We start from the raw sequence: 62,481 nt of genomic DNA on the forward strand, positions 1-62,481 counted from the left end.
GATTCCTGACATATGCCTTTCAGGGTGTTGTAAGCTTCAGGCTACTGAGAGATGTTAATCTTGTTTCTTGATTAACTGGCACGAAGATTATGGTAAAGTCATCAGTTTGTCGCTTTGATGGAAGTACCGTTTCCGTGCTTGACCACGAACACGTCCTTTTTGTCCTTTTTCTGGTGACGAGATTCCATTTCCCAGTGGAGCCTTTACTGTCCATGTCAACAATCTCCGCAACGGAGGGCGTCGATGAAGACTGCGAACATGCAGTATCTTTGCAGTCCAGGGCTGGCTCCTGTTCTGAACTGCCTGCTGAACGTTGTCCAGCTGGTATGGTGCTGCTTATCTCTGATGTGGACATACCTTAAGCTCGGCGGCGTGCCGCGGCCTGCGGATGCCCTAAATGCAGATATCCACCAAGGATATCTGGTCCAAAGGACCAGTAAAAAACGTTTCCAACCCAAATTTTTGAAGAGGTAGAGATTTGGCGTCTCTAGCTTGGCTAACTTCGTCGTCCTCCTACTGCGAAGCGTCTATATAAGAATCAGCGCCACTTTGCCTGAACTTCTCGACCTCGAATTTCAGCCACCTTTCAAAAGATGGCGTAAGTGTGCGCCGTCTGCGACAACACAAGTCCTTTCTAATATTTAAGATAATTAGTATTTTTTTAATTACAATAATAAAAATTGATTTTAATTAGAAAGAGAAAAGCACTAATTCAAGAATCGTTGCTTAAATAGCTCTCGTCTTCTCTGAAACCGGTTTCTTGCTTAGAGTCGAGCTTGAAATAATCCCACGATTTTAATTGTTTTTAAACAAATTTGAATTTGATTACAAAAAAAAATCACGCTTACATTGAACCAGCTCAGTTCCCCTAGCATATAATAAAAAAAAAAATTATATCAGATGCCAGAACGCTGTCTGAGAAAACCAAGGACGCGTGAAAGGAATTCGTTGAAATTTTATCACAATCAAATAATGTTTACAAAAAAAAAAACTGCTGGGGTTGCGCTTCTAATATTTTTTATGCTGAGTTCCTATGTTTGCCAAGAACATTCCCTCAAATGTCGGGGCTGCCTTATGACGTAAAATTGAGTTACGACAGTTCAAAATAGCTTAAAAAGGTTCTATTTGAATAAATATATAAAAAAAAGTGAGTGCGCTAATTAGGAAAAAACGCATTCACGGAGCTAGACGAGACCTTCCTCTATTCAATAAAGAAAAAAAAATAAGAACGCGTCTTGAATTCATTACAAGTCTAGAAACTTGGAATGCTAAGAGGTATGTTTCTGAAAATATCAAAACTTGCACTTTTTGCTTTCTTACTGTAGATTAAGTTTTGAAGTATGCATATCGTATTCTACACTAAAAGGGGGATGATGAGTTGGCAATTTATTTGAAAAAAGAACGGAATACGTACGTGGCATGCGCACAGACGCGACATTTGCACCGCAAACAGGAGCGTTAGCACAGCTGCAAGCCACCGGTATTATGGTGGGGGCCGTGGGACCGCCGCCTTAACGCGCACGTCTGATAGGGGTATGAGAAGTAAAGAACTACGTTTGGGTCGCAGAAAGACTTTTACCGAGCGCCCCCAATGGCGAAGCTTCATCGGCGATGCACAACGTCTTTCATAGGGAGCCATTCTGTGGGCAGGTCAGGATTACAGTAGGTCATGCAATATGCTACTTCCAAAACTCCCAGCAGAGAACGCAGCGAGCTTGAATTACGGGACCAGTTTGGCCACGAGACGAGTGGCATGGCTTTGGTTTTGATTGTATCGTTGACACAGTAGTGCATCTCAGGTCAGCCCTGCATTAAAATAAAGTCAACGCTCGCTTGCATTGTATCCCTTCATATTCGTGAGAGCCGCCGCGCTGAAACACTGGCCCCTCACGGCCGTATAAAGGCCTGCCCAAGCTTAGCGAAGAGCAGGGGCGCGGCGCGTGCCTTACCTGTCTGGTGGTCTGGCTACCACACCAGACTGAGTCCAAGGTGCAGTTTGACCCTCCCGGCTAAAGCGCTGGATACCCTGACTTATCCAAGTACTGCCATCGTTTGATCGTGCCGCGGGCGACGCGTCGACACTTTCGGCTCATGGCGCATGCCACATTCAGACGCCCACGCTCCTATTGGTCTGCTGTGGCTGCCGGTGACGCGCTGCCGTTCGCGAGCACGTTCCTATTGGTCTACTGTAAATGCTGCCGCCACGCCGCCGCGCCAAACTTGGCTGGTGGCGACGCTCAGCCAATTTTGGCTCAACTGCGTTCAGCATGCTCCACCTTGGCGGTATTAGTTCAAAAAAATTCATCCAGCGCTTTACTCCCGGCTCAAGGAGGCTGACGCCCCACGGCGGCCATGGAAGATGACGATATAAGCCGGAGTTTGACTCGCATATATGTGAATATATACGACTGTACATAAGAAATAGTCAAAATTTTGTTATAAATTAAATATAAAAAAAAGAAGAAATTCAACTCGATTGAAGCATGTCAAATGTGGCTTTTTCGGCCGTACATAGTTTGGTTGTACAAAATGGGAAAAATTTAGGCTTGAACCGATTTGTTAAAACTTTTTAAGGTGTATAGATAAAGAGTGTTTGTTTTGCATATCGAGACCCTTTTTTCCATTTTTATTTGAGATTGAGAGCTATATTTCTCACAAAATAGGCTTCATGCGAGGAAATGCACAATCTATTTCCGCGACAACTGTTCAATGTTTACGCTTGAAACTTGTAACAGTTATTGATGGGCATAGTTTTGTGTGCTGAATTTCATAAAGATAAGTGCTTAAAGTTTGTTTCAAAGGGGTACGGAAACGAACATTTAGCCCTTCTTTCTTTGTTTAGCTAGAAACTACGCTGTGTCAGCCCCTTAGAAACACCAGTTTTCCGCTCGTAAACGCACGAAAAATGATTTTAAAACGAATTAAACAATTTTTCAACACAACCTGGTAGTTAAGAAGCCGACGTAGTTATGACGTTCAATGCCTCCCGCCCCAGTGCCACTCACGTAAGTACAGAGAAAATTTATAGACGTCTTTATTGTTTATTGTTTATTGAAATAACCCCACAGCGCCCTCACGGGCGCTGTGGGGTTATTTCCTTTCGTTCTCAGTCACGTGGATTTCAAATCGGGTATGCGGGAACAAAAATAATAAAACATTTAGGCCTGGAATGTGCGAGATATGGTACCTTTGATATTTCCAGCGGGGGTGGTGATATCAAAACGATGGATTAAAGCATACCAGAGATTATGTTACGGTAAGGACAAGCCATGTATAGGCCATAGGGCGTACAGTCCTCGGATATTACTACTAGGCGAGATTGTCACGTGGTGATTTCACCCAGCGGCAATGCTCGCAACTAAAGTGTCCTTTTCACGACCGGATTCAAGTGCTTCTTTTTTTCTTTTCCGTCAAAAGAGAAAGCATCTGCATCTTCCTGCGTGTGGTGGTAATGGTGGTTGGGAGGGGGGGGGGGGGGGGGTGGGTGGAGGAAGGGCTGGCACTCTACTACTTTTAACTATTCTCGCTATTCACCCTGCTAACCCTGCTGCTAAAAGGGGTCTGTTTCTCGTGGCCCAACACTGTATTGTCGTGACCCGAATTGCACGTCAACATCGGGGAAGACTTCCGGCGTGTCTTTCCACCAGCTACCTAGCGACGAATCTCCATGCACCACGTGAAAAAGAAGATAACAAGAAAGAACCTTGCTGTTTACAAGTTCCCCTATACGGTGTGTGCTTAAGGTTCTCTGTTCGCTTATTGAAGCATGTAGCCGACTATTGCTTTGATGGCAATCAAATGAATAAACGAGAGAATGCTCATATTCTGCGATTTTTGTGCCGTGGTATTACCTCGAAGAGTCAACATTCAGGTCTTCGACCAGCGCTGGAATTATGCATTTTCTAGTGATTCTCAGAACTCATACTCAGGTTTACCCGCCAGTCACCCAGGATCTAGTGACCCCATACGCGTGTGATGGGAAAGGATAAGGAAGGAACTCAGAATTCCGGAGCGGTGGTTGTAAGAAGAAAGATGTTATTTACAGAGTAAGGAATTAAAAATAAAAGTCAGATAGAGTAGGAAAACACAAGTTACGAGAGTCATTAAAATATGTGCAAAGTTCAGTCCGCCGACTTCGCTTACGGCCCACACGATGTTATTGCCGAGAAGACGCCTCGTTGTCGTAACGTTTTGGTTCAGGAGCCTGGCAGGCTGGGTCGGCCCAGGCGTAGGGTTGCTGGCTGCAGCTTGGCTAACGGCGGCGGTCCACGGTGTGCAGGTTCAAAGTCGCCACCGGCCTGTTGGCGCCCGTCGGAATCTTCCTAGAATGCCGGGACCGCTGGTGTTGAGCCGGGTGACGATGCCCAACCGCCTTTTTCGAGCGCCTCGAGCGTGTCTCACGTTCACTCCCCTCGTGCTGTCCTCCTCTTCCTTTTTTCTTATTCTCATTCCCTGATACGGTCTTGCAGTCTTCTTCATCTTTGATTATTCATGTGTTGACTGCGTTCATCTGCGTTGTCTTCCTCGTCGTTTGTTCAGCCCATATCATCACAACGCGCATGCCGCATTTCCATCGCAACCTAAGGAAGAGAGCATAGCAGCCTCCGCGATAGTTTCCAAACGGTTTACGCGTCCGCTTCTTCTTTGATGGCTTTTCCATTGGGCTTTGACCAGAACCTATAGACGCTTTCAGCGCGCGCCAAATTCAGCCGCCATAGCCGACCTTCTCTTGTCTTACCGAGATGTCGAGCGACTGAAGCGGGCGTTGACGAGTCTCCACAAACAAGGGCCTATGCTGGGGAGAAGGACACGGTAGAATCTGAAATGGCAATTACCTGTCCTGCTGTGGTAATGATGAAGTGGATCGAACGGAATAGGAGGAAACAAAAACTGAAGGTCGGTTATGGCGGCGCCCATGCACAGCTGCCTGAAAGCGTCTATACACTTTTGCAAAAATTACTCTCTGGCCGCCGCCATTTTGCGAAACGAGCGACCCCTATTAGCTAGAAATTTCTGCCACCTGCCTGAGCTGTGGAAACCGTAAAAACTCGGTCAGCGTGACTTTCCAGCTGCATTGTGCATTCGGAGTTCGCCGTTTTTTTTGGAAGTTTTTACTTTATTTTCCTGTTTAGGATGCTTACTCTTTGTGTGCTATCTCGCACTGTGAGAATCAAGGAATACCAGGGCTCGTAGCCTGATCGACCTTCGCAGTAAACGAACGAAGAGAGCGAACGTCAAGCGTTCGTTCTTGGAGGATCCTTTCCGTTGAGGTAATCTCCCAAAAGCCTTCCCGGCTTGTGTTCCTGGTCTTCGCGAAAAATAGCTGATAGGGTCGGGTCCGGGGTGTGGGGACGGAATAGACACATTCGTTCATTTGCTTTGAAGCTGTGCAAAAAAGCAGCTCCCTTCGACATGTGCCCCAAAGAACGCCGAATTCCGTCCGATCGTCGTGAAGTGACTACCGTCGACACTGTATATTGGACATGCTGTGTTATTTGGGACCTTTCTCAAATCCTGTTCGGATAACGCGGCACCGGGGGTACGTACAATATATGTTGTTGATTGATGAGACTCGTTGTATATCATGTTGTGGGCGGGGAATATCCATGCATTTTGGCTATCCTGTGTGGTGAAATATTTCCGACGGTTAAGACCTTTGTCGATTGACACGGCTGAGTGTATGGTGCCGTAAAAAGATCAACATAAAATTAAACAAACATTCAGGTTGCATTTGTTCTGTAGGTAATTGACGACTTTTAAGTAAATAGCAATTTCATATTTTGAACGCCTCGGTTGTTTTGTTGTGCACGTGTCTCGTCATTTGGCTCAGGACGATATTCGCGTTTTGTTCTGGCCACATTTGCTGGAGACGTGAGCTCGGAGCGCAGGCAACTAGCCCGCTTGCACGAGAGCTGGTGCAGCCGTGCGCGTTTCAAAGAAAGCTCGTGCAAAAAAAAAGAAAAAAAAAACAAGCGAAGGACCAGGGACGTCAAAGTCAAGATATAGAAAAATAGCCCTCTGTATCGGAACGCCTTCACACACGATTTTTCGCATTGATGTACAGGCCTGGAAGGGGATCACACCGCCATCTCTTGGTTCAGAATCACACTAACCAAGGGTGGGGTTGCACCTTAAGGAGGCGGTCCCACGGCGGCCATCTAGATGGCGCCACTCATCCGTGTGGCCAGAAAACACTGAACAGGCTCGTGGCAGTGATGTTCCTCCTGTGCTCTTAATTTACTCCTTTCTGCTGCTCGGCCGTGCACGTTCAGCGCTCCGCGCGTGCTTCCGCTGACACAAATGAACGACACAAATGCCAGCAAACGTGCCAGTGGTGCTAGCAGTGCCCAGTTCGCACGGAATCGGAGCCCAGCTAGCTCATCGACCCTATCGAGAGTGCCTTGCTGGGCAAAATTTGTTCTTTGAAACTGGCTTTGTTCCTCGCTGCAGGGTTGGCAAAGCGATTTCGTTAGAGGCTCAAAAGCCAGTAGCTATCGTTTTAACTATTCAAAAATGTAAAAACATAGTCAATCAATCAGTGAATAATGTTATCAAACGTTAAATAACATATATAAGACATGCCTTGTCAGCATATCGTGAATGAAAGAGCCTTCGCATGACATAAACGTTTAAATTCATTTTCGCTGTATGTCAGAGCAGAAGGCCTCCGCATGGTTTCCTCTTCCTCTATGAAACGTCATCACAGTCGGATCGCGCTCGGTCGGCCATTGGACCCGAGCCCGACCTTCGACGTGCTGATTGGCCACGAGCCGCAGCCGAACACTGACGCAGCACTCGTGCCCAATCTCTCGCCTCGATCGATCTGACTATGATGACGCGTGTGGAGGCCTTCTGTCCAGGTGGTGTTGGCGCAGCCGACATAACAGGTCAATGAGGCCAATCAAGCAGAGCCTGAAAACACTATGTCACGGAGCTCAACGTCTTATAGTGCGTTTTTTGTCCCCGGTCAAAGCAATCAAGCGCAAACCATGCACCATGGCCTTGCGCTTTTAGTATGCGGGTTTGTGCTCGTGTATCTTAGTCTTTCACTGATTTTTGATCTATGATCAAACAAGCAATAAAATACTTTTTTTTTTTTTCCAAGACGGGTGTTCAGAAGGGTGCTCTATATAACTCACTGTTTTGATGGTAGTTTGATTAAACTTGTCTTACCAATTACCTGACCTTAAAAATAACCACCCCAATATTGTCGAAATAGTGCGACGAGGCCGAAGATTTTGCATGTTCAAGAAAAGAGTAAAAGTGCATTTTTTAGCCCAGTGACCTAAACTTAAAATTTGTAAGGCGAGTGGGTAGCAGATTTCAAAGTGCTTTTTATAGTGCTTTTGATTTTTTTCATTATTAACTAAGATATTGATAATTTGATGATGAAAATATACTAACGTCTTACACGTATATTCATATATATATTTTTTTCTGTTTGAATACAAAAAAAATGGGGAATTTTACAGTAACGCTGACATTGTATGTTAATGAATGTGATTTCAATTATGTCGATGTGAATGATTTCTATTTGAAACTCGAGCGGCCTTTGGAAGCAGATGGCACAAACATAGCAATGAACGTGCCCTCGTACGCTTTAATGGAAAGATGTATCAAGATGTATACTCCGTTACTGGCGCGGGCGCGTGGCTTCATTTATGGTTTCGTTTGCACGAGAACACGTGCAAAGTTCAAAGTCTACGGGACATTCGTGGTTCGAATGAGGCGTGGGATCCAATTCAAAGAGTAGATTTGCATGTGACATATGAAGCACAGATGTCCCACACCCTAAGTTATAAATCGGTTGGGCGTTAATTTTAATCACATAATTAATCAATGGACCTATTGCTATATCACCCAAGCATCAAGGAGAATGCAGGGATTGGTGTTCCACGGGCTACACGCGCACGCCTTCAACGTACAAAAGATTCGAAATAAATAACCAAAATAAAGCGTTGACGAACGCGCGTGCAAGATGCCCTTTGTTTTAGGTATTCGCTTTAGAAAAGTTACTACGGCTGACGTCAGCACTTGAGGCGCGTGGAATGCCAATCCCTGCATTCTCCTTGATGCTTGGATAATATAGCAGGTTTCGTACATTCACGTGCATCAGAATTATAAAAAAGTCAAAATGAAATTTTTTGTTTGCCTTTGTTAAATTTGTAATAAACGGCAAAATGTACAATTTCAGATTTTAAATCAACTTTGATGTGTATTTGAGAACAGTCGAAAGACAGCCAGCCGTGTTGGCCAGCCACACTCACAAATTATTATACTTCTGCCACAGAAGCAAACAGGTTTGTTAGCTTTTTCCAGCAATAGAAACTTTTTTGATTGTTCACAATAGACCTATTGCTAAATTACCCAAGCATCAAGGAGAAAGCAGGGAATGGTGTTCCCGCGCCTTTTCCGTATAAAAGATTTGAAGTAAATACCCAAAATAAAGCGTTGACGAACGCGCGTGCAAGATGCCATTTGTTTTAGGCTTTTTCTTTAGGACAGTTACTGCTGCAGACGCCGGCCGGCACGTGCGGCGCGTGGAACACCATTCCCAGCATTCTCCTTGACGGTTGGGTAATTTAGTAATAGGTCTATAGGCTCAGCTGCGCTAAACGGACAATCGCATGGCGTTGAAGTGGCTGGGCGCCACCTATCGCGTATTACGGAAACAAATCCGAGTTGCGTATATTTAATAATTTTCTTACGTCCTGCTCAGTGTCACGTGCGCCGCTGTGACACTGCGCACAAGTTAGGCTTCGCTTCCTGGTTGTTTGCTTGTCACCTTGGCTTCGAATTTATTTTTACTATATTAGGGTACAGAAGTAGCTCTTTAAAAATTCTGTGAGGTAATGATATTGAGTTTAAAAAAAAACAAGTATATAGCAGTAAAACATGTAAATAAGATAATTTTATTTGAACGCCCTTCAAGTTGCTGTTCTTCGCTGGGCGTCTTCGTCGTCAAGATTACCCTCCGTCCGAGAGAAACTGCAAACAAGTTTTTCGGAATGGTGGCGAACAATGTGGTACAAAGCAACAAGTTTCAAGCTTCATTTTATAGGCGCAAGCTCTTCATTTCCACACGTGCTTACCGTTAGGTGGCGCGTCAATGCTCTCCACAATTTTGTATTCACCGAAAAAAATTGAAGTGTTCGCTGAAGTATAGAACGATAGACCGATGTTTGTCTTTTTTTTTTATTAGTTTGCCGCTGGACTGATAAACTGATATATCATCGTGCCAAGATGACTGCCAATACGGACGTCTGTTCGTTGTGCGCTGATCAATTTTATTGGAACCAACAGTATCTCAACTGCTGTGCATGCCTGCGTCGATATCATTGTAAATGTATTACCGCGCTCGTGGGGACGACAACAACCGATTCATTGCCGAAGGCATGAGTACCTACAAATGCAACTCGTGTTCGAAGCGACGTGGCACTGATGAAGCGAAGATGAATGCCACCGCGACGGATACGTCCCAAAAAGACGCTGTGAAGGACGGCGAGGAAAAGGGTTCCAACAACGAATCAACGGTACAGAGCAGCTCCCCCCAAAAATTCGTTTTGTCTTTGATAGTCGAAGTCGACTTGCTTGTAGGCACAGTCAAGATATTGCGCGAGGAAAACCACATGATAAGAAGTGAGCTTCAACAAGCCAGATCGCTTTGGACGCAGCTCGTCCGTGCTGCTCCCAAGATTACCGATCATGCTGCGCCTCGTACCCACAAGAGATACGCCGGAGCCAAAAGTAATCAGAATGCTACCAAAGACAATCGCAACCTCGACGATGACACTGGTCCTGCAAAGAAAAAGACTGCCTGGGCGGAATATCGCTCCACCATCTCAGGCATGTGCCTCCGGCTCTGTCGCTGAGCACGCCACTAGTATTGTCGAGTATCCATCATCTGGTGACAGGCTCAGCGATTGACGACGGATTTCAGCTAGTGACGAGAAAGAAGCGACCTCCTCTCGCGAAAGTTGGTGCGTGCACAAATGCCTCACTCTCTTCGATTCTGCGGCCACCTGTATAGCGGACATTTTTCGTGACAAGGCTGAGTCTGGACACGACGTGCGAGGTTGTGAACAACTTTCTGTCTGCAGTGCTCCAAACTGGAACATTTCAGTGTACCCAACTTCGCAGTAAGCACGATCCATACCGTTTCTTTGATGTGAGCACTAATAGTGATTGCCTGATAAAAATTAACGACTCTAGCGTCTGGCCAGGAAGTAGTTTCTTTAGGTCCTTTTGGGGGTCCTTGCGTGACCCGGATTCAGAACAGCCTACAGCTAACGAGAACTCCTGATGGACAAAATCCATGTATATTACCAAAACGCTCACGGGTTACGAACCAAACCTGATGCTTTTTTTGAAGGTGTCACGACTTCCGATTTTCACGTAGTCTTTATCACGGAAACTTGGCGTACACGAGCAATCTCTAGCAATTAATATTTTACTGACGCACATTACGCCTACAGATGTGATGGGCATTCAACTGGTTCGCGGGCTACCCTGGGAGGAGTAGTACACACGGCGGTGCATTAGTCGTTATAATGTTTTCATAGGTTTGATCTGCAAGAAGGAAACGAGTCTGTTTGGGTGAAAATCATTTCCGGGCCAGCCTAACCTAATAATCGGAAATTATTACTTCCCATTTTGTTGACACACAATCGTTCATAGGCATTGTGAATTAAATTTCCGGTGCTGTAGATTTCTCAACCGATGATGTGGTGATCGTTGGCGACTTCCTGGCGTTAATTGGAACTCAAACACGATTAGGGCTACATCAAGTGAGGCACGCGCTAGAGCGGAAGAAGCGATAGAGTTTGTGAACTTCAATGGGCTTTGTCAGCTTAATACTACTACAAACGGGGCTGGAAATACGATTGACTTTTGCATAACTAACATATCAGCAATCACTTCCGAGGCTGCTGACTGTCCTCTTGTCTCTATCAATAAATGAAATCTACCATTGACCCTTTTTATCGTACTTCCTGCTCGGACGCCGGCGAGTAATTAGTCTCTCGTTTACAACTACGTTAGTAGGGATTACGTTGGTCTTTACAGTCTCATTCGCAACGTAGACTGGAGCGTTATTTCACTCTTTCCCAATATCGATAGCATAGTTAAAAGTTTAACAGACATCGTAGCTGCAGCCATAAATAATTTCATTCCACGAAGAAGTAGTCGCACTAGCAACCATCATTTTTGTTTCTTCAGAGAGCTACGTGGTGCGTTGCGTAAAAAAGCGAGGTATAATAAAAAGTACAAGAACACTGGCACAAAAAAAAAATGTCAGTGTCGGTTTAAAGAGGATCGTTCAGAGGCCAAAAAGTTGATACGGCATGATCGGAAGAACTGGCGAAATTCAGTTGAACTTAATCTAATTGCAATCCTAATGCTCTGTGGAATTACGCGAGGTATATGAAGACATCTAGTTGATCGAAAACTATTGCATTGCAAGCCGACTCTGGATCTGAGCAGTCCGATGTCTGTAATCTTTTTGCTACGTTCTTCTCCTCCGTCTGTAACATGATTACTCCGTTCACTGTTATGACCGACGCTCCTCTTGAATCTACCGGCAGCTTCGCAGTTCCGAATCTTGCGCTTGAAGATGTGTTTTACGCAGTAAATGAGCTGGTTCCAAAAAAGTCATCTGGTGAGGACGAAATTCCTACTTTCATTGAAAAGGAATTCAGGGATATTTTTCCCCTGTGTTTCCACATGTTTTCAACATGTCCTTAGAGGCCAATGTATTTCTTCAAGGATGGAAGAATGAAGCAGTTGTACCTACACATAACTCTGGTCGCACTGACTGCGTTAATAATAATAGACCAATTTCTCTTTGTTCTTTTTCTAAGGTACTTAAAAAGGCAATGTATAAGCATATTTATTTTCATTTTAAATCGTCGCTTTGCCTTAACCAACATTATTTTTGTCAAGGGCATTCAGGGAAAACAAACTTGTATCACATTTGGAACACACTCTAGCTAAGGCCACGTCCCGTGGACAAGTTTATGCTATTTGTTTCGATTGCTTTAAAGCTTTTGATATCATCAACTATAAGTTGTTACTTGCCCAATTTTCAGCTTTGGGCATGTTTGTTTTGCAGTTGGTTGTCTAGTTATCTTGGCGGAAGACCTAAAAGAGTGCTGCATGAAGGGTGTTTTCCTGCCTCATATGTTTCAAATACTGGAGTGCCCCAAGGGTCCAATCTAGGGCCGTTATTATTCAACAGTTTTCTCAATGATTTGGTAGACATTGTACAGCATTCAAGGGTGCTGCAGTTTGCAGATGATGTTAAGATTTTTCGCGAAATTCCTTCACCTATTGACTGCCTTTTAACGCAAGACCATGTTCAGGCAGTTCTAAACTAGTGCTTGAAAAATAATTTTGTACTTAACCCCAGTAAGACCAAGGTGGTTTCCTTTACCCGTAAGACAAGCTCCATTGAGCACTTGAGTACTCGTATACTATGTTAGATTCAGCTATCGCGAGGTCAGATACTATTCGTTACCTGGGAGTGCTGTTTCATTCCGGCCTTTCGTTAACTGAGCATGTTTCGAGAGTTGATTGATTCTTATCAGGTGCTAGGCGTCATTTTCCGAATGACGCGGAATTTTCGTACTTAAGCTAGCATGATTCATCTAATTCGCGCCCTTGTTTTGTCTGAACTGCTGAGTCGTGTGGAACATCATTGGATCGACTCAATCATGCATTTTAGAAATAGCGCAGCGTCGTCTCGTGCGTATTGTTTACGATAGATAGGTTGGGAAGCGCATTTACTTTGATTATGAATATTTACTTAATCTGTTTGGCCTGGTACCGTTTCACAAAAGAAGTTTAACGCGAGATATGACTTCTTTTGTATAAAACAGCGAACGCTACAGTTGATGCACCTTTGCTTTAAGTGCGATTTCTTAGTGTTCCTCAAAAGCGCATCAGATTTTCATTTCTTTTCTACCCACAGAAAGTTGGTGACCAATCCCCGATGACAAGCCTTCAGCTCCTTTATAATCGCGATAGAAGTGATTTAGAAATGTTTTTACCCCTTTTAAATTTTACAAGAGCATTGTCGGCCCCTTTACAAACATCTGTACTCTGTTGTTCTCCGTAGTTTTATTTATTTTGTTTTATATTTTCTAAATCGCGTCTTACCTGTTTGTTTGTCTGTATCTGTTCTTTTACTGTTTGTAATATGTGCGCATTAATAAGGCCTCGAGCTGCTTGTGGGCAGATTAAACAGAATAAATAAATAAATAAACCACCGTCTTCTAAAAGGGTGCTTCGAGCGCAGTGCCATGACGTTATGAGTCAGTCCAATAAACTCTAAATTAGAATTAACTAAAGGCCTAAATGACCCGACGCTTATTGGTCATAGAGTCTGCCTCATCATTGTCTTTAGCCAATCGTGTTTTATATCTTGGTGTGACGCTACGGTGTTAGGGTCCGTGGCAGTGTTCCAGGAAACGTTGGCTAGCAGTCAGCTCACCTGGACGCCTTGTTCCGTCCTGCTTGCTTCTGGCATGGTATCTTGATCGCGTCTTTAACTGGCGTGTTTAACCACCTATGATAAAAAATGGTCCCAGCGTGGCTACAAAATATCACAGAAGCTGGTGGGTCATGCTGTCAAATGTCGCGATAGTGGCGGTTGGTTGTAAAAGTACTGGCAAAAAAGACGAGCGAACATCGTGCCACCGCCATGATCGCGGAAAGCAACAGCCAGAATAGAGTAGCATTTGTTTCTTTACGGCATGCCGCAACTGTGACGTAATCAATAAAAAACTGAGAACCCTCCCCCCCCCCCCCCCCCCCCAACAAAAATGAGGACGCAGCAAAGACATTAATTGCAGACGCTTTTCTGGCACGATGCTTTTGTTTCAAGCGTCCCTCTCTATTTTGTGACAGCCGTTATCAACTACTCAGCACCGGAGTCGACATTGCTTGATGGGTCCCAGTTGGGGTCGCAGATCTTCTCGAGGTCACAGCAACTGGACCTGACCACAGCGGACGTCTTCAAAAAGTCCGTAAGAGGGCAGACGTCGTCCGGACATCCGTCGATCTTGACCACTTTCTCGTTGAGTAAGGCGACGACCTTGTAAGGGGGACTTCCTTCGCATCTGAACAAGACGATGCCTAGCGGAAGAAGAAGAAAGCCTTGACGTCACTTTGGCGAGTCTAGCAGACAACAACCACGACGAGAAGAACAAGCCATCGAGAACGCATGCCACGATGTACAATGGTAACCTAATGCTGCGGTCGTACTGCCACTACATCATACGAAACGCAGCCTGCAGACACTCTGAGGCCTGGTTCTTCCTTGTATAAGTGTCGTGTCACATTGACCATGTCAAAAGCTGTCTGTAGACACATTTGAAGCATAGATGCTTGAAGTATAGATGCCTCAAACATTATTGAGGCTTGTTCATAAATAATTATGTCATTGGGGTCTTTCAGCAAACCCTTACCGTGTTCCGCGTACCGCACTGCCGGAGCCTTTTGAGCGTGCTTTTATGTGCGCGCCACGCAGTCAGGGTACATCACTCGGGCTCGCGCTTAAAAGCATGCCTCAAAGGCTCCGGTACTGCGGTACGCGGAACTCGGTAACGGTTTGCTAAAAGTCCTTGTTATGTTTGCAGCGAACACCACGTATTTTGTGTGATGTATGCGCGGCGTGACTGCGGTTTTAGATTGGAATAAAGAAGAACTGAAACATTCAAAGTGGAAGGAAGAAAACTAAATCGACACTGCATGTACCTTCCAATTATACTGTTTTCTGTTCTCTTGCTCTGGCGGGACTAAACGTCACGGTAAGCTTCAACCAGCTCGATTTCATTTTGATTGTTTTTTTTCGTTAACTGTAAGTCTCTAGCATTATGAATGATAATTTTGCTTCTATTCCGTAAGCCCGCTAGCCCAAATCACAGCTAGGCTCCTTCAGCGAATCATCGCGGTGAGATTTGCTTCACTATCTTGTCAATGGTAACAAGCTTTGCATTTCCAATCAAGTTTAACTAGCTCCACAGGGCTGCTGAATCTGTGAAAGGTATGCAATTCATTTCGCGTTCTTTTATATATTAAAAGCCGACGAGCAGCCAGAAGGGAGGAAGCTCTCCTCCAATTCATTCCCTCCACTTGATAGAGAGACCTCCCTCCTTTCTGCGAGAAGTTGCTCTTCCCCGCCTAGAAGACAAGGTCGTAGTGCTGACGCTTCTGCGTCACCAGTGAACGCCAACGCTGCACACAGATTGGAAACGAGTGCTGAGTCAGCGCTCGGCTTCGAGTCAAGTTTGGGCCGAACGTTGAGGCAATCGTCGGGTCCAATCTGCGACCAGCGCTGGCCTTTGCTGATGACATCTTTATCAGCACTACGGCTTTGTTATCTAGGAGGTATTGGTTGCTCGGTTGCTCCAGGCTGCTCCAAGTTGCTCCCGCTTATGTGAGGACAGGAGGAGAGAAGAGTGCAAGAGGGAATTGAGAGAAGGAAACCTCAGAAGACTCGCACATCCACTCTGCATACCGGAGGTCCCATTGTACCGGATGGTATGTGCAAAAACGGTTCTTAAAACTCTCTAATAACGGTATTCAGGTAAAGTGGTAAACTATTATTATTAAAACGCCTTCATTGTTACCTAGGTTGGCGGTGAACGGTGCGTAGAAGGAAGACCTCCACTCGCGCGTCTCCCTGACGTCGCAGTAGTCGTCGGCCGTGAGCGGTTTCTTGTCCTTGTGGATTCCCAGGCGGGTCATTAGCTTCTTGATGGCTCCCGCATGAGAGAAGTAGAGCGACGCCTTGAGTTCGCGGCGCCGCCTTCGAGAGTCGTCACAGGTCGTCGTGCCGACACGTTCCCTGTTCGTTTTCGGTACGATGCACTTTAACGGCCCACACACCTGCGACTGCCTACGACAGGGTGCGTTAAAACCCCTAGTAATCGCTTACGACAAAATAACGCCCTCGCGCCACCTGTCGGAATGCTTGTGATATTCGTACGTTTTGAGCGCTTTTTCGCGCATCGCTTGTTTATTTTTTGGCAGTGGCTCATAGTGTGCTCTAGTCCACTCAGGCACCGATGGCCCGAGGCTGTTCTTGTTTTAGTTCCCGCTGTATACGTTTCAAGGAAAACAGAATCCAGTAACTATCAGTGTCAGTAAAGCGTTCTTTTTGATTAAGGAATTACCTGAAATCATCTATCTCAACGACTTCTTAAAAATAGTAACTAAAACCTTTTTGATTACTTCGAAGTGTCGGATATCTGATAAACTACGCGAGACTTGTTTTTATTTTTTACATGAACGTACTGTAAAAGTACGTTCATACTATAGTACACGTAAAAAAGCTAGATGGCCACAAAAACGAGCAGCCTAATTAAAAAAAATCAAGTTACCCATTTGATTACTGTAACGTATAAAAACCACAAAATAACGAGGAAGCTACTCGCAGAGGAATATTCGATTACTGCGTCCTGTGCAAGCAATGGCGGATTTAAGTTTTAGAGGGGGGAGGCCGAAGGGGGCGACCACTCCCCCCCAAAAAAAATAATTAATTGTGTTATGATAATAGGGCGTACACACATTCTTTAGAAAAACATATTAAGGAAATTAACTTATCTTCGTCTGTGACGTTATGTCCGTACGTGATGTTAGATATGCCCATTACGTTTTATCTTTTTGCATATCCATCCCATCCCACCCCCCCCCCCCCCCTCCCCCAGCCTAACCTATCGATCCGCCCCTGTGCACAAGCTTGCTTAGGACCAAGCAGAATTCAACGCATACAAGAAAACCATGCAGTGGCTAACTTCTTTCCTTACTCGATCCTGCTGACAAATTCTCCGATGACGCCACATGCCTGCGCTGAGTTCCTTTCGTGGCCGTAGCCGTCCTTGTAGTAGTCGTCCAGGTCACCGGCGTACTCCAAGAGCTGGAGGTCTTCCCTCCGGAACAGGTTACAGAAGGGCGAGCTGCCCTTGAGGGCCACCTCGAAGGCGCACAGCTTCGCCATCAACTCGATGTCCTCTGCGGCGTGAATCAGCAGGTTTCTCGTTTAGACCCTCCGCGGCCAGCCTCGTAGCGCTACACGCTTCCTTTTTACTCCTGATAAAATGGCCCTGCGTTCACTTTCCAGGAACGTTGCCGCCATTTAATGTCTGGTAGATACAACAATGGCATAGAGTATCCATTTTCAAAACTGCGCGCCCTCTGGCAACTGCTGCGCCATATATTCAAGTCTGCCATTTTCGGGGGCGCGCACTCCGAGCATGTACTGACCACGACGGCTGCTTCAACGTTCAGGGACGACACAGACCCTATCAACCGCTTCGTGTTCAAGGAATGACAGCCGCCAAAGTTGGTTAATGGGGTTTCGAAAACGGTCTATTGCATTCACCAGTACCCATGACGTGCGTCCATCTATCCACCAACCAACACCACTGGAGCACTCAGTTGTAGAACTCCCGTGAAAAAGGAGCTTCTCGGCCCCCCTCCTTCAGTCCGAACTCCCGAGAGGTATACAGTACTTAGCCTCCCGTCGTTTGAAGCGCCCCTTGCTTTATAGCATGGTTTCGAGACTTTTCGTGCGCTGGCTGCGCTCTTCAGGCCATTACATTCGCCGGCAGAGACTGTTGCAGCGGGGCGCTCGGTGGCGCTCGCCATTAAATAAAACAGTGCGAAGAAATCGCCTCGAATTATCATCATCACCATCATCGTCGGTCTTGGAACTTAGGAGCAGGGTTATGGTGGGCTAGAAAGGGAGGTGTGACAATTGCTCGCTTCGTCTGCGGGAGAAAATGGCAAGGCTGTTCAGCACGCAGCGTTAGCATCGATATGTCCGCTGCAGCGCCACAACGGCACCCCGCCGCACTGCGACCACTATAGAAGAAAACAATGTCTTCACCGTTGAGCACAATTGTGAAGTGCCGCATAATGAATCTTTCCTCAACATCCAGCTCGCTTACGGCTGACCTTGTTTCTAAGCATTCGTCGGCGCCAAGTATAGTCCACTCCCAAGTTCGGAATCTTCCGAGTTCTTTTGGAGCACCAAACAACGTCGCCTTTCTGCCTGCAGATCTTGAGGATACATACCCATGTCTTGCAGCCCGGGACGCAACAGTGTTTTTGTCGCTGCTTGTTAGCTATAACGAAATTGTGCACGGCACATTGAGCTCGACGTTGTAGTGAAGCTATGGTGAGTTTGTGAAGCCTAGAGTCACTATATAAGAAGAGCTTATATAGTGGCACTACTGAAACCCTTCTATGTACACTTCTTTTTTTACCTTCTATTTCGTGTATGATATGTGATATGATATATTTATTACAGCTCAGGAGAGCCACGGCACCGCAGAAAGGCAAATCACCTTTCTGCGGTTTCCTGAAAGTGCAGGGTTTAGGGTGGCGCTGCTATCTACTTGTTGATGGTTATCGATGACTCTCCGCCCCGTTGAAACCCGCCATGGCTCCGCATGGTGATTCATTGAGTCACTTTCGCAAGCGCGATCATCACACCTCCCCCTCCGAGCCCACCATAGCAGCGCAAAATGTGCTCCCCGCCTTTCTCCGCAACACACAGATCTTTGTCAAGAAAGAAGTCAATCGAAATTTGAAGGTTCCTCTTTTCAAAGCACGAAAGGTGTAGAATAAATGCTCATCCAGGTATGCGAAGTTCAGAGAGCTGTTTTCACGCTTGACGACAAAAAAATAATATTTATGCCCGTCCCGCCGGCCCGCACAGAGTATCCTCAGATGACAAATATAGATTCCCACTTAATCTTGCATTCTGAGGTATCATCCAGCGAAGCGGCGCAAAGAGCGGACAAGGAAATGCAAATTACAAACAAAAGGAGATGAAATTACCTGATTTTTTTTCTTTATTCCATACTGTTAGCCAGTGGGGGCTGTTACAGGAGTGCAACAGTACACAAAATAGAACACTAGGTAATGCATATGAAGGCTCATTCTAAACACTACAACTTACGAAAGACAAGAGTACACTATTTTGGTAAATCACGGTGAATACACAACAAAACCAACATTTCGAGGTATAATATCTTCCCACTGCTAAAATTTACAAGAGCGTACGCTGGTGTGCGCGCAAAAACAACATCCAACAAAGGCAAATAAAAAAGGCAAGAACACATCGGAAGATAATAAATGGAGTCATGGAAGTCCTAATGCGTTCGAGTATCAAAAACATTTAATCAAAATCATGCACTGCCAGAAGGCAAGGTTCTTTAATACTGGTTATACACTTTAGATATGCATGTTTAGAAAGAAGCTAGGGTATCAGTTAATGCTATTTCTTCGGGGAGGTTGTACCACTTTGATATAGTTCTTGAAAGAAAAAAAGAATACTTATACGTATCATTATTTGGCTTCTCTAAACCAAATGGACATGAATGACTACTTCTTAGAGGCCTAGATACACGGGGTGTTATATATTTACTTGTATTAGGGTTGAACATTCGAGTTCTCAACAGAAATAGGCATGTTAAACGAGCTAATTTCCGGCGATTAGAAAGGAGTGGAAGGCTTAGCTTTTTAAGCATTTCGTTTACTGATTTGGTTCTTCGATACTTCGACAATACAAACCTAGCAGGCATTCTTTGCACCCTTTCTAGATTGCCTATTCGGTAACTTCTAAAAGGATCCCATATAACAAAAGCGTATTCTAAATCTAGCCGTATAAACGTTTTGTATGCAGTTAATTTTGTTTCTGGTGGAGCAAACCTAAGGTTGTGTTTAAGGAACCCGATCATGCGAACAATGAAAATGCAAGCTTCATGCCGTGGGCTCACACTTGACAGCGTGCTTTGGGTCAATTTTGTTTCTAGTTTGGTTTATAAGCGCCGCTTGCGGAGAACTAGAGAACTGTCTCGGCTCGCTTTTTCTGCTGGGCAGACGACCGTTTGGAAAGGCCGGAGCACAGCGCACGAAACATCTCGGAGGCCATGTTCACAGGGTCCGCTGAAGCGCTATCTAGACGCCTGGCTTCACGACGTATATGTATTGCATAGAATGGGACTGCAGTTACCACAGCAGTCGATTGTCGCCCACAGAAACAGCGTCTATGACAGTTCCGTCCGTAACTGAGGTAATCTAGACATGTTGGCACGAACGAAAGTTCGTGACGTCACGCCAAGGGGGTGATACTGGTCGCGGACCTTGAGGCTCAGTTCTATGTTCAAGTGAATTGTTCTTCTAATAACGAGTTCCTGCGCATGCGTGGTAGCGAGAGATCACGTGGGCAAACAAACCTGTTATAAACGTCTGAAAGCAAGCAGCCATGAGTTACAAACTAGTCTGGCCACCATGAGTGGGGACCGCTTTGTTGGGGCACCAATCTGGCAACCATGGGAACGCCTTAGCGAGGTCTGATTGTGAGACTGTCCACGGCAGCAAGATGGCGGCGTTCAGAGGCCATATTTATAAACGCGAACTTTACCACTATTTAAAAGGTTAAAAAGCGGAAACAAAACAAGGACGAGAAAGACACAAAGACGAAAGGACGATTTTGTGTATAAAAGTGACTGTATTTTTTCTAATAAAATCAGTTGTGAGTTAGCACCCGTCCTGTTGTCTTTGTGTGTTTCTAGTCCTTGTTTCGTTTGTGCTTTTTAACCCTTTAAATGAGTATGAACCAACTCGCTCAAACACAAGTTCTAATTTACAACTGTATGTATATATCCTTACAAAATTATTAAGGGAAAAAAAATTAAGTTTTAAAATGAAAAAAAAGGTGCCACTCACTGATCTCCAGATTAACGCCACTCCTTTCGGACAAGGACGTCACCATATTCCTCACGTAAGAGCCATTAAAAAATCTTTCTTCTTCTTCAACAGTTTGTTTGCTCACACCTTTTTTCTGGAAGTAAACAATAAATTCAGAACTAGTTCGAGCTTTCGATCAAGAAAACTCCAAGACCAAAAATCTGCGTGCTGACACCCATGCATTCACCGGCTTCCTACCTTCAGTAGGTCCTCGCAAAAACTGTGAAAATCGAGCAACTCGTCGTTAATGCCAGCGAAGTCGACTTTTTTAAACTCTGGAAAAGAAAGGAACAGAAGAAATGGGCACGTCAGTTGGCACTTGAGCAGAGCAATAACAATCACTCCAAAAATATTGAAGTTACAGTTACAGCTACCCAACCTGAAATGCATAATTTGGTTAAAAATAGTTATCTTTGCAAGTTTATCTATAATAGAAGTCACAGTAACTCGCAACTTAACGAAGTTGCGTTCATGTTACTTTTACAATATACCATGGCTTCGAGCTGTTCTGCGATTACGTAACGATTCCCTTTTCCAACGCGGAAAAAAATATTGGCAGAGTTCTTCTTTTGGTACTGTACCGCTGTTCACGCGAAGCATGAACATGTTGAAACATGTGGATGCTGGGGGTAAAGCAGTGCGAATTTGCGTAATTGTAAAGATAATTCTTAGCAGCAGCTTAGGGAATATTTAGTTACTGAAACCATAACTTATAAATAGATGTTTCCACGTCAGAGCATACAATGATGGTCCCGTTCATATTTTTTCATGTAAGAATATATATATATATATATATATATATATATATATATATATATATATATATATATATATATATATATATATGAATGCCAACGTTGTGGCTAATTTTCTTTCTTTGTTATGAACTTTAGAATATCGAGGAGTAGAGATTGCCAAGGTTTCATGGTACTTTGCACAGCTGTCAATTTCACACCGAAGCATGCACGTAGTAATAATTTGTTTCTTTTTATGTGATGACAGATTTATAACGTGTACACATACTATTAAAAGTACAAGAAATATTTTTAGGCGAAAAATGCCCCAAAGCACGAAAAGTAATCACGTTTTAGAGATGCATTCACAAATCATTTACCAACAGACAGCCGCACATAAAATGGCGCGAACTACATGAATAAGCATCAGCACATGCATTTTTGAGCAGCCCCGACGTACAGCCTTTTTCGGTTCTAGAAAACGTCTATTTGGAGCTGACGCCGTGCGGCAAAGACGTTATAACAAGATAAGCTTTCAAATTTTAAGGGTAGTGTTGTTATCGTTTTGTCATAAGCTACTCAATGTCCTGCCATCACATGATAGTAGAAGTCGATGCAAACGGTTGAGAAGGGTCTAAAATAAATAAAATATGAACTTTTCTTAAAAATATTAAGGTGAAATTTTGCTACAATTAAAAAATAAGCTGCGTTTCCGCGTTAATAACAAAATCACAATAATGGCTTAGCATATTCTTTTTTATATATTCGTAAAATGTATTTAAAGACCCTCATTTTGATATATTTGCGCCACTTTATATTGAGTAGCTTGTTGGTAAATAAGTTTTGAATAAGTCTCAAAAACGTGTTTACTTGACGTGTTGTAGCTTTTTTTTTTTGCATGATAAGTTTTTATTGTAATTTTCATATTCTGTGCACATGTTATAACCTTTCGTAAAACAAGTTGAAAAACTTTTTCCTGCGTGAGTGTGCTTCCATGTGACATTGACGGCCGTGCAATGAACCATAGTGAAACCTTGGCATTTTCTAGGCATCATGCTTCGAAATTTTCTCTCCGGAAGAAAATTATGTACAACGTTCACATGTAGCTGAATGCTCCACTCGAAAAGATGGACCTCTCATATATTTCTTTTTTAAAATAAATAAAACAACAATATGAGCCGCACCATCATTGATGCTCTGGCGTAAAACGTCCCACTTTAAAGATTCAGAACCAACTCGCCCCAGCGTCAGCATTGACTGTCCATTACTGTAATCTAGACTGCTGTCTTGATGTACAGGTCTGCCTCTGACGTGCATCCTCGTGAATTGTACGTATGAAGTGAGGAACACGCACTGCACGTCACCTTCTTTGTTAAGGAGCTGGTACATGAAAGCAGACGCGGTGTCCCTTGTGCGGGCCTTGCTCGTAACCAAGATTTTGTAGTCATTTTCGCTGAATGTTTTCGGCAACAGCAAAGGGAACATCTTCTGGTATCTTGTGGCTGCAATCAATCAATCAATCAATCAATCAATCAATCAATCAATCAATCAATCAATCAATCAATCAATCAACTACTAAATAAGTAAATAAATCAACCAATCAACCAATCGATTAATCAATCAGTCAATTAACATAAAAAAGTACTTAAAATAAAGTACAAAGTAAATGAGGCAATGTACTTCAAGTAAAGCAAGTATACCGGGTGCAATGTACTTGAAGCAAAGTATACTATAAGTACAATGCGCTTTCAAAGTAAAGTATACCAGTACTTTTTAACACAAGCTTTCATGATGCAGTGTCTGATGCATTATGCTGTGTTGATAATACAGTGTTTTTTTTAATTTTAATGCGAAAGCATTAATCCCATAGAGCGCCGCCGGCGCTGGTTGTGACCGCGAAAAACGAGCAACTAAGGAGATGGTGCGCGTGCTCGGCAGCCCCTCTCTCCGCCCTCTTGGGTCACGTGTTAGGCGTGGTTGGAGCCCCGAAGGGGAAGGGGGGGGGGGGGGGGGGAGCGGAAAGGAAGGAAGGATGAACTGTTCCCTTCATATTGTTGCCCAAAATGCTTTCCTCAGAAAATGCATGAAAAAAAAAAAAAAAACTTTAAGTAACCCACGTAGCACAAGAGGTGAGGCCCACGGGGTCAATGGGGGCTCGTGTAGCCCCTACGAAGCGTACGTTGGCCCATCATTGGCGAAGCGTGGGCATGCCCACGCAGTGGCGTGGTGGGTGCTACCTCAGATATGCGAGCGCAAATTTGGGCACAGCGTGGGCATGCCCAACTTGGGCTGCTCATGCAGTACCCCCGTGGGTCCCACCTCGCCTACGCGAGCAAGGGCATGCCCAGTTTGGGCTGCTTGTGCAATACCGCCGTGAATCCCGATTCGGCTATGCGGGGGCAGAGTTAGCGCAGATGTGGGCTTTAGGGGGGAAAAGAATGAGCATGTCCAACTTTGGCTGCCCATATAAAAACCCCGCGGGACACACCCCCCGACTCTACGGGGGCCAAAGGCAATGACGTAATAAATGCCGGTTAAGCGTGGGGGTTATTGAGCTGGGCTACTCATGTAAAACCCCCGTGGGTCCCACCTTGCCTCTGCGAAGGTCAAGTTTACGAAGATGGGGGCTCCATGACGGCAAAGCGTAGGCATGTGAAACTTTGGCTGCCCATATAAAACCCCCACGGAACCCCCCTGAACTCTACGGGGCAAGATGTAATGATGTCCACTAAATGGCAGTTAAGCATGGGCGTTCCCGAGTTGGGCTGCTCATGTAAAACCCCCGTGGGTCCAACCCTGGCTCTGCGGGGGCTAAGTTTACGAAGATGGGGGCTCCATGACTACAAAGAGTAGGCATGTCAAACTTCGGCTGCCCATACAAAAACCCCGTCGTACCCCCTCGACTATACAGGGGCCAGAAACAATGATGTGGACTAAATGGCGGTTAAGCGTGAGCGTGCCCGAGTTGAGCTGCCCATTTAAAAATCCCCGTGGGTCCCACCTTGACTCTGCGGGGGCCAAGTTTACTAAGATGGGGGCTCCATGACGGCAAAGCCTACCCAGGCAGCACAAAACGTCGTGGAAACGTCGAGAAAAAGTCCCGGACGTCCGTGACGTCCCGCATGACTTCGATCACGTTTTTTCGATGTTGAGGTGACGTCCTTTTATAACGTCCTATTAGAGTCCAATCAGTGACGTTGTGACGATGTTGTATTTCAACTCAAACGTCGTCAACGTTCCCACGACGTCGATGCACGACGTTCTCACCACGTCCAACGCTCACGTTTCTTTGACGTTGAACTGAAGTTCATAAATGACGTCCCATTATCGTCCTGTCCGTGACGTGTTGGCGACGTCGCGTTTCAACTTTAACGTCCTCATCGTCGCCACGACGTCAAGACAAGACGTTTTAGCAGCGTCGAACACTCACGTGTCTTCAAAGTTAAAATAAAGTCCAATGTGACGTTACATTATTGCCCCGTCAGTGACGTTTCTGTGACGTCGCGTTCACACCTAAATGTCGTAAACGTCATACAAGACGTGCTGGCAACGTTGACCACTCACGTTTTGTTTGTCGTTTTTAGATTTTCCAGCTCAATTTCCAGCCGCAGAATCACTGTGGTCAAGGTGACAGTGCTCAAGAGCCGCAAACAAAACTTCATTTTTGAGAGGTTGATAAGTTTAATTATTTATACATTAATTTGCGTATTTCAAGAAGCTATTAGTTGCACATCGATGACGCTAAAGAGGGTATTTAAAAAACTCAATGTACACGGAAGGAAAAAAATAATATGAAAGCATGTTGGGAATATCATTCCTTTTAGATGTGCTTGTTATATTGTTTAAAATATTGTTACGGGTTTAATTTGCGAAGCCCATGGCGTCTAGAACGGATCGAATTGTACCATTCTTGCATTTTGCACGCGCGTTGTCGTCTTGCATGGGTCCTGGGCCCTGGCACGCGCCTCAGGGGCGCCGCTACACTATCCCCTCTCCAGGTGATTTCAGGCCTGCATCCTTTCCTAGGAGCATCCATACTGCTCCGCGACCACCCGAGATTGTTTTAAGGTTCGTCAATTTCTCTTCGTATTTTGTAACCCATGCTCACCTGCGCACAACCAAAAAATTCGCATCAACATCACAGTTCATCCATAACACCAACTTCCAGCGCCTTAGCGCTTTCGGAAGATCGGAGTGCAAAGTCTTGTCACGTGACTGTCAGTAGAGATCTGGCTTTCGTTGCCACTGGTGACGTACCCAAACAAAAATCGCATGCCAGCACACACTATATCAGAGCACAACTTCACTGCACACTTGCGCACTTTTGAAGTTGACTAAAAAAAATAAATAAATAAATAAAATGCCCGGCAATGACGAAATCCGGTAGATACTGGCAACAGTTTCTGGAAATTGACATTCATGATGCCAACCCCTGAATGGCCCAGATGACGGTACAAAAAGCGTTCAAGCCCAGTCCGCACTTACGTGCCGAAAAAAAAAAGACAGAAAAAAAGAAAGAAAAAAAAAACCAGCCGGGATGGCGCGAGAGGGAGGGGGAAAGGTAGGCAGTGGAGATGGCATCTCCATACACTCCGTGCGACGCGACTGGCGCGCCGCCGCGCGGCCGGTACCGAAGGTAGGCAGTGAGCACCCCAGAGAAAACGAAACCGAAACCACGCCGGCGTACGTTGGTACGCGTTGAAGTCGGAGTGGTGCCGTTGCGCTGGGTTCACAGCTTAATGACGCAGCCTGTGCTGCGTCATTAAGTGCTTCAATAGTTATGCGTCGTATCTCGTGGAGACAAAGTTTCACAGTTTTTCACCTCGCCGATGTTTTGTGGGACAGCGACAATGATGGAGCCGTGCCATACGACGCGAGAAATTTGGTGTCCCGATCATGTCTGCCACTGTGTCGACACGGCTGACATATTCTACACTGCCGCTTTGCGCTCTGCGTTTGTTTTCGTACCAGTAACGCCTACATGTGTCAGCGCCGATGGGACGAACTGAAATGCCATCCCACACTCGCGGGTATGCAGTGCCAATTTCGTTGGAGGAATGCCCTCCAAAGAAGTTTCGTCCCCATCGTACGAGTCGATGATAATTCCGGACAAATATGGCACGCAATCTGTACTTCATGAAGAAAGATTCGAACGGTAAAAAAAGTGACAAATATAAATCTAAAGAACACAACCATGAAACTCGGAATCACTGGAGAATCGGCGTTTGCGTATGGAAGTTTATGTGGTGTGCTTTCTTTCTTGATCAGCCTCCTTTTGGACGTGGAAACACTGACACCCCGAGTTCTGTAGACAACAATTTTTTTCTCGGCTTTAGAGCCACCTATCGCAAAGTGGTTCGAACTGGAAGTACCGTCCACTGGTCCCTTCCTACCTGTAAAGTGTGCACCTCCCACGATGAGTGGTATTTTCTGACAGCCTTTGACGGTCAAAGCCAGTTCCCATTGAGTTACGCCGCCCAAATAAATTTCCACCTGGTTTCGCTATGCCAACTATTTTTGTTATAATAAATGTTATGCCAAGTGACGGTCATGTCAAAGTACCTGTGGGCCGAAAATCAGCACCTCGCACAACAGGTTATTACACAACAGCTGACCGCAAAAGTCCTTGGCGGCCAAACCGTGTGTTGGCCGACAACTTTGTTTTCTCGGCTTTGGAACCACCTTTCGTAAAGTTGTTTCAATTGGAAGTACAGTCCACCAGTCCCTTCCTACCTCTAAAGTCTCCGCCTCCCCCGACCAGTGGTATTATCTTGACAGCCTTTTCATGGTCAAAACCGGTTCCCATTGAGTTACGCCGCCCAAACCAAATGTTCACCTGGTTTCCCTATGCTACCTTTTTTTTTTTTTTTTTTGTATAGTAAGTGCTGTGTCATGTTACTGTCAAGTCCAAGCACCTGTGTGCCCAAATCTGCACTTTGCACAGGCCGCTATAACACAACATTTTGGGTCCAATATTGGATATACCGTACAGCTTTATTTCTTTATTCGTTAGAAACAACTTTCACACACTTCGTGCAGAAACTTAGTGCACATCTCACTCGCCTCCAAATATTATCGTTCCAGCAGTCCTAGGCTTACAGTGACGAGCGAAATAAATTTCCCACTCAAAGCAATTATGGTGGGGCCGTCTTGCTTTTCAGAAAATTGCTCTAACTCCTTTTTTGGCCGCAACTAGAGAAATGACCCCTATTAACGACTCAAACTCAATATATAAGAAGTGGAGAACAGCTAAATGCCCTTCTTAGGTCTGCCCCAGCACTCATGCAACGTCACCCTCAACTTATCGGCTCAAAAAGCAAAATTTCCGTCCGTGCGCGCTTCCGCCGCCACAGCTTGGCATGCAAAAAGGCGCCGCAGGCTGCTGAACGCGCCTCACGGTCGAACGCCAGCTCCTCCGCTAGCGGCGCTGCGCGCGTTTTTCAAAGCGCCCCTTATAGTTCCCGCACGGAGTGTATAGAGCCCCATGCGATGCGTCGGGAAACTTGGCAAGAAGAGGGCGAGAGTGAAAAGTGGGGGAAGATAGCGACGACAAACAATTGGGTGCGCGTATTTTCTCAGTCGTTCCCAAAATATTTCACTGAATGTTCTGTTCTTCGAATTGGCCAAGAGAGAAGAGCTCTGGGACCCGGTCCAGCTTTTTCCGAAAGCCAGTCACTAGCACCGGCCGTCACGTCTACGGGTCTACGAGGCAAGCTGCTATGTCGCCGTGATTTTTTGTTTTTTTTTGTTCGAGTCTGCATACAGTATAAGTGCTGCGATTGGATGAGTCGTTCAAGTCGCCCCCATGAAGAAGTCGGTGATCGCCAAAAACGCTGTCGTATTCAGTCACGGCTCGAGGACCTTTTTCAAGGCCATAACGCTTCACACGTTGAATCGTACTACTGCTCGGATCAAGGTGCCTGTGAGGATATGAATGACGCCCCCCAGAAAACAAGTGGCAGTGCGCATAACGGCGCGTCAAGTCCAGTCTCCGATCAAGACCCTTCAGACGCCTCCGACGATCCCAATCAAGAACGCCCAGCGGACGGGATCCCCCTTCTGAAACCATTCCCGTGCACGCAGCGAGAGTACCAGCTACGCGCAATGGGACGGCTAAAGCACGCGCGTTAGCGCATTAGTCAGAAGCAGAACGAGGTAAACGGCGGAACATTCCGCGCCGCGTGACATCGTCTCTTGTTAATTTATTTACGTGAATTTGTTTGTTCTTTTATATTTTTGAGGCTGGCACATCCAGGCACGTCTTTTGGAGGCGCTCTGTATTGTATATCGTGTCTGAACATGCTCAAATAAACAGTTCGTACCAAACCTGTGTTTTAGTTACTTCCTTCGTACTTGCATGATAGCAACTTGCCTTCGCAATAATACTAAAAAAATACTTTTTTTTTGGAGGGGGGGGGACACCGTTTTCCCACGACGGCTAGGGAACGTAATTTGGAAAGGTTTCTCGACGTTCTGTGAACGTCGTTGGTAGTCCGGATGTCGTATACACACGTATCATAAACGTCGAGGTAGGACGCAACGGCCCACTGAGACGTGCATGTGACGTGCAACAAACGTCATTTGGAACGTCCCCTCGACCTTCTGTGAACCTTTTCTCGCGGACATTTAAAGGTTTCATCGACGTCGAAAGAAGGTAACGTCCGGACCTTCGACGTTTTACGACGTCACGTAACAGACGTCTTCGACGTTCTTTCGACGTTTTCTTCACGTTTATGTGCTGCTTGGGTAGGCATGTCAAACTTTGGCTGCCCATATAAAACCCCCGCGGGACCCCTCTCGACTTTATGGGGGCAAAAGATAATCATGTCCACTAAATGGTGGTTAAACGTAGGCGTGCCTGAGTTGGGCTGCCCATGTAAAAAAAAAACGTGGATCCCACTTTGATTCTGCGAAGGCCAAGTTTACGAAGATGAGGGCTCCGTGACGGCAAAGCGTAGGCATGTCAAACTTTGGCTGCACATATAGAACCCCTGTGGGACCCCTCGACTCTACATGGGCCAAAGGCAATGATGTGGACTAAATGGCGGTTAAAGGGGTACTCCACCGGTTTTTTCATTGTCTCCGATTTGCTTGAAATTTTGCTAAACTAACCAACAAACATCGCGAAAATAGTATCCCAAATATTAGGTCGAAATATTGTTTTTTCGCGAAGTTATTGAATTTACAGTTTTGGTCCTCACCGTGTTTTTCAAGCTCGAAGTCTCTACTGGCAACAATGAAAAAGTGACGTCAGTGGAAGGCAGGGGTTCACTCTTTGGGCTGTAGATTTTGTTTTAAACTGATTCGAAGCAGTTTCATGGTGTCAAATGAATGCTTGGAAAGCTCGCTGCAGTACCCGCGCTCCAGCACGTAACAAATAATTGGAGTATTCTTTTTTTAGACTGCTTGCTCGACTGGCAAGCCTGCCTGCCACTGACGTCACGGCACTGAAAAGTGCGCGTATATTTGAATGTTGGTTTTTGCATCATTTTCATTTGCCGATTTCACAATACCTATTATGAATTTCGCGATTCTAAATAGCATACCGGAGAGAGTAAAGGCCGGGGAGTCAGAAAATATAGTTAGTTGAGGTAGCTCAATAAATCGGTGGAGTACCCCTTTAAGCGTTGGTGTGCCCGAGTTGGGCTGTCCGATCTAAAAGCCCCGTGGGTCCCACCTTGACTCTGCGAAGGCCTTTATGAAGATGGGGGCTCTATGACGGCAAAGCGTAGGCATTTGAAACTTTGGCTGCCCATATAAAACACCCGTGGGACCCCCTCGACTCTACGGGGGCCAAAGGCAATGATGTGGACTAAATGGCGGTTAAGCGTGGGCGTCCCGAGTTGGGCTGCTCACGCAAAACCCCCGTGGGTCCCACCTTGGCTCTGCGGGGGCAAAGTTTACGAAGATGAGGGCTCCATGACTGCAAAGCGTAGGCATGTCAAACTTTGGCTGCCCATATAAAACCCCCGTGGGACCCCCTCGTCTCTACAGGGGCCAAAGACAATGATGTGGAAAAATTGGGTTGTGTGTATGTTTATACAGCCTAGAACTTGGTCTGCCTCACAGGGGCGACGAGTCTCCCAGCTGTAGATGAGAAATTTAGCCAGTGCGGTAGAACCGCTAGCCTGGGGTCTTTAACGTGCACCACGCAGTAGTGATACACGACCGCACGCCGGTACGATGCTCATCCAGATCGAAACGGGCAGGGGTGGGGCTCGAACCCAGGATCCCTGAGCTCTGCAGCGCGAGCTTTCGCTCCAAGTGCTCCGAGCTGGTGTGCGCTAGACCACTCGGCCACCGATCCCCCCACAATGATGTGGACTAACCGCCGAATTCAGAAACCTCACTCGAACTACACTCAAACTGAAGGGCCCCTCCACTTCCTCGAGGAAGGCGCGAGGGCCGGCGCTGGCCAATCGCGACGGCGGATCCGTCCTCGCGATTGGCCAGCGCCGGCCCTCGCGCCTCCCTCGAGAAAGTGGAGGGGCCCTTCAGTTTGAGTGTAGTTCGAGTGAGGTTTCTGAATTCGGCGGTAAATGATGGTTAAGCGTGGGAGTGCCCGAGTTGGGCTGCCCATGTAAATACCCCCGTGGGTCCCGCCTTGACTCTGCGAAGGTCAAGTGTACGAAGATGACGGCAAAGCGTAGGCATGTCAAACTTTGGCTGCCTATATAAAACCTCCGTGGGTCCCACCTTGGCTCTGGGGAGCCAACTTTAGGGAGATGGGGGCTTCATGGCGGCAAAGCGTGTGCATGCCCAACTGGGGCTGCTCCTACCAGACCCCCGTGGGACCTACCTAAACTCTACGAGGGCCAAAGGCAATATTGTGGGCTAAACGGTGGGGAAATGTGGGCGTGCAAGAGTTGGGCTGCCCATACAGAATCCCGTGGGTTCCACCTCGGCTCTGCGAGGGCCAAGTTGTCAAGGGCGTGGGCTCCACGGTGGCAAATCGTGGGCATGCTCAACTTGGGCTGCAAATATAAAATACTCGTGGGACCCACCTCGGCTCTACTGGGCCGGCGGCTAAGCGCGGGCGTGCCAAGTGTTGGGCTGCCCATTTAAAACCCCCGTGTGGCCCACCTGAGCTCTGCGTGGGCCAAGTTACCAAAGGCGTGGCCTCCACGGTGGCAAATCGTGGGCTTGCCCTACCCTTGTAAAACCCGTGTTGGTCCTACATTGGCTCTGCCTGGGCCACGTTAGCAATGATGCGGGCTCCCCGGTGGCAAAGCGTGGGCACACCCGACTTGGGTTGCCGGTGTGAAACCCTCATGGGTATACCACTTCGGTTCCGCGGGGCCAAGCTTACGAAGATGGGACTCCATGGCGGCTTAAAGGGGCACTGACACATCAAAATCATACTTTTTTTTTATTATCCGAAACGATTGAAAACGATGCCGGGACATTGCCCTCAAATTTCGAAACTTAGGAATTCAGTATTTCTTAATTAAAAAAACAATTTCCAAATGCCGAATTTGAAGTTCCCGCGTGATCTGCGCCAGTGCAGTGAGTCAAATTTTGCGGTCTCCTGCGACTCGACTTTCTTTGGGACCTCCGCCGTTGCCACAGCAACCCGAGGCGAGGAGGTGAGCAGGCGGGATAGAAGCCGGCGCTGGAAAAAACCGGTTTCTTCCCCGTCCGGAGCCGTACTGTCCCCGTCTCACCGTTAGCGCCGCCAAGTTTTCCGAGAGGGGATACAAATCCAGGAAGCGACATCACACCGAAATCTGATTTTTGGTATTTCAAAAAGAGGGGCCGTAGTGCGTTCGCAATTGCGTTAAAAAACATGTTTTACTATTGCTGTTATTAAATGTTATAAAAATGTCGCCTACAAAGCTTCTACATTTCCTGATTTTTGACGTCACCGATCAAAAGAAGCAAGGAGGTTAGCGCGGTAAATATAAACGCCAAAAATAAAAAGGCGCGCGCGCGCTCGGGGAAATTTTTTTTCGCGATGCGGTTTTTTTTGCGTGTATATGACTACAACTTGCATCGTTTTAGACAATAAAAAATAATACGACCTTTGGCGTGTCAGTGCCCCTTTAAGCTGCACATATAGAACCTCCGTGGGACCCACCTTGGCTCAACGGGGGCCAAAGGTAATGACGGGGACTGTACGGCGGCTATTCGTGGGCGTGCCTGAGTTGAGCTGCTCGTGTAAAATCCCCGTGGATCCCAACTCGGCTATGCGGGGGTTAAGTTTACGAGTATAGGGGCTCCATGGCGGCAAAGCGTGGGCATGCTCAACTTCGGCTGCCCATATAAAATACTCGTGGGACCCACCTTGGCTCTACAGGGCCAAAGGCAATAATGCAGGCTCCCCGGCGGCTAAGCGCGGGCGTGCCAAGTGTTGGGCTGCCCATCTAAAACCCCCGTGCGTCTCACCTCGGTTCTGCAGGGGCCAAGTTTACGGAGTTGGGGCTTCATGGCTGCAAAGCGTGGGCATGCCCAACTTGGGCAGCCCAGATAAATCCCCTGGGGTCCCACCTCTGCTGCGCGGGGCCCAAGTTTACGAAAATGGGGCTTCTTGGTGGAAAAGCCTGGGCATGCCCCGATGCGAACTGCTCATATAGAACTCCCATGGGTACCACCTCGGCTCTGTGTGGGCCAAGTTACAAATGGCGTGGGCTTCACGGTGGGAAAGCGAGGGTTTGCCCGACTTGGGCTGCCTCTGTAAAACCCCCGTGGGTCCCACCTCGGCTCCGCGGTGTCCATGCTAGCAACGGTGTGGGCTCCAGGTCGGAAAAGCGTGGGCATTACCAACTTGAACTACTTGTGCAACTCCCAAAATGGCACTTTCAGCTTTTGACAGCGAATCACTGAGAATTGTAATTCTAAGCGTGAGCGAGGAATTGTAGGCTTGCTAAACTTCATTAGTAACGTACTACTCATCGTCTATGCTGAGAAGGCCGGTTTACAAAGGGTGAAAGTTTTTACGCAGAGTATTGATGTTGTAGGTGAATTAGAAACACGCTCGTTAGGATATCGTTTTGTTTTTAGAGTTTGGGTGTCTGTAGACGGTTCAAGCTGGTTAGGCATGTCGATTACCTATCCAACAAGATTTGATATCGAATTTGCACATTTTTAGAGCGCTCTAAGGCGCCCGTTTCCGGCTTGAGCGGCGTCGCCGTCGGCGTAACCGCGCGGTGCATTATGGGTAAATTTCCCCGATAAATTTAGCGGAAAAATTTTCCCGCTATATCTAGCTGAAAAATTTCCCCGCTAAATATACCGGAAAAATTTCCCCGCTAGATCTAGCAGGAAAATTTTCCCGCTAAATATAGCGGAAAAATTCCCCCACTAAATCTACCGGAAAAATTTCCCTGCTAAATCTAGCGAAAAAATTTCCCTGCTAGATCTAGCGGAAAAATGTCCCTGCTAAATCTAGGAGAAAAAGTTCCCCGCTATATTTAGCGGAAAAATTACCCCACTAAATATAGCGGAGACATTTTCCCGCTAAGTCTAGCGGGAAAACTTCCGCGCTACATTTAGCGGAAAATTTTCCCTGCTAAATCGAGCGGGAAAATTTCCCCGCTAAATCTAGCAGAAAAATTTTCCCAATAAATCTAGCGAAAAAATTTCCCCACTAAATCTACCGGAAAAATTTCCCTGCTAAATCTAGCGGAAAAATTTCCCCGCTAAATCTAGGAGAAAAAGTTCCCCGCTATATTTAGCGGAATAATTACCCCGCTAAATATAGCGGAAACATTTTCCCGCTAAGTCTAGCGGAAAAACTTCCGCGCTACATTTAGCAGAAAATTTTCCCCGCTAAATCGAGCGGAAAAATTTTCCCGCTAAATCTAGCAAAACGATTTGCCCGCTAGAATTAGTGGAATAATTTCCCCGCTAAATCTAGTGGAAAAATTTGCCCGCTAAATCCAGCGGACTAATTTCCCCGCTAAATCTAATGGAAAAATTTCCCCACTAAGTTAGCGGACAAATTTTCCCGCCAAATCTAGCAGAAACATTTTCCCACTAAATCTAGCGGAAAAGTTTTCCCGCTAAATCTAGCGGAAACATTTCCCCGCTAAATCTAGCGGAAAAAATTTCCTCGCTAAATCTAGCGGAAAAAGTTTCTCGTTAGATTTAGCGGAAAAAATTTCCCCACTAACTCTAGCGAAAACATTTCCCCGGTAAATCTAGCGTAAACATTTTCCCCGGCAAATCTAGCGGAAACATTTTCCCGCTAAGTCTAGAGGAAATTTTTTCTTGGAATCACGTGACCCCCACCCCTCGAAGTCACGTGACCCCCCCAGGTCGCAAACACCCCTCCGGGTCACGTGACCCCCTTCCCCCCCCCCCCCCCCCCCCCCCCGAGAATACGTTCAGTACACTTCGCTCCTCCTCCTCAAGAGCTGCGCTCTAATTCGGCGTTACAGGGAGTTGTAAACGGCTTTCATTTTTTTGTTCCCTTTTTCATACACTTGAAATGCCCAATTTCGTACGGCGTTTTATTGATCTATGAAAATGGTAATATTTCCAGTAGGCCCACGGGAAAAATGAGGCATGCGCAATTTGATAAGCACAGCAATACACCACACCGTAAGGAAAATAAGAAGTTATCTCGAACGAAATGAGATTCCGCGGGCGACCTCACGTGGGCTGCCTCTGAGAACCGCTTTGGGCCCCACTTGGAGGGCCCATGTGGGCTGCCCAAGTAGGCGCTTTGTTGGTCCCCTGGGGCTTGTTAAGAGGGCCCCACTTGGGCGCAACTTGCAAAACCAACGTGGGACCCCCTAGACTGCTCAGGTGGGACACACGTCGGCGTTCGGTCCGGCCCCTTTTCAGAGTCAAGTTTGTGCTAGGTTCCCAGGTGGGCTGCCCAAGTAGGCCCCCCATGGTGCCATGAGTGCAACCCATGTGTGCTGCCCCAGTGGGCGCCCTGAAGGTCCCATGGGGAAGTCGAAATGAGGTGCCCAAGTAGGCCCATAATGGTACCACGAGGGCAACTTATGTGGGCTGCCCCAGTGGTCCCCCTGTTGGTCCCATGGGGGAAGCCGAGATGAGCTGCCCCAGTAGGCCCTCGTGGATACCATGAGGGCAACCCATCTAGGCTGTCCCTGTGGGCCCCCTGTATATACCATGGGGGTAACTGAGGTGAGCTGCCCAAGTAGGCCCCCCTGGGTACCACGAAGGCATTCCATGTGTGCAGCCCCAGTGGCTCCCTGTAGGTCCCACGGGGGAAGCTGAGGTGAGCTGCTCAAGTAGGCTCTCATGGGTACCACGAGGGAAACCCATGTGGGCTGACCGAGTGGGCCCCCTGTTGGTCCCATGGGGGAAGCCGAGGTGAGCTGCCCAAGAAGGCTCCCGATGGTACGACGGGGGCAACCCATGTGGGCTGCCCGAGCTGGCCCCCCGTTGGTCCCATGGGGGAAGCCGAGGTGAGCCGCCCAAGTATGCTCCCGATGGTACCACGAGGGCAACCCATGTGGGCAGCCCGAGTGGGCCCCCTGTTGGTCCCATGGGGGAAGCCGGGATGGGGTGCCCAAGTAGGCCGGCTGTGGGCCCGACGGGGGAAGTCCGATGGGCGGCTTAAGTGGTGCCGAGTTGCAAAACCGACTTGGGATCCACGTGGGCTGCCCACGTGGGACCCCCTTTGCCCCCCTTTTGGAGCCCACTCTGTGCTACTGAGGAAAGTATATATGCATACTCAGAAAATGTAATTCAAGTAAAGTACAATATTTTTAAACCTATTCCAGGTAATACTCTGTAGTACAATGTACTTAAAGTACAGGGACTCCCGGAAAAAAGAGAACCGTGTTTTTCGGCCCGGGTAAACAAACGATACATCACAGAAAGCTCAAACTTTGTGAGAACGTAACGCTTGAGGTTAAGATTGAATGTGAAAGTTTGAGAAAATGACGTTATGTGGTTCAAAACATAATTGAAAGAAACGAAATTTCTCTGTTAGTGGACGTCCACCTTAGCCTAATATTGTGAAAACAAAGAAGATAAATTTTGGAGCGCCTGTAACGTCTATTTCACATACACACACAAAAAAAGCTTGTGAGCAAAACAGAATTCTTTTTCTTGCTGATTAGTGTTTTTCACTTATACAAATCCCACAAGCGTCCATAATGTCAATTCTTGTTTTGATGATATTGTCACGGGTGGTGACCAGAAAACAATAAATAAACAAGAAGAAATAAACATTTCATGTGGCGAACTTGTGCCAAAAAATTAAAGGGTACAGAAGATAATAACAGAGCGTCGCGGGCGTCGAGGTCAGCGTAGCAGCAGAGTCGAACGCTGGGGCGAAACTGAGTCCGGTTCGCCACGCGGAGCCCCTTATGTACACGTCTGGGCTTCTGGAATAAACGGCGTAGAAGGTTCGGCGTGTAGAACATTCTGACCTCGAACAAACAACATGGTTCTCGAATTTACCAGAACATTACTTTACAGAGTCAACAAAAATGCGCCTCCGCGGCCAGGAATCGCACCCTGGCTTTCTACGTGGGAGGCAGGCACGATAACCGTTAGGCCACGCGCGCGCTGCCTGCTTGGCCACATGCGCGCGCGGCAATATTAGGCTTAAGTGGATATCGACTCATAGAACAATTTTTTTTCTCAATTATCACTTTATCTAGGTAACGTCATGCTCTCAAATTTTCGTGTTCATATTCCAACGGTTAGTGTCACAATCTCACAAATTCGGAGCCTTCTGCGATGCATAGTTTATTTACCTAGGCCGAAAAAGAGAGTTTGCTTTTCTCATGAACTCTGACGTGTTCAAAGCTCGTTTCTCGCCCTCCCGCGGCGGAAACGAGCAGCACTCTAGTGAGGGTCCCCTCGCTCTCCTGCTCAGCAGGCGCGGCGGAACTGCTTGTGATCATGGTTCGCGAAATATCATTTCCGAATGCAAACAACACACGCCCCTGTCCCAATGAAGTGCTGCAGCCGGTATGGGAACGTATCTTGTTAAAGAGTTTTCAAATTGCGTTCGAAAGCATAAGCAAGTGCTGTGCGTTTGCGTTAGAGTTGCGTGCTCCACGCTGCGGATGCGCGTCGTCGCAATGCTTCAATCCAGGCCCGCAATTTCCGGCCCCGCGCAGGCGCAGTGTGAAACACGCAACTCTAATGCAAACACACAGTAATTGCGTTCGCTCGTATACGCAATACTAAAACTTCCTACTGTTTCACCGGTTTCCAATGTCAACGAAACGTGCTGCAGTGAGCAGACGTACAAGCGAACCAGAAAGGCTGATATTGGCAAAACGACGGCGAGTAGAAATAAAGTAAACAAAATGTTCTAAAACATGTTTCATAAAAAAAAATCCGTTTTTTTATATATATATTCTTCTGTTGTGTGTGTCGGTGTCTGTGTGTGTGTTTGTGGGGGGGGGGGGGGGAGGGCGGCACTTGGTTTGAAAGGATTGGCGTCGAATTTGGAAGTATTGCCGATTGTCGAAAGTCACTACTTTGATAGCGCTATATGCTTTACCCACAATTAATGTAAATTTACAAGATTTCTAAGATTATCTAGAATGTTTTAATTGATCTTAGACTTTTTATTTTATAAATTGCTAATTAAAATGCTGCAATTGGCAAAAGCGATAATAATTTGCATACCTTCGATTGGAAAAATTGTTCGCGTGTTTGAAATTAGATAATACGGAACAAATCATATTAGTGTATTGAGGCTATTGTTTTTTCCTAACGTTTCGCTTTTATCCTGTTTAACATTTTACTGCTAATTGACTCATTCATAAGTACAGCAGTAAAGAGGAAGAGTTTGAGAAACTACGTACTGACGTATCGTAACTATTAATTCAAATTGTGGCAATGTAGGCATCCAATAAACGGCACGATCACAAGATTACACGATTTAAGACTAATAGTCTTTTCAGAAATGTCTCCTTTTGTGTTCTTTCTAGCATATTGAGAACTGACATCGTTATCAAGATAGGTAATCAGTCAAACACTGGTTGTAATATAAAGTCCTATGCATCGCGCGTTCCTTTAAAAAACCACACACTTCTGCTCTCTGACTCGGATTCCGTCTGAATTTTTGTAGTGAGAACAGCGTTTCTTAGTTTATACGTTTTGTGAACATATTCTAAACTCATCACCCGTGGCGATATTTTGTCGAATTTGGATTGATCTTGTTTTTCTTGCTTTGGGAATCATTTAAAAAAAGAATCATCTATATACCCCAAAACCCATTAAAAGAACCCGCAATTCATATTTCACATGACAATTATATGAGCGAGAAAATATCACCACTGGTTTTTTCAACAAATACAATATTCATTTGACTAAAAACCCCGAGACTGGGAAGAGAAGGGACTGACGAACACAAGGTCTCGGGGTTTTTGGTCAAATTTTTAACCACCACCAGCTCGTTTGCGCCCTAACCTTTTGTGCAATATTGTATATTACCTCTAAGGTGTATAAAAGTCCCTTTTTCTGAGGGACACTGAACTCCACAATATTTTGAAGTGACGGAATCGCACGAATATGTCACTAAATCAAGTTTCCATGACCAACTTCTATAGCTCAATAATAACGCCCTGAGACACAGTTTGAGTTAGGAGAGAATCCGAAATTAACACTTATACCGAGAAATGAAATCCAAATTATATGGTTAGTTTTGGTTTTGTGCCCTAATTAAAATGTGCCTCCTCATACGCTAAACACCGTTTTTGTTTCCAGAACACAGAGATGACCTGCGCTCCTAAAACCCCAGTTTCCTCGTATCAGCATGAATAAAAGTTTTTCTCAGGAAAGCCAGCAGACTAGACAGGCTCAGCAGCTGCTATACCGGCACGCATCTCCGACCCTCGCTATAACCGCCATTTCGTAACACGAGTGGCGCCACCTATAGTGAATTGGAGTCGCAATACTGAACGAGGGCAAAACAGAAAAGGGAAGAAGTGCTGCCGGCGCTTTCCCCCTTTCATAAGTGGTTAGGAACTAGCGAAAGACCCCGATGAACGCCATGGACGTCTGTGTTCCTTCAAGTTCGGCTGTTATCTTCGCAGTTTCCCCTATTTTATTTTAAATCCAGATATGATTAGAGCTAGCGAAACCAATGACGATAATAACCTGGTCATCGGGACACAATTATTTGGTAATAGGGTACACGAATAACAACCGAAAGCGCAGAACATTATCGAATGACATCTGAATTCTGCACGGTATCCGGTAAGGCAACTGTGGCTGCAATGTATTCAGAGTCCCTCGCTTTCCAAATCACCAAAACCTCGGGCGGCAGTGGGTTTCACCCGTAAACAGAAAACACTTTTTCCCGACACCATCCTCTCGAGTGCTCTAGGAACGTTTCCTTTATTTTTATTTTTGTTTGCGGATGTTTTCCGCGTAGGGGAGCAGAGATAAAGACATGGTGCCTAACGAAACCTCTGCCCCCCCCCCCCCCCCTTCCCCCCTGAGTGAAAGTAACTTGAGTAATATTTAAATACTTTCTGGAGCAGGTATTTAGCAACCTAATCTAAATACTTTTATTGAGTATTTTGTCCAACACTGGAAGAAAGGGCTTGTCCCCGCTTCTCCCCAATGTAGGAATTTTTGCCTACTACAGGATGTGAACACACAGCGTCCTCACTTAAAGGAGGCAACAACATGTAGCTCCCACTCTGAAGCTCATGTGGTGCTCCTGTAGTTTGTGCTGTATTTGAAGAATATCGTGCTAAATTGCCACGCAAAGGTGACCTCTTTGCATTGCCTTTCCTCCCAAGACTCAGAATATGCAGGTCTTCCCCAATTCGAAGATAGTTCGAGAAACCTTAGTAATTCCCCCAATATGGTTACATAAAAAAATATTAATAAACAAGCAATGTTCGGAAGTTTTTCAAGTACATGGTACTTAAAGTACTACTTCAAGAGTGTTTAAAGACTCATACTTTACTTCAAGTACTCTTTCTGAGCATGTAGTACTTTACTAAATTTTTGTTTGCCGGTACTTTCCGAGGAAAGTACAACCCCCGACTTCAAACTACATCCCCCAAATATGAAAACAAATAAAATGGCGTATCGTCATGTGAAAACCTGCTATCGTCTGTCGAGACGCCATCTGGTCATTTCTCAGTAAGTGCTTTATAATTTGATCGCTTTAAATAGTTCGTGAGCTAGAGTAAAACAGCTACTCTTTGGCGACTTGACTTCACCCAATATTTGCCGCCATTTCCGAAAAATATTATGCGCCTCCGAATACTCTTGAAGCAATACATGCCAGAAAAAAAAAAAAAAAAAAAAAACTGTATTGGGGACGAACAGACATTATGAAAGATTGTGTTAAAAACTACTTGTACATTAATTTGAAAGCACATTGTATTTACAGTACTTCACTTCAAGTGCATTGCACCTGGTGTACTTGAGATTATGTACTTGAAGTACATAACCTCTCATTACTTTGTACTTTACTTCAAGTAACTTCTAAATGTACTTTGTGCAGCACTGTAAACAATCAAACACTGTCTGCGAAATCAAGCTCACGCAGTGCTAAACCTCAAAGTATGAATGATGCATTCACAGTACATCATTGTCGAAGAAAAACGTTAAGAATAATTAGGCACGCATAAGCAGAACCAGCACTTCATTTCTGTCAAAACACAAGCCGCTTTATATTTGTGTACTTTCTTGTTACCATAAAAAATATAAAAGTAACTTCGAAAGTAATTTGCTACCTTTTTTACGGTAGTTAGTAATTTACTCAGTTACTTTCCATTTCAGTATTTTCTACTCTACTCAAATTACTTTTTAAGTCAATACTCAGTAACTTAACTTAATTACTTTTTCTGAGTAACTTGTACAAGTCTGCATAAAATATTGTATTTGTTAAAATAATCAGTGCTGATATGTGTGTGTTCATGAATTTTTTTTTCAATCAGATAATTGTCATGTCAAATAATGAACTTTTAAATTAGATAAATATTTTAGATAAGTGAAAAAAAGGTCGTTCTCTTCACAATCACATATACAGCTAAAAACGATCCCATAGCGACAGGTGATGAGTTGAAATATTTAGGAGTTGCGATATCGGAAGATCTAACACGGAAACGACATATCGACAAATTGTGCACTGCGGCTCGAAAACAATGATGGTTTTCAAAGCGAAGCCTCACGAACGCCGCCAGTTAAATGCCCGACCCTGGAATATGCTTGCACTGTATGGGGCCCTTACCGAAAGAACTAGATTGATAAATTTGAAAAAAAAAAAAAAAATCCAAAGGCAGGCGGTTCGCTTTATTCTGTCCCGTTATAGTCGTCTCGACTCGGTTGCTTGTATGCTTGAACAGCTTAAACTTTCTCTGTACATTATACGTGAAATTGCCAGATTAAAGTTCCTTTTCATGTTCTCACAAAATTTACTCAATGTGATCACTTCTCGTTTTCTAAAACCACGTGTGATGAGAGCAGTAAAGGGGGGGGGGGGGTGCACAACAGGTCCCTTCAAATACGGCGAATTGATAATGATACTTATAAGTACCCTTTTTTTGTTAGGATATTAGATGCTTGGAGCAGGCTCCCTGAAAGTGTCGTTAAATGCGACACCTTAGAATCATTCAAAATGCTTAATGGAATTTCGTTAATTTGTACGTGTGTATTTGTACCTCATCTCTTACCCTTGTCGCCCTTCGTGAGTGGCATGATGTTAAAAAGTGCGGCTGTGCTTTGAAGTGGCATATCTGTGTTATGTATCCTATTATGCATGTACCCCTCCTGTATTGCCCTCAATAGGGTGTACAGCATTCATAAACGAAATAAAAAAAATAAAAATTGCGTTAGCAATATTTGCAGCAAAATAATGTTAGAGTTATACCAAATTTTACAAAATATCGCCACTGGTGTTGAGTTTAGAATATGTTCACAAAACTTATAAATTAAGAAACGCTGTTCTAACCATCAAAACCCAAAATCGGAATTCGAGTAAGAGAACAGAAGTATCTGTGTGTGTTTTTAAGGCGACGCGTGACACGTATGACTTTAAAGTACATCCACTGTTTATGTATACCTTGATAACGATGTCAGAGTCTTTCATATGCTAAAAAAAAAAAGCAAAATGATACCTTTCTGTAAAAACTATTATGGTTCGATGGCGTATTTCTGTGACTGTGGAGTCTGTTGGGGCTTATATTACTGCGATTTGCATTAATAATAATAATACAATTAAGCTATTGCAATGCGTAGGTTTTCAAGCTCTAATATAATTTGTTGCTGGTGATATAATTTCAAACGCGCGAATAACTATTCCGGTCCAAAGTCGGCTAATTATCATCACTTGTGCCAATTTCAACATTTTTATTCAACAAAGAATATAAAACAAAAATAGTCTCAAATCAATCAAACATTTGAGCTAGTCTGAGAAATCCGTACAGAATGACAGTAATTGTGGGCAAGGTATATGATGCTATCAATGTCAAAACTTTTTTCGAAATTCACCACCAACCTTTCCGGATCAAAGGCCTCTCCCCCCCCCCCCCCCCCCTCCCCCTCTAAAAAAGAAAAAAGAAATAGGACCAAACTTTACAAAAATCTATTTTATTTTATTTTTATACGCCGTGATTTTGACAATCTCAGGCTTCCCAGTTCCAAAGAACTCCGCTTGCTCGTCTGCTCACTGATGCACGTTTCGTTGACATTGAAAACCGGTGAAACGGAAGGGAGTTTTAGTATTGCGTGTACGAGCGAACGCAAGCACTGTGTGCTTTCGTTAGCGTTGCGTGTTTCGAGTCTGCGCGTGCGCAGAGCCCGAAATCGCGGTCTTGGATCGGAGCAAAGCGACGACGCGCATGCCCAGCGTGGAGCAGACAACTCTAACGCAAACACACAGTGCTTGCGTTAGCTTCTATACGCGATAGCGAAAACCAAAGGAGACGCGGCAATTTTTTTTTTGTCTGGGATATGTACGAAAAAAATGATATTTGGATAAAGAAGCCTCTGAAATCCCCCAAAAGATTCTTTTTTTTGTTATAGAGAATTACATTTTATTTTTGCTGATATCATATGCTATAAATTTCTAGAATTTGCATAAAAACGCGCGTAGTTAAGAAAGCATCGGAAAAAAAATGTTGAGTACCACACAAATTTAGGTGGGTACCTAAATACCTAATAACATGTCATATCTTACAGTAATATACAAAGAGTGAAAGACGCCATTAGGAGTCAAAACAGCAGCTCTAGCAAGAAAAAGCTTTACGAGATTTTTTTTTTTTTTTTTTTTTTTTTTTTGTAGTCAACTTGGAGTTGGTTGTGGGCTACAATCAGGGACTCAAACCGTAACCGTAACCGAAACCAAAAACCGTTTAGGAACGAAATGTTCTCACTAACCGGAACCGGAGAGAACATCGCTATTTGAAAATTGTTAAAACCGTAACCGTAGCCATGATCGTAAATTGTTTACTGGTAACCGATAATAACCGATATTAGCCGAAAAATCAAAATATAATTCTTTCTCAATAATGACTTCGAGGAGATATCTTGAAATGTCGTGGCCATGTGAAAAAGTTGCCGTCAGCGAATGGTGCATCTTGTAATACAATTCCGTTGAATCTAAATTTAAAATTAAGAATACTTAGTTGGAATCTGGAATCAGCGGTCGACCGTATAATGAAAAGTCTATATTTCTAAATCTGCCACACTCCTAAATCCACTACATGTACTAAGCAAGTGTGCCCTTCAGGGTATTAACTAACAGTTAGAATTCTGAGGTGTCCATCCAGCTGTTTTTTTTTTCAAAACCACCGATGTTCCTGACCTGCAGTAGCCAGTATGAGGAAGCGAGGTCAATTGAACATCACGCACAGCTGGCGGAAAACAAAACCTGCTATTAATTTTACCTGTCACTATGTCGTTCGTCCTTTTAGTATTTGTCGGTTTGTAGCTCTAAACTCCAGCACCGACGTATGGCCTCGGTTTTCTACAGGAAAAATAATAATTATAGCTCCCCCCCCCCCCCCCCCCAGTTGCCTCATCAACGGCAAAGGCGGTAATGCGGCCAAGGCAGTGAAAGGTGAAGAGTGTCTGGAAGAGGACGTGCAGAGCAAACATTGAGAGCGAGAAGTGTTGTCGATTTTTTGAGCTACCAAATCAACAGGCATCATCTAGATGTGGATGGCTTCCTGATTCTGAAATGCTATCTCGTTCCTCTCGATTCACTCTAGCTAATTAAAGAAGTGATATTTGGTTCGCAGCCAAAACCAATATATCCTTCTCCCCAGTTTTTCCCCAGTTTTCCCCGCTATCCAAGCATGACGTCACCGGTGGGCGGCGAGGCGCGCGGCCGGCAATCGGGAACGCTCGCACCCGCCTTTCTCGCGTCAAACAGCGAGAAAACAGGTTCATTCGTGCTATCTAAAGTTATAATGATATATAGTTGCGCAAAGTATGACTTCGGCCTACGTGCTGAACTATGAGAAAGTAAAAAAGCGGAAGGAATTGGGATTTTGAGGAAACCGTTTTTGCAACTCGGTACGCTCAAGCTGCGGCTCACTAGTTTCGTGAACTCGCTAGCAATGGATTCCGCCCTCCTTTTACCAAAAGCTGACAGTTACGCTGGCGGAGAAAGGTCGAAGACTTACGCAATGCGTTTTGTTTTTGGACAATATAGCCAGGCACCACAAAGGATGCTCGGAATGTGGGTACGGGTGCCACACGCGTCATGTTACCTGAAGGAATGTGCCATTTACCTTAGATTTTCTCTAGAAAAGCTATTCGGCGCAGACGCCAGCGCGTGTAATTACTTTTGTAGTATGCATATGCTCCTTGGTGCTTAAGTAATCTAGCAAAATATCTGCGGACGCTTTGCACGCACGCCAGATTACGGCAGCCATTACTGACATCCTGTTGTCTAACTCAGATCCAGTGAAGCGAGCTTTGACGACCTTTTACAAAGGCCAATGCTGGGGAGAAGGAAAAAGTAGAATCTAAAATGGCTATAACCTACCCTCCTGTTGTCATTGCGAAGTAGGTGAACGAAATAAAACGAAACAAAAAATGAAGGTCGGTCACGGCGGCGCTTATGCACAGGCAGCACAGCTGCTGCAAAACTTCTATAGATCATTCCAGAAAAGCGCTTCTGGTCGGGGCCATTTTCAGCGTTCGTGAGTGTTTCGCCCACTTTGCTCGCCTTTCGAAGTGGTGAACATGCGCGTGCTGGTCTGTGGCCTAGAACATGTAGACTCTGTTTTTTGTAAACGATGAAATGTATACAATGAAATGAACCGTAGTGGTGTAGGCCAGATGGCAGGTTACTGGTCATGAAGATCGTGCTATAATGACAATAAAAGAACTGCACAACCACCAGGCCAAACATCAAACTGCAATGAATACCGTATATGATACACAAATACACTAGTTATATTTAAATGAAGAATATTTGATTGAAGATACAACAGTGCGTAAAGTACAGAAGTGAATCATAAAAATATTTTGTTCAAAATAAGTGAAAAATAGTTGCTCAGCGTAAGAGTTGTACCCATATTTCTATTTTTTTACTGTTGGAATAGAATGCAACGTGGTCAAGCACTCATCCATGAGTGCGGATGAGAAGGAGTTAATTCTATATACTTTTCTTTTTTTTTTTAAATTAGGTTTTGGTTTTGCTCAGTTTCCATCAGCTGTAAATATACAGTGTTCCCCTCACCGACATTAATATTTTCATGGTTTTAAGATTTTTTCAGCCACATATAGCATTTCTCCGTAATAGAATAAAATAAAGACATTTTCACCCTCTCTTCTGCGAGAGAATATTGCAAGCCAACCATTTGACAAACCAGGCAACGGCTCTATCCTATAATAATGGAGCTCAACACCTGCTTCATTAATCTCTGTAATACCAGACACGAAGTGCAATGTGTAGAAATTCATGTCTAAACTTACACCAGAACATTGTTTAGACGCTTCACTTCTCATCTTCAACAGATGAGCCGTGTGAGTGGAACTCTGAGCGTAGCCCGAGCTAGATTCAATAGCAAAAAATGGATGAAATGTTTATATAAACAAAAAGAAGCAAGAACACTGAAGGAATTGTGAGCAACATTAGTGAATGCGCCAAATGTCCACTATAGTGGTTGAATGTGCACCATTTGTTTCGATATTATTAGCGCTGCTCTTTGGACGGATGTTGTAGTGGTCACAGACGGTGTGATGAACTGCATATAATAGACTAGCGAAAACAAGCAAAGAACGCTGTGAACAGAAAAGGGAAAAGTGGCTGCACAAGAAGAAGAAAAAAGGAAGAAGAGGTGTGGAAGGTCAAGGTACAGGCAAGAGCAGACCTTCTTGGAGCCGTTATTTAGCCTGGAGAGACTCCGCGGAATCCCGAGGCGCGAGGGCGGTTCGTAATCGACGAACCCTTGGCACCTCAAAGCAGAAGACGGCTGCCACGAGGAAGAAGGAAGCTGCGTGCTCGACGACCTTCAACTGCACATTCCTGCCATCGCTGACCACGCCATACACTAACAGGTGAAGTGCCTTCCCCTGCCCTACTCCGCTTGTACGCGAACAATGACTGCGATTTAATTTACCCACGAGTCTTGTAATACCATCAGGGGTGACTATTCTTTCTACATTTTGTTTTATTTGATGAAGTTCGTTTTTTATTTTCACTTTTTTTTCTAGTTTGGTTTGAACTGAATATCTAAAATGTATATCAGAAATCTCCTGTCTCGTCCTTCTTGCGAGGGTAAACAGCGCTTCCGCTAGAACTTTCCCACAGACGGTTTGAGTCAGCGTTTGCCGATCTTGAAGCAGTTCCAGCTGCAAAAAGGATACTCAACTCGCAGCACGTGGCTACAAAGTATTCCGAGCATAAGTAAGATTGTTTCACCTCACACTAGTTTCTTTGGCACACAGCTCGCGCAAAGCCCCTTCACGTGGCTGGCCTTTATTGCTGCCGGGTTGTTTAATTTGCTTTCCTTCAAAAACAAGGGCAAAATTTTTTTTCCCGGCATTGTTCTTACAATTTACCGCAGAGCACAGATTGCTACCCGACCCTTTCACGCATGAAGCTGTGAAACAATAATCTCGATCGCTGGCTCCCGAAAGCCACTTTAAAAAAAATCGGGAGAGTTCTTATTTAATGCCATATCTCGCGGCAACTAGGGATGTCACGAGCCGGTTGAAGTTCGAGTTCGACCAGGTAGATTTTTTCGAACTTCTGTTACAAAATTAAAAAAAAGTTCGACTAGGGTTCGACTGTTACTCGCAAGCGCGAAGGGCTTGCTCAGTTGACTTTGTATTGGATGGTGATGACCAAATGATCAAGTCAAACGTTCTACTTTTTGCAAGGGCAGAAAAGTTTGGTTATTTTGGTAATATAACAATATTAAATTATGCTTTTCACTTTCTAAGTTATTAGAAATATGTTCCGTTGAGTGTTACTATTTATAAAATAACACAACCTATTTCGTAAAAACATTTTCTCTAAACCTTGACATGCTTTTATCAAAGTTTAACCACGCTGGCTACCAAGTCGAACCTTGTAGAATCTGGTTTGAAGTTCGAAGGTTCGTCGAACCAGTCGAACTTTGAGGTGCGATGAAAAAATCCGGTTCATCGAAAGTTCGCGACCATCCCTTGTTGTAACACATCTGTAGGAGAAGCTCCGCCTCCGAACCCCGGAAAAAATGGCACTACTGTATAAATGCACAATTTTTGTAGCCTCACAGAATCGGACAGAGAGGATGTTTTAATTCTATATTGACGCCAACTACTATCAGAGGCTCGACCAACACACAGAATTTGTGAAATGGTAATAGTTGGATATTCATCGATCAGTTTTCGCGTTTTTACTCCTGATTTCAATATTGCGCGCAAAACTGATTGCCACAAGCCCTGCCCACAATGACTCTTAGAAGAGTGACCTAGTCGTCTGTATGACGTCACCTCTATCTCGGCAGTGCGTCCTTGGTGGATGCACCAACGAACTTCAGTGAATCTTAGTTCTATAAAAATACATTTAAGCTCAATGGGGACGCGACCTCACCGTTATCACTTTGCATCGGTGAGGAACTGTCCGGTCTGAATTGTTCTTACATCTGCACATACGACAGACGAGGCGGACGCGCAGTAGGCATTCCCAAACTCGGGAAGCAGACGATGAAGACCCGCCCTCGTCGGCTGGAGTTACCTGTGCAGTAGTATGAAATTAAGACGCCAGTATCATGACGTAAGGTAAAGAGGATATGGATGCGTGGATGTCAGAATAACGTCCACTTCAACTGATTACAACGTGCTTTCAGGAGAGTGTTGAAGACCTTGCGGCAGCGTCTCATTGACGACGCTTCGCTGGCGAACGTCGGCGTGCGTCGCCCTACGAGCCGGCCGTCTGGAGGCATAGTCGGAAAGGCTCTTTTTTAAAAACTAATTTCTCAGCAAAAGCAAAAAGTAGTTACCTAACATTATGACATATTGAAGAGATGGGGGGTTTCATTTTCGGCTTTTTCGAAAGTTGCGGGCACTGATGCTCACGTTGCTTTTTCTGACTCTCAATAAGGTCGTTTCTGCATAAACTGGGGAATTTTTCTTTTAATTAATACGAAACAAAACGAGGCTTTAAACATTTGACACGGTAAATTAAGGTATTAGTTTTATGAGAGCAAACTAAAAAAGTATTTTTTTTTTTAGCTGACAAACAACTCCAAGTTGACTAACAAAAATAGATAAATCTCATAAAGCCTCTTTTTGTTGGAGCTCCTGTTTAAACTCAAAATGGCGTCCTTCAATGTTTGCATTTTACTCTAAGATAGGGCATAATATTAGCTAATTAGGCACCCTCCTAAATTTGTGTGGTACCCGAACGTTTTTTCACCTTGTTTTTCTTAACTACATGGGTTTTAGGCAAATTCTAGAAATTTAGAGCATGATATCAGCAAAAATAAAATTTATTCCGCAAAAGTATTTTTCATGGATTCCAGAGGCTTCTTTATTCAAATTAATTTTGTTTCGTACGAATCCCAGACATGAAAAAAATTGCCGCGTCCTTTTTGGCATGCAATGACCCTCAGATAGCAAGGTAACACCCCAATACCGGCTGCATCATTCCATTGGGGCAGTGAAAAATGTTGTTTGCAACAGGGAATAACATTTCGCGAGCCACGATCGCGAACAGTTCTGCCGTGCCCGCTGAGCAGGAAAACCTGGGGACCCTCACTAGAGCGCTTCCCGTTTCCGCCGCGAGAGGGCAAGCAACGATTGCTGTACACGAGGGACCATACAAGCGGTGTCAAAAGCGCAAGTCACTAGTAGGCCTCTTTCGTTTGTGATTGGCTCAACGATGTTAGAACTGAGCTGAAGCGAAGCATATCAATGTGTACTCCGAAAGAAGTATATAACGGTGCGAGTGCATGTCCGTTTCTTTTTTGTGTCAGAAAAGCCGGCGTCGGCGTCGGCGGCGTTGTGACGGAAAAAATTCAGGATTGGTTGTTAGGGGCATGACGCCACGGCCACATGACTTCACGCGGGAATTTCAAACAGCCCATGACGCTCACGTGAAACGTGACGTCACGCGTGGAATGAAAATGATTAAAACATGGCATGGCAATGCAAATTAAAGGTCGCCACATGTCTCACTTTATAAAGCGATGTAATTTTTTTGCCTTAAAGAAAAAAAACGTCAAAGAATTCTAGGTGGATTCGAACCTACGACCTTTCGGTGGCGTGCCAGACACGCTACTATACTCTGTTTCACCTTATGATGTACCGCAGAAAGGCTACAAGCGCGAGCTCCTTGCTCTGGGGCACATCTCGGCGGCACAAGCTCTCGTGCGGTAAGGGCAGCTGTCAACGCTATGAGCTCGCGCTTCTAGCCTTCACTGCGGTACAACATAAGGTGAAACGGAGTATAGATACGCCACGCACGCTTTTTATTTTTTTTTATTTACAGAGTTAAAAGCTGGCCTTCTTGGCCGTTGTCGAAGCCACACGTGTATAGAAAGACCTACCCAATCACATTTCCATGGGATCAGTTGTACATTATACATTGTCTATTTATGAACTTGTCTCTTATCACCATGTTGTTTTTTGAACGTGCTTGCATAACGGACCACGGCTCGAAGCGGGGCATGTCTGTTTGCTCTAACAGGCTACTAGTGTAGGAAAAGCCTTTGACAAAATGGCTCTAAGTCGGCTTGCCCTTTTCTACAACCAGCGTGTGATCCGTACGGGATCTCCAAATCGCATGCATCCCGAGCAGAAATAATACTTCTACGCACTTTTCGTTTCACCAGCTGAAACATGAAAACTTTTTAGAGTGCCCCAATCCGGCTGGGCATCATCAAGGTTAAAAGCATCACGGAGTTCCGACAAAAATATTTCAGCATTTGTGCAGCACATGAATACATGATGCAAACTCTCCTGGAAAGGACATGGAGCACAGTTGGCAGGCCCAGCTAAAAGGAACCCTTTGTTTTCGAGCCAAGTCTGTACAGGCAACACTTCTGTACAACATTTTACGAAGAAATCTTTTATGCATGTTTTTACCGGGTATTTACACAGTTTCTTAAACACTGTAGACCCTTCTAGGCTTTCCGGCAGAGAGCGATAAATCGGTGGCGGTATTACCAGATCGATAGTATCCCAATTTAGCATTTTCCTATTCGCCTGGGCTAGGTTGTCCCAGGACAAACGGGATTGAAAACAAAATAAATACCGTCTTCCGTCTCTTTGTAAAACCTAAGTACGGGAGCCCTTCTGGAGGCTTCTTCTGTAGTCACTTGCCAGGCACCGTTTCCCTAGCCACCGTCCCCCTAGCCACAGCTACCGACCGCCTAGCCACTTTAAGAATCTTGGCAGAACCGGGTGGATTTGGTCCCGGAAAAACAGAAACAGATTAACTTTTATCTTTAGTTCTAAGTTAACAAGTACCATACCTCCTTTGGAAAGGCTAATAAACAAATTAGTTCTACTGATCCGTTCCAACAAAGGTTGCCAGATATTTGTAGCACAAATTCTGTGAAACTTGTGGACATCTACTTGACGGGACGGCACAACCTGTGCCGCATACCATACACTCGAAAAGAATAGAGAGTTACAAACGAAGGGCTATTAAAGAACGAGAGATACCTTCCGTGCCATTCACTCATTTTCCCGTGTATGTTATAGAAATGAATGCTTGCTCGGCCGGTGCTGAGTGCTGAAGTTTTGAGTTCGATTCCGAGATATTTAGAGACTGAACCCGACCAATTCGTGCACAAAAACCTCTCGGGTTTTGTGATCCATGGGACCAGACAAGACCCAGTCGATTTTGACATATTCATGACTGCCCCTGCTGCGTTGTAGAAATCAGATATATGTTTTACTGCAAGCTCCAGTTCTCGTTTAGACGAACATACAATTGCAACATCATCAGCATAGGCTAGTATTTTAGTTGGGCCGGTGCCAAGATTTACGCCCTGAATGTTCGCGTCGGCGATAATTGTTTTTGCATATAGGTTCTAAATATAACGCAAAGAGCAGAGGCGACATTAGACATCCTTGTCTTACTGATGATAATAGGCCACGCACACGCTTCTTTTTTTCTTCTTCTTTACTAAAGGGCTATGCAAACACGCTTGTACGGATTGAGAACGAGCGGGAGTTTATATGTTTAGCTATCGTGTTTTCATTATAATCTTAGTTCGTCACCTTGCCTGCCTTTCTACACATTCAACCATAGCTTTGTAATGAATCAGGAATATTTTAGATAATTTCGGAAGAAAGACGTTGCGTTTTCTTCTGTAAAGCTTCGGGTCCTAAGGGTAAAATTAATAAATATGGAAAATCTTCATGCCCTTCATACAAAAAGCTGACATACTCAGCCACTGGCCAAGCAACACTTCCTTTGATTTCCTGTGTATCTTAATGCTCTCACTCTGCCCTTAATACATTATCGATGGGATTTGGTCATTTAATAAACGGGACACGTGTATCTAAAAAGTTGAAAAGTGCATGTATTTAAATTCCAACGGGATTCGCGATTGAGTGTTAGAATCAGGACTCTCATTACCTTTCATTGTGTCATCCTACGTCCCATCACACTAGCTTTCACGGCATCTCTACGGGCAGTCTTTTGGTGCGCTTTATTCTTCGCATGCAAGTGCTTGGTAGATGAGGTGAGTGTTTACGTAAGCATGGCACTTGCCTATGAGTTTGGTGTCCCTCACTCCGGACAGCGTGACCGCGTTCTCGTCCTTGGTGCTCCACTTGAATCGCCAGTCTCTCAGCTGGCTCACGTGCGTCTGGCACAGCATGGCTGCCAGAGAAGAACCAGACGTACCTTCCGTCGTGAACCCAACATCGATTCGGTTTCGTTTCCTATTTCAGTGTTCGGTTTTTAATTGGCACTTTCGGTGGCTTCCTCGCATACTTTTAGATTATGGTGTCATGGTTGTGAATAAAAAAAGAGGCGAGAAAAATATGCATTAAAGAAGCTAAAAAAAAAAAAAAAAAAAAAGAAGACTTGAAAGCTGGCTGGGGCTGCGTGCGCGAGAGGTTCTTTTTGAGAGAAGACGGCCGACTTTGTCTCTGCTCCGAGACGAGAATGCCGGCGGCTGGCCACAATCCACTACCCGGCAAGCTTCTATCCCGGACAAAGCCATCTCGCTCTTGGCCGAAAACCAAGAGTCAGAGGGAATCAGCAGGCGATCGCCAACTCCACCGTCCCGGCGACGCGAGTGACTATCTATCTTGTTTTCTTTTATGTGAAAACCTTCCTTTTTGCAAATATACATTTCTTTATGTGTGTCATTTTTTCGTCTCACCTCTTCTTATTTTGTGCGCCATCAGGTTAAACATGGCACATGTTTTTTTTTCTTTTCGCTCGCGAAACAGGGACTACGAGGCAGCACAGGTGATGCAGACGAGGTGTCTCAGGAGCGCCGTGGGAGACGCTTGTCTATCACGTAACATGAGACCATATACACTCAGACGGTCCCAAATTCATACTGTCCCATGATGCACTTGGAATGCCAAGCGATGGTCTTTCTTTAATCAGTTCAAACAAAGAAAAAGACGATCGGCATCACGCTCCAACGGTCCCGCAATCTCAACGCGTGTGCCACTTTCACCACGGATACCATACGGCGCCTGGAACGCATCTTCGACTGGCGTGTTTAGCGTCAAGTAGCTCCCATGCATCCGAAGTCGTCAACAAATGACGTCATAGGGGCCGGCACGTGTCATGTGGTCGGTTGGCGCGCTCCTGGCGGTTGGTCGTAGAAATTCTAGCAAAAAGTCCGCGCGAAAGCGAGGCAGCCACCAGACTTCCGGCTGCAAGAGTTTCTAAGGACTGTCAAACTGGTGAGTGACTTGCAGCAGAACAGCCGTCTGGCGTATCAACCTCCGTTGCTTCGCCACCACCAGGACCGCGACAGGCAACAACATGACGCTCTTTGAGGTCGTCGGGAGGAAATCGAGGGACTACATTTGAGGACGCGGTAGGCACACCAATCGGAGGCACCGTATACAGAACCAAAAATTTCCAGGCACCACACGGAACCGAAAAAAAAACACCAGTCATCTGTGTCTTAAAACGTGGCGCTGCAGTCCGCCAAGGAACTTCTGAGAGCCTCGGCATCGCGATGTCCCCGAAGTCGGGCCAGGTTTCCGCTGTGCCCACATCACGAGAGATACCACTCACAGCAATTGTTTCTTTCCGCTTCCAGCATCTGATCTCGAAGTTCGGTGATCCTGCCCTCAAATTTCTTCATGTCCTTGACGTTCGGGTAGCGGGTCGTGTGTCTCATGAACAGCATCAGCAGGAGGGGTGTGCATCCTGACGTTGAGAGGACCCGTCAAAATGACATATATAGTGCGATCCTCTTATAGCGATGTACCGCTTATAACAATCAGTTTCTAGAGATTCAAGATTAGAAACCTAGTCCAGATACAACAATAATCGAGTTACATCGATTGAATTGTCGTGTTTTCTCATTATCGTTATAAGCGGATTGCACTGCACTGCAGTCAGCAAGTTAAAATCACGACGGTAGTTGACCTGGTACGAAGGAGAAAAAAATGAACTTTTCAGAAGTGTCGAAAGCTGCCGCCCGAGTCACCAAAAGCTCACCTTGATCACGACTGCGTGGACCGAGTCACGTAACTTACTTTTGCTTTCGCCATAAAGGCGTCCTTGACGTCACATCAGTGAGCTGTGTTGATTGTTTCTCTTTTCCGAATTTATTATGCACTACTCGTATTCACCTCAATAAATGCAGTAAAATAGTCCACACCCTCACGGAACGTTACCGATTTCACCTTTCTTGTGTCAAATTAAAATATATGTAGCTGCATCTTAGATTACCTTTACGTTATTTCATCAAGAGGTCCATGTTTCAAAAGACAAAATCACCTGCTTCTTTCTTTGACAACCAAATATCGTAATAACTACTTTGCGCAGCGCACGAATATTACGCAAAACGACTTCTTCGTTCTCTTCTCTTAAGGTGACAACGAATGTAGGCCAATCAATATTACGCAGAAGTCATTGTGCACTTATCGAGTAGTTCACAGATGTGCGTATAGTGGATGCCCGGAAGACTCGCTTTTAAAGTGCGAAAAATGCCGAGTCGCTGTACTCACCCCCCATTCCGCAAAAGAGAGCTACATGCTCAGAACGCGTCCCACAGGCCAGTGGACAAAGATGGCAGCGCGCAAAAGGCGATTAAACAAGGGCGATATACATAAAGAAAAAACTGTCAGCCTTTCCACTCTGGCGAAGAGGTAAGTCCAGCGAGGCTCCACTATGGTGGGAATGAAGTAATGGCCGGCTACAAGTTGGCAAGCCAGAGTGGAAAGGCTGGAATGGTTATATGAGCGACGGCTGCCACACAGACCGCCGTCGCTCATATTTGGTAATAGCTGTCCAGAGTTTCGTGTCATCATTTGTTTGCTGACGGACACGATACTGGGGAAACTAGACCTTAACAGCTCAGCTGTAAAAAAAAAATATTCACACTCTGGTCGTAGAATTTATTTTAGTGAAACCTTCTGCATAGGCAAAACCTTGGCTGATTTGTGAATGATTTGTAATCATCCGCTGTCGTTGTCGACAGTCGGAGACGCGGACGGGTGTCCGACTCCTCTGCGGCTGACACTTGTGCGTCCTTCCTCGAAGTTTTTTACACGGACTTCGTCGCGACAAAACACTTCCCTCGTACTGTGCACAAGGTCTTCCACAAATATCTGCACCAGACACGTTCTCAGAACACAAAACGAATGGCCGCCCCCACTTGCACAAAGCACAGGAGCAAACAATGTTTCTCACACGTAAGTTACAAATGACTCCAGCAATTGTTTTTAAGGTCACTAGTTTGCATCAAATTTAGATCGACAAACCGACAAACAGGGCTGTGCCAGTCGCCCAAGTATTGTGTGAAAATAAAACAAACAAAAAAAGTTAAGCTATAGAATTTTTAAATTTCGTTCTCATCGTGTTTCGTAAAGGGGCGATGCAACAATTTTTCTACATTCAATGAATACCTAATAGAATTATTCCTTGACATTTAAAACCTATTAATCACACGTTGCTTCTTTTTTTTTCTCTACGGAGTGAGAAAAAAAAAGGTGTATCCACCAGAGGTCGGCATTTTAGGTCGCCCTCACTCGCCCTCACCCTCACAGCCACACTCACCTAAGCCCCTCACTCACCCTCACCCTCACAGCTACACTCACCTCCAGCCCCTCACTCACCCTCACCCTCACACTCACACTCACCTTCAGCCCTTCACTCACCCTCACTGAACCTCACGGCCCTCACGCACTCACCGCCCTCACGGCCCTCACGCACTCACCGCCCTCACGGCCCTCACGCCCCTCACCGCCCTCACAGCCCTCACGCCCCTCACTCACTCACCGCCCTCACGCCACTCACGGCCCTCACAGCCCTCAGTGCCCTCACGGCCCTCACGGCCCTCACGCACTCATAGCCCTCACGCCACTCACCGCCCTCACCGCCCTTGCGGCACTCACACCCCTCACGCCACTCAGGCCAGCTTCAGATGGGGCGATTTCGCCCAGAAACTTTACGTCGCAACACCAGCAACACGGGCCGCCCGCGATCACACGCAGCAACCAATTGCTGCAATTTGCCATCGTCATCATAAAATTTTATTTTTCTTGCACTATTTAGACACAATTACGCGTTATAAACGTGTTTTTATGCATTTAAACCTCGTTAGGAATGCTAATGCACCTTTCTGAAACAGTTTATTTCCAAAAAACGATCGAGTTGAAACCAGAACCAAGTCTTTCGGTGTCATAATCACCGGCACGAGGTATCACGTGAAAATTTTGCGTCCCTGATTGGATGCAGCCGCTTCAAACGTATTCGAATTGCTCCGAGTTGCTTGCTTATTTCGAGCCGGACCCGATCTCAGCAATTCGTGTTGATTTAGGGAAAGCTGGAGAACAACCCGCCATTAACACCAAAATTGCTGAGAAAGATGCTCGATCTGAAGGGGTCTCACTCACTCACCGCCCTCATGGCCCTCATTGCCCTCACCGCCCTCACGGCCCTCACCGTCCTCACCGCCCTCACCACCCTCACCGCCCTCACGGCCCTCACGCACTCATAGCCCTCACGCCACTCACCGCCCTCACCGCCCTCACGGCCCTCACCGCCCTCACGGCCCTCACGGCCCTCACCGCCCTCACGGCCCTCACCGCCCTCACAGCCCTCACGGCCCTCACTCACCCTCACACTCATGAATTTTCCTGGTTTAGAAACTCACTCACCCTCACCTCACCTGTGAGGATGAGGGTGAGTGAGGGTGAGTGAGGGCCCTCATGAGTGAGGTTTGCCGAGGTATGGTATCCACACGACGGACCGGACCGCGGAGCGATTGATCACGTGATGCGCGGCCCGCGGGCCGCCCGGCTGCAATGAGCATCCACACGGCGGACCAAAAGAGCAGACGACAGAGCGAACGGGCCGGTCTAACCCTCGACCTCACAGCTCCGCCAAATGCATGCAGCGAGCTGCTTTGAGGCTATTTGTAAGGAGCCAAGATGGAGGTTGAACGAAAGAGACGTTTGGCCGCGGCGGCCCTGGCGTTGAATATTGAGGTCGAGGACGACTTAAGTGAACCGAAAAAGGCATGGGGACATCTTTAGATGATTATTTCGATAGTCGTCGGGACTATTGTCCCACAAAGCGGGGAATTGCTTAATAAGCACGATGAAGTAAAAAGTTGTATCGTCGCACAACAAAAGGTTCGTCTTCTTCGTCTTCAACAGTTGGCGCCAAAAGAAAGCGACTTTGGATTTGGACTCTAATCCAAACAACAAAAGTCAGCTTGTTGCCAGACTTAGCGCTTCAATCATACTAAAAACGCCGCGGTCCGCCGCCACGGTCCGGGCGAGAAAAGTCGCTTGGCATTTCTCAGAAGCGTGGGCCGCGGACCGCCGGCGGACCTCGAAAACCGGTGACGTAAGATCACGTGATGCGCGGCCCGCGGACCAAAACAGCAATTTGGTCCGTCGGGTGGATACACCTTAAATAGGTGGCAGACGCCTGAGAAGCGCCACCCGAACGGCGCGCACTCGCCAGCTTTTGACCACGCGAACGCCCTTGCCAAATTTATGGCAAATATTTTGCCGGGAAATGGCCACCCGAATTAGTCATAAGTAGCCACGCCTTGGAGTCGGCAGAGCACAGGGCGCGCTATTGTTAAGGTTAGGCTATTAGCGGCGAGATGTTTTGGTGGCGCCCTCCTACGGTTTCCTCTCGTGACGTCATTACCTTACGAACACCAAGTTCGGCGGTATTTATAATTAGCATGGCGGAAGCTTGAGATCATTGCCCTCTGAAACCAACACTTCCATCACCGTCAAAATTGAAGTTCTTACATTACTCTTATTTCTGTCGATAAGAAAACCTCTGCTGACGTCATAGTCACCATTCGACCAATCGTGAAAGGCCGACCACAGCGACGCCTTTGATCGCACACGCCACCAATTCCCGCCGTCCCAGAGATTTGGCGCGAGCCACTACCGAAATGTGTGTGGAGGCATTGATTTTCGCGGGCCAAAATCGAATGCACGCAGACTTCGTGTCCGCTGCGTGAGCAGCAATTAAATATCCTCACAACCAGGATCACAAAGGTTGATGACGCACTCCTGGGGATCACATTGTCGGCATTGTCTCCACAACTCCGCCATTAAAATTTGCGAAGGAGAGACTGAAGGAAAAGGTTGACTCTCATCCTTGGAATTCCACAGCGACGAAGACGCTTCTTGGTCAGTGGCGTTGCGTTCGAGTATTTTTGGGCCCGACAAGTGCCAGTAAGCTGGTGTAAAGTGAGAAAAGTTCCTACCCACTATTATTGCACGGCCATTTTAAAGGGGCCGTGCAACGATATTCGCTTGGAACATTTTTCCCTTAGCACCAAATTACTGCCCCTAGTGGGACCCGAGTGTACTCGCGCGCAACGCCATTGATCAAGAAACCAATTTGTTGCAGTGTAATTTGAAGGACAAAAGAATACGGTTTCTATCAATCTCTCCTTCGCAATTCTTGATGACGTAAAAAAAAAAAAGGAAGACGTTTACAAATCTCTGTAATGCGAAATTAGAGCGCAGATCTTGAGGAGGAGGGGAGGACGGTACGGAGGGGAAGGTATGCCCCTGCTCCTCCTCCGCACCCTCTCCTCCTCCCTTCCTCCTTGTCCTCCGTACCCTTCCCTCCTCCTCCTGCGTACCCTCTCTTCCTCCTCTTCTGTACCCTCCCCTCCTTCTCCTTCATACCCTCCACTCCTCCCACAGTTTTCCCGCTAAATTTAGCTAAAAAATTGACGCCACGTGTCCTCATCATCAATTCTGTTTCCTCGCTAAAGTTAGCGGGGAAAATGACGTCACATGACTTGGTGTCAATGTTATTACATTACCTGAGTTACGGAACTGCTCATAGGCGCTGCCTGCACGAGCAGTATCCTCCTTCACTCACCACGACCCGACTGGCGTCGCTTGACACGCCGGGCGGCTGCTTTGGTAACTGGAGTGTATTCTATGAGATACGTACGTTTCGAAGTACGGCGTCTAGGTGGCGTATCAGCTCTCCTCTATCCAGCACTATGGAACGCACAGTCATGAAACAACAATCTAGATGGCGCTTCGAACGACGGCAGGCGGTTTGAAGTGAGTGAGGGAGGGGGGGGGGGGGGGGTACCCCCTTCCGCGGGAGTTCCACAACTGAGGTAATCTAGTGACGTTGCTTGGTGTCACGCCATCTATGAACAAATTCAGTTTCTCCGCTAGATTTAGTGGAAAAATCTACGTCGCGTAACCGCGACAGCAATTCAATTCCTCGCGGACCCTTCGCGGTATACATTTTGAAGCACCCAGTTCTTTTTCTCGGCAAGACCAGGTTAGAACGACGACCAGTATAAAGCGATGACGTCAAGTGAAAGTAACGTGCATTCCATAAAAGGGTCGATACCTGTCACGTTGAAAGTGTTGGCACTGCCACTAGAAAGGCCTGTGGCATGCTCGTAGGTGGTCTTGGTACCAAAGAGGTTGTAGTTGTTGGCGATATTTTCCTCGCACGTGCTGTATGACCCGTTGGTACTGTAGCACGCGCTCGAGACGTGCAAGAGAGAAAGAAGCGCGAGGAGCGACAGGTGCTTCAGGAATGAGGTCATGCTCGAATGACGTCCGGTGGGAACCTTGGAACACCTTTAAGAGATGAAAACAAAAATTGACTGTGACGACACACATTAAGATCTTTTGGGCCTAAAAATGCTTTTCCAGAAACTTACACCCATTGCAACACCCTTTCAGAACCCTTATTTTTCCTAATGCACCCTTCTCAATAGTAAAGGAAGGGTGTAAAACAAGAACAACTACAACAACAACAGCAAGAACAATAACAAAGGATAGTAAATTATAGTTGTGGAGAACGATAAATGAATACTCGTGCTGGGCAGCGATATGTAAACATTTACCATATTCAATTCATTCCGAGTTTAGAAGCATACCGTTAAAAGGCTTAATTAAGTTTTTTTGGTTTTTCTATTCGGATATTAGTTAATTGTTGAAACGAAAGTTTTGGTGGCGTAAGTCGCCGCACGATTAAAAGGGTTCAGCACCATACACACATCCATCCATCCATCCAAAAGGTCGTAACGCAATATGCAAATGCAAATCTATGTCCATTACATGTTCTAGTTTTTGCTTCTAACCAGCGCGCTTCCAATCGCGTAAGTGCGACCGTCGTCTTCTGCGCTGCTCCGACTGATCGGCCGCAAACACAACGCGTTAGGAAGAAACAGACGCGCACACACCCCGTAATGGAAGCCACACCCCCTTTTTTCCTCCTCGCAGCTGATTGGATGGTCGGCGATTTATCCGCGTGACCGAAGAGCGAAGTTGGTTGAACGGTCGGTTTGTTCATTGACCAGTTCAGCGGCGTATAGACCTTTCCAGAAAAGGGCTGCTGTCCGGTTTCATTTTCAGTGTTCGTGCGTATTGCGCGTGATTTGCTCGCTTTCCGAAGCGACGCACACGCGCGTGTTCTGCTGTGGAGATCGCACGCTGAGCTGTGGATTTGTAAACATTGGAAAGGTCTATAGAACCAGCAGGCAGCAAGACAGATGGGCACATTGATACTTTAGACCCTTGTTGTTGTAAAAAAAACTATCTCCAAACTCCGGTCTAAAAACATGCTTTTCGTGCAAGGCTCGTCAAATTATGAGGCGCTGGAGAAATGCAGCCTTCTGCGTTAAGTCCTTATTTCGAACTCTTTTTGTTCGCCTTCCGCCCATTGAAAAGCATGCGGGAAGGGCCTTAGAACGCACCTGGTATCGCTACGCCGCAGCGTTCTTCCGCATCAAAAAGTTCGTCTGCTTTCCTCGCCGTCACCATGGCAACGAACGCCGAATGAATAGAAGCACGCACGGTACCGCCGCGTGAAGCCAGCAACAGCTGACGCCATTTACAAACGCCGTCTGCTAGCCAAAGCCGAACGCGGTGTGTCAGATCAACCGCCTCCGCCGGTGCGCCGCTAGCAAAGACGACGAAGCTGAGGCACGCCGACGGCGAATGGGCGAGCAACAGCACCGCGGGACGACTGCAACGGCGGCATTTATTGGGATCAAAGGCGCGAAATAAGCAAGAACAATTTTTATTTGAATCATAACACCCGATATCCAAGTTGGGGACCACATACCTTTGCTGGGTCTTTCCTGTGAACTTTTTACAGAGACAGGGGGTGCCGCATTCAAAACACAGCTCCGTTTGCAAAATATGGGGGCCCTGAAGAGGACCGTTGAGACCGCTACCAGAACCTATAACTGACGTAACGAGCACTTGACGAGCGGTTGGCGCATAAGTCGTCTTTGTGCATTTTTTTATTTTTTTATACGTGGTGCAAAGTAATCCCGCCCCATATTTTTATGGCATCAGGAACGAAGCAGCATAGAAAGAGTACCCTTCAAACGATAATAATAATAATAATTAAAAACTGCCGGATCTCCGCTGGAGACTCCGAGGCACAGTGGAGTAGTCGTCACGATAAAAAATCTAAAGAAACAAAATAAATAGCCTAACGGTCGTCGGCTGCGTCATAAGGCCTCGCCAAGTGCGGAGTGTAACGGTCTTGGCATACGGTATGTATTGTGCATTCGTTATTTTCTTTTCTTTTCTACCACGTCAAATTCTGACGCCAAGACTCTCTACTTCCTCCGTTCCAACGCGTTGTTTGTTAGTATTTTAACAAATCAGCTTCAAATAAGGGTCGTGGCACCCAGTAGAGTAAGCAAAAGAATAAAAAAGGAACATTCCGAGCAGCCAGAGCAGCACGGCTGCTCTGGCCGCTCTGGACAGAGCACGTCCTCTCATCAAAGAAGACGCCGTCCGAAACTCCAACGACTCCCTTCTTATTTTTTTATTTTTATTTTTATTCACTTTGTTACTTCATTTTGTTGTTGGGTTCGACTGCTCCCTTCTCTGTGACGATGCCGTCCGTGGACATACGTTTGGCGTTTCTTTTTTTCTTTTTTTTTTTATGTCACGCGATGGTGTGGTCCGACAGATCAACCAATGAGTTTGTTGGAAT

The 62,481-nt window shown here is 45.8% G+C and overlaps 1 protein-coding gene across 1 annotated transcript; it reads right to left on the reverse strand.

The window, feature by feature from the left end:
• Nucleotides 1–13,915: 13,915 nt before the first annotated feature.
• LOC115328696 (multiple inositol polyphosphate phosphatase 1-like) lies at nucleotides 13,916–60,067 on the reverse strand. The gene is made up of 9 exons (XM_040216144.1): nucleotides 59,866–60,067; nucleotides 54,070–54,204; nucleotides 52,573–52,683; nucleotides 22,859–22,996; nucleotides 20,959–21,035; nucleotides 20,740–20,854; nucleotides 16,809–17,013; nucleotides 15,630–15,847; nucleotides 13,916–14,133 (listed from the first exon to the last, which is right to left on the reverse strand). The coding sequence occupies exons 1-9, from the start codon at nucleotides 60,065–60,067 to the stop codon at nucleotides 13,916–13,918; spliced, it is 1,419 nt and encodes a 472-aa protein (XP_040072078.1).
• Between the last annotated feature and the right edge of the window lie 2,414 nt (nucleotides 60,068–62,481).

The sequence above is a fragment of the Ixodes scapularis genome, unplaced genomic scaffold, assembly GCF_016920785.2.
Source record: "Ixodes scapularis isolate PalLabHiFi unplaced genomic scaffold, ASM1692078v2 PGA_scaffold6__148_contigs__length_123643588, whole genome shotgun sequence".
NCBI lineage: Eukaryota > Metazoa > Arthropoda > Arachnida > Ixodida > Ixodidae > Ixodes > Ixodes scapularis.

What these genes read in the sequence shown, in the direction of transcription:
- LOC115328696 (XM_040216144.1), bottom strand. Translation starts at nt 60,067, where the DNA reads ATGACCTCATTCCTGAAGCACCTGTCGCTCCTCGCGCTTCTTTCTCTC. An exon ending in CCAGCTCCTTAACAAAGAAG is followed by an intron (nt 21,036 to 22,858) that starts GTGACGTGCAGT and finishes TTTCTTTTCCAG; the next exon opens with AGTTTAAAAAAGTCGACTTC. An exon ending in TGGCGTTAATCTGGAGATCA is followed by an intron (nt 17,014 to 20,739) that starts GTGAGTGGCACC and finishes TTCACGCCGCAG; the next exon opens with AGGACATCGAGTTGATGGCG.